Source organism: Diceros bicornis, chromosome 29 (assembly GCF_020826845.1).
Source record: "Diceros bicornis minor isolate mBicDic1 chromosome 29, mDicBic1.mat.cur, whole genome shotgun sequence".
Taxonomy (NCBI): Eukaryota; Metazoa; Chordata; class Mammalia; order Perissodactyla; family Rhinocerotidae; genus Diceros; species Diceros bicornis.
In genome coordinates, this window is record NC_080768.1 from 17896005 (window position 1) to 17963239 (window position 67235).

At 39.1% G+C, this 67235-nt stretch overlaps 1 protein-coding gene across 1 annotated transcript; it reads right to left on the bottom strand.

The window, feature by feature from the left end:
* Positions 1-30638: 30638 nt before the first annotated feature.
* On the bottom strand, positions 30639-58192 carry MTNR1A (melatonin receptor 1A). Its single transcript, XM_058525018.1, has 2 exons — positions 57951-58192; positions 30639-33282 (listed from the first exon to the last, which is right to left on the bottom strand). Exons 1-2 carry the CDS (start codon positions 58177-58179, stop codon positions 32414-32416), a joined length of 1098 nt encoding a protein of 365 aa, XP_058381001.1. The 5' UTR covers positions 58180-58192; the 3' UTR covers positions 30639-32413.
* Between the last annotated feature and the right edge of the window lie 9043 nt (positions 58193-67235).

Consider the following 67235-nt stretch of genomic DNA (forward strand, 5'->3'; position numbering starts at 1 on the left):
GCGCGCACTTAGCCGCTAAGCCACGGGGCCGGCCCACCAGGCTCTGTTCTAAATGCTTTACATATTTTAAATGACTTAACTATGGCAAAAGCTTATGGGGTAGAGATTGTTATTATTCATTCCTTTCTTACCAGTGAGTAGATGGAGACTAAAAGAGATTACCCAAAACTCCACATTTAGTTAGGAAGCTGACTGGGGATTTTATTTGACCAGTTTTATATTAAAACTTGTGCTTTTAAGTATTATTCAGTATTGTAACCAATATAATATATATTTTTAAATACCATATATTTATTTGAAATGAAGAGACCAGATCCCAGAAGGCTATCCCAAACCACAACACAGCTGCAAGAGAAGGACTATGGTAAACAGCAAAGGCAACCAGAAATTCTCAACTATCAAGACTCCCAGATTATGAACAACCACCCACACCTGAAGAAGGTATTGCCACAAACAAGAGACACGACAAAAGAATTCCAGAGACAAAGGTAACAGAACAAATAGAAGTAAACTTTAGAACAGGTATACATCAGCGATTGTGAGAATGAATATAACATGCACAAAAAGAACCAATTCTAAATTAAAAATAAAGATCGCCAAAATACAAAATTTTTACTTTCAGCTTATTGATGTACAGAACTTCAAAAAACATCGCTCCCACACTTGGAACAAGAAAACGCTGGACAAACTGCAAATGAATGACATAAGATTACCTACAGAGTTGGGGCACCACAGAGCTGGCAAGCCAGCAACATAGTTCCAGTCCAGAAGCAAACATCCCTACCTTCCCAGCTCCCTAGGGGGAGCTCAGCCACTGACCACGCCGGATCACTGAGGTCTGGAAGGGTCCCTGCTACTGGAATTTTCAAAACTCCTGCCAGGAGATCTTGCTGTGCTGCTGAGTTTAAGGCACTGGCAGGACCAGGCTTTCATTGTCTGTAGTAGATATGCAAAAGCATTTTAGGAAGGAACAGTCTATACAAAATACAGTTTAGAAACACATTCAAGAGGAAACATACAAAGGAGCAAAGAATTATGTACCTAACACACATTTTGTGCTCTAGAAAATGAACGGAACGTGGAATTAAGTAAACAAAAATCAAAGATAAAATAGGTCGAAAGGGAGATTGAAAAATTAAGAAAGCAAATTAAGGACAAAATGCCATCAGAGCCTAATAAGTTAGAAATAGCAAGGAATGGAATTATCATAGTTGGTGAGGAAGGACCTGAAATGCTAACACAGGGGCAAGAAACAGATCAAAGCAATTGAGGGCAAAAGGAATGGACGACAGACATGACACTCAGCTCATCCAAATAAAGCAAACACAGTCTTTTTCCAAGTTTGAAACACGTGACAGAAAAATGATAATTTAGAGAAGTAGTAAGTACTCCTTAGCAGTAAGTAAGATCCAAAGGAAGCAAAACTCAATAGAAAATTAACAGGCATAAAAATGGCTCATTAGTATATGGAAGGACTTTTTGTAAATTTAGTGAAATGAAAACCAAAACAATGTCATACTGCTTTTTACAGATCATATTGGTAAAAATTGAAAAGATTAATAAAACCTAGTATGGACAAGGTATAACATAGGCACTGGTATATAATGTTGGGTAAAACTATCATTTTAAAATACAAATACTACTTTACTCCAACATCTTCTTTAGCAGGCATTTATCCCACATATGACAAACACCTAGGAGGAATATGTACAAGGAAGATCATGACACCATGTTTACTAACTGTAAAAACAAGGAAAACAAAGTCTAAATTTTTGTTTGTAGAGGATTGGTTTAAAATTATGGACTATCTGTATAATGGGAAAGGTAGGTATTCATTGAAGAGTACTTTAGCTCCATATATGTTGACATGGAAAGATCTTTAAGATGAATCAAGTGACAAACGAGGTTTTTAACAATAGTTATAATATGAATTCATATGTTTTTAAAAAGAGTATAGCTTATATTCACATTAAAAAGTATTGAAAATTTACAATAAACTGTGAGTAGTGATTACTGCTGAATAGGACTGAGCATTTGGGAGTAAAAGAGATATTTTAGGGGCTGGCCCAGTGGCGCAAGCGGTTAAGTGTGCGCATCTGCTCTGTGGCCCGAGGTTCGCTGGTTCGGATCCCGGGCGCGCACTGACGCACCGCTTGTCAAACAATGCTGTGCTGGCGTCCCATATAAAGCAGAGGAAGATTGGCATGGATGTAAGCCCAGGGCCGGTCTTCCTCAGCAAAAAGAGGAGGATTGGCAGATGTTAGCTCAGGGCCGATCTTCCTCACAAAAAAAAAAAAGAGAGAGAGAGATTTTATTTTATTCCATTTGAAATTTTATTCCACTTGAAATTTGTACTTGAAGTTTTAATCACATGCCTTTATTTCTTCTTCTTTTTTAATCATATAAGAATTTAGAAGATTTCCATTAAAAAGGATTGGATATTTTTTAAGTTTTAGTTTTTTTATGAAGAAAAATAATTAACTAGAAAAATAGACTACGCAGAGAGATTTATTCTCTTATAGTTTAACATAGCTAAGATTTAATTCTCAAACGTGGGCCATTACTTTTACTGGCAACTAAGAAATTATACAATTATATTACAACTAGTGTTGAGTAATTTTATTTTGTTCACATAAAGAAGCATGAATAAAATATATAATAACTATAATTTAAACCTGAAACAAGTATTACTAAAATTACATGCATAGCATTCATTTTGCTACACTGCTCAAACAGAATATTTTTTTCTCATAGAACTTGCAATCAAGGCCTACAAAAGAGGCCTTACTTCTTTCTTGGAAAGGCATCAAAGGGGACCTGGGATTTTTAACTAAAACTATGAACTGACCAGTTTCAAACCTGAACTTTTATAATCACCCAATCTTACTTCTTAGAGAGCAATACACATCTCAGTTTTTAATATAGTACTATTGTTTTTCCTTAAATGATATTTTGTTATCTGAGACCCCAATTAATGGTTATTCTTAGCGTAGTATGACTCTTGTTAACATAATCATGAAACAATGAGACTCTAAAAATGAAGATTTCACCTGCTCCCAGAGTCTCTGAATATTTCTAAAGGACATTGGGAAACTGACATCAACAACCAAGAAGCGAATTAATTATTTGTAATTTATTTGTCTATCCTCTCTTTCAGCATAGAAACTTAAATACAAAGCAAATGGAAGCCAGTTGCCAATTACTTTTAGAATTCTTATACTTAAGGTGAATTAGGAAAGACTAAGATGTCCCCTGATGTACTTATTATCAGATGATGAAGATTATCTACAGTACTTTTTAGATTCAGTCCTCCTAACTTTCCTATGATTCCAACTCCCAAGAAGAATCAGAATGCAAAACCTATGCTTAAGAAAATTCTGTTAAGATGCAGGAGAAATTCACCTAGTTGGAGATAACCACTGTGCTTTTGCAATTCAGATGTCAAGTTAACATGATGAGTAATTTAAACATATAAACATCCTCTGGCCCCACTTGTGTGACTGACAATGGGTGGCCCTCCCTGTAGGGACTCTGAGGACTTTAAAGTCACAAGCATATCAGCTCTTATTTAAACGAGCTGGTTCGCTGCCTTGTTTTATCTAGTAAAATTAGATCCTCTCAGAGAAACACTGTAATGTTCAGTTGGCACATTAAAGTTGAATTAAACTAGCTAAGATTTTTAACTTCCAGATGGTCGCAGGTACCAAATGTAAAACAGTGGTCTCTCATTCAGCCACTGGCACTGATGCAGCCAATTAAGCCCAAACTCTGCCGGCAAGCTCTTGCTCAGGTTTTCTGTTGGATAACGAGACTGGTGAACACCACCAGGATGGAAAGTGTGTTCAACTTATGTGAAACTCCTGAAAAGAGTGTTTTGCTTAACAAACACTTATAATAGGTCATATTATGTTCCAGACACTATTTTAAGTACTCTACAATTATTAACTCATTTAATCCTCCCAATAAAACTCATTGGTGAGTTCTATTATTCTACTCATTTCAACGTGAGGAAACCTTGAGGATTAGTAATTTACTCAACGTCACACAGCTAGTCAATGGCAGAGCTGAGATTTGAACTCAGACCCTGTGGCTTCAGAATCCAGGTTCTGGATGACTTTGCTATACTGCTCCTGTGATCAAGATAAAGCAGTTTTCTCAAACTCAGCACTATTGACATTTTGGGCCGGATCCTTCTTTGTTGCAGGTACTGTCCTGTGCGTTGTAGTATCCCTGCCTCTACACACTAGGTGCCTATATCATCCTTTGCCATCCCTAGCCGTGAAAACCAAAAATGTCTTTGGACATTGCCCAATGTCCCCTGTGGGCAAAATCATCTCTTACTGAAAAATCATCCTTATTTCTATCATTGAAACAGTGACTGGAAAGAGGAAATGATAGAAAAATATGAGATTACCAAAAATAATCCTACCTTTCAAGATAGACTTACTAGGAAATATCTCAATACATTCCTTAATTTGGTTTTCACTTTGTCTCCCATTCCTAGCTTTTTTCTAGACTCTTCTTTGGCTTACGCAGCTAAAAAAAGGAGCTCTCTACTTTTCACCGTAAGCCACAGGTAGTTGAGAAGTTAGGATGTGCTCAACATTGTTGGATGTGGTGAGTGTACAGAAATATAACAAGTTACAGCGATTTCAGCCTAGATGAAGAAAAGCAACAATAGAGAAATGAGAATCAGCAAAGCAGTCAGACATGCGTGCATGTTAAATGGTGTTGCCCAGATTGCTCGTACTGTAGGAATGAAGAACAGGAGGATCAGTGAGGGCGCTAGTGAATAGGGCAGGCTTTACCGAGAAGGTCAGGGGGTAGAATTTGGAAAGAAAGATTAAAGCAAACACAAATAGACATCTAGGAAGTATGCATCGTTCAGAACATAGTGAAGTCTCTGGTCTGGCTAGAATGGATGGTACAAACTGGAAGGAATAAGAATCACAATTGGAAGAAGGCAACGATGAGCCATTGAAGGCTTGTGAGTAAGAAAATGAAGTAATACAGTGGAGTTTCAGGAAAATTAACAAGGAGAGACGGATGAGGGGTATGGGAAGGATCACGTCGAGTTAAGAGATTTGTTAAATTATCTACTTATGTGATAATGAAGACACAGAGCAAGATGCTGACAGTGAAACGGAAAGGAAGGAATGATTAAGGAAGAGATTTCAAATGGAAAAATTGGCAAGAATCAGTGGTTTATTAGACATTGAAAATAATAATAAATGTGGTAGGCAGCTTCTAAGAGGGATCTCAATGAGCCCTTCCTCTTTGTGATCACACTATTACGCAGTGTCCCTCCTACAGCGTGGACTTGACCTAGTGATCCTTTCCAATGAATAGAGTATGATGAAAGTAATGGGATGTCACTTCTGAGATTTGATCATAAAAAGGGCGTGACTGCCATCTTGGGCACCCCCTCTTGCGCACACTCTTAAAGCCCTCAATTTGGGCTGAGCCATCTACCACGTCGTGGGTAGCTCAAGGAGGGACCCACACAGCAAGGAAACTACGTCCCTGGAGTCTAGCCAGTAAGGACCTGAGCCTGTCAGCAGTCACATGAATGTGCTTCGAAGCACATCCTACCCCTAGTTGGTCTTAGGATGACTGCAGCCCCGGCCAGTGCCTTGATTGCAGCCTCATGAGAGACCCAGGGCCAGACGATGCCTGCCCCTAAGCCATGCCTGGCTTCCTGACCCACAGAAACTGTGAATTAATAAATGTTTATTGTTTTAAGCCACTAAATCTAGGGATAATTAGTTATGTAGCAGTGGATAAATAACACAACAATTACAAGACTAAAAATAACTCTCATCTCTCATCTAGGGCACCAACTTAATTCATTTTACATATTTAGAAATGTAGTTTTTCTCAAAATTAATTATAGGGGAAAAAACAAGGAACAGAAAACATCAAGGAAAGGAAGAAAGCCCTCATTTAATAGAGAAATATATTCTTACACTCTTAAGTACAGAGAGCTAAGATGCCCCTTTGGCTCATCTCTATTTCCATGAGTAATCACTCTCCCCATATTAGCCGTGTATTTGCTGTCTCCAACATTTTTCTGAGCTATGTAGAAGTATTCTATCTGCTGTCCACAACACACAGATTTTCCAATAGACAGATAAAGCAACCCATTCTGATACACAACCAGCTAGTCAGCTACCAGCTTTTTTTCTATGCTGAGTAGTGCAAGAGTTCTTTGAAAGAATGATTTTTTTCCCAAAGAGGCTGAAATACTATTTTAAATCATACCACATTTGAAAGAAAGAACAAAGTCTGTCTGTTTCAATGTGTAAAACCACAACAGAAATAAGAATGTAAGCTTCGTAAAGGTAGGAGTTTGCCTTGTTTTCTGCTGTGAGCCCAGTGCCTGGCAGGTATTAGATGGTCTGTAAATAGTGAATGAGGTGAGTCCAGTTAATGGTGCAGACACACTGGAGCCCACACGCCCAGTGTCCTTAAATATAAAAGACAAAGAGAACATACTTTATCCTCTGCCTTCGTAATTTTATACAAATTAGCCCTACTCTAAATTTATAAATTTACTAACCACATCTTAAAGGGTGATTTTGTTATTCAACTTCTCAAGCATAATGCCAAGAACCAAAGCTGTCAGTTAGTGTGTTAGACAGGTGTCTACAGAGAAATAGGACCAATAGGATGTTTGTGATGATTAACTTTGTGTCAACTTGACTGGGCCAAGGTGCCCAGATATTTGTTCTGGATGTTTCTGTGAGGGTGTGTTTGCATGAGATTAACATTTAAATCAGTGGACTTTGAGTAAAGCAGATTGCTCTCCATAATGTGCGTGGGCCTCATCCAATTAGTTGAAGGCCTTAAGAACAAAGACTAAAGCTTCCTGAAGAAGAAGGACTTCTGCAGCTTTACTGTCGACAGCGCTTGGACTTGAACTGTAACGTTGGCTCTTCCCTCATCACCTGCCTGCTGGCCCACCCTGCAGATTTTGGGCTTGCCAACCTCCATAATCACATGAACCAATTCCTTAAAATAAATCTCTCTCTTTCTTTCCCATTCTCTCATTGTATTAGGGTTCTCCAGAGAAACAGAAATAATATAAAGAGATATATTTATATATAAATATTTCTAAAAATATTTCTATATACATATATACACACACATGTATACATATATATATATATACACACACACATGTATACATATATATATATATATTTCCTATTGTTTCTGTTTCTCTGGAGAACCCTGACTAATACAGTGAGAGAGAAAGAGAGAGAGAAAGATTGATTTTAAAGAATTGGCTCACACGATTACGGAGGCTAGCAAGTCCAAAATCTGAAGGGTGGGCCAGTAAGCTGGAGACCCAGAGAAGAGTTTATACTGCAGGTCCAAAGTCCCAGCTTTCAAGTCCAAAGGCAGTCTGCTGTCAGAATTCTCTCTTCTTGGGGGAAGTCGGTCATTTTTCCATTAAGGCCTTCAATTGATCAGATAAGTCCTACCTACATTATGGAGAATAATCAGCCTTATTCAGTCTACTGATTTAAATGTTAATCTCATTTGAAAAATCCCTTCACACAAACAGCTAGAATAATGTTGAACATATATCTGGGTATCATGATCTAGCCAAGTTGACACATAAAATGAACCATCACAGCACAAATTTTTAATCTTTTTGAGTGCAGTTATGTCAAACAAAGGCTTAAATCTACTCCTCCACATCTCATTCACCAGTACCATGAAGCCATATGATACAAGCCTTGCCTGCCTAGACTTCAATTTTTTCAAAAGAATTCTATTACCATCCCGATCAGGTATTTTCTCCTCCAATCTCAATAACTCAGCCCTGCAATAGTTGTCTATCATCCTTATCTATCACCCTGGGCTTTCCTACCCTGGAAATTCTTATCAGGATATTAGAGTATCTATCTGTGTGCGTCTAAATATTTAGCACCCAAATATGATAAAAATCGCTGTTTTCACATTTTATCTACGTCTACCTATCCCTTTAAATAATTACAATAAAACTGTCACAGATTAAAATCTATAATTGGAATCAGCTGCTTCCTTAATATTGTTGAGTATTCTCATTCAAAATGGGATCCAGCTAGCATCCTCAAACATTTTTCTTTAACTTCTAACGAAAAAGCCAAGAAAATCAGGGTGAAAATGTTAAAAATCGCAAGACAAAACAGGCCACCTAATGTCAGACTGTGCGATAGGTTACCAACAATCAGGAGAAAGAGGAAGCTGAATTGAGAAAAATCCAAGCCTGAATTCAACATATCTTACCTAGGTTCACTCCAGGAGAAACAGACCACTTTGGAAAGCTGAAAGGTTCATGTTTCTGAAACTGAGGTATGTGTAGCAACTGGCCTAATTTTCTGTGAAATAAAATTAATAGAAGGACTCAAACTTATATCACCTTAGAAAGTTTCTTTAACAGCCCTGCTAGTGACTGAATATTTGTGTCCCTCAGAAAATTGATATGTTGAAATCCTAACCCTCAATGTGATGGTATTAGGAGGGGTCTTTGGGAGGTGATTAGAATATGAGGTGGAGTCCTCCTGATGGGACTAGTGCCCCTACAAAAACACATGAGAGAGCTTGCGTTTTCTCTCTCTGCTGTCTGCCACACAAGGGTACAACGAGAAGACAGCCACCTACAAACCAGGAAGCAGGTCCTCACCAGAAACCAGATCTGCCAGCACGTTTACCTTGGACTTCCCAGCCTCCAGAACTGTGAGAAATAAATGTTAGTTGTTTAAGCCACCCAGTCTATGGTAATGTGTTCTAGTAGCCCAAACTAAGACAAATCCCACAGCGCAAATATCAGTATCTGGTACCCTATCCAGAAATGAGCAAATTCCATCCAATCCTCAGGGGATATTTTTTTATTGAGGTAAAATTCACAAAACATAAAATTCACCATATTAACCATTTGAAAGTGTACAATTCAGTGTTTTTAAATACATTCACAATGGTCTGCAACTATCACCACTATTTAATTCCAGAACTGTCTCATCACCCCAAAAAGAAACTCCATGCCCATTAAGCAATCACTCTTCATTCCCCCTCCCCCTAGCTCCTGGCAACCACTAATCTACTTTCTGTCTCTATGGATTGCCCATTTTGGACATTTCATATAAATTGAATCATATAATATGTGATCTTTTGTGTCTGGCTTCTCATGTTTTCAATATTCATCTGTAGAAGGAAATGCCCAAGGAATATGGGTGAGGCATTGATGTCATTGGCTATAGTCTTCCCCTGGCACCCCTCCAATCCATTCATACCCCCTCAGTTAGTTCACTTTGCCCCTTCATCGCTTCTTCAAAGTCATGACTCGTCACAATGTCTTGGAAGGAAGGAAGGAAAGGAGGGAGGAAAAGAGGAAGGGTGGGTGGGTTAGTGGGACAAGCTTTAGTCCCCACTGCTGCCATTGGCTTGAAACCATACTGAAAGTCATCATTTTCTTCCTCTACCACCCATCCTAAGTTCCTCTCACCTTTGGTCAGCGCTGGTGCTCAGTTAAGCTGCTTACCCGGCAGGAAAGCCCACACTTTCACCCCTGGTTACCAGGCCCTTCTGAGACCAAGGCTGCTGCAATTGCACATTTATGGTTATGAATGGACATGGAAGCAATGACAGGAGCCCAGTGAACATCATAACTTTCAACATACTCCTAACGGTCCCATTTTGTAGCAGCAGCTCGTTCTCCTCACGATAATCAGAGTCAGTTAGACCCTGAATGTATAACAACTCATTTCATTGCTTAATGGTCTAGTAGCACAAGGAACTCAAGATGACCAGAGAGCAGCTATAGCTCTAAGTTTAGTGGAACCTCTACCTCTTTCTGGGGAAAAGTGTCCATCTCCTGGGAACCACTCCTATAGTCCAGCAGAGCCCAAAGTTTCAGGATGTGAAGTACACACTCACCAAGTGGGTCACCGTTAGTGGGACTAGTGGTGAGAGGGATCATTCCCACTTTCACTCCTGGTTCCTGTACCCACGTATGCTACCTATTGGTCATAGGAACCAAAGAGTGACTAAGTTCTAAGTATATACCAGATCTTGAAGGTCAGAGCGCGAATTCCACTGGATATCATTCTAAACTCGTGTGGCAGCAGCAGCACCTTTAAGTGGCTGTATTACTTTGCTAGGGCTGCCATAAGAAAATATCACAGACTGGGGGACTTAAACAACAGAAATTTCTCTCTCACAGCTCTGGAGGCTGCAAGTCCAAAATCAAGATGTCGGCAGATTTGGTTTCTTCCGAGGCCTCTCTCCTTGGCCTGCAGGTGGCCACCTTCTTGCTGTGTCCTTACATGGTTGTCTCTGGGTCTGTGTGTGTTGTCTGTGTCCTAATCTCCTCTTCCTATACGGATACTAGTCATATTGGATTAGGGCTCACCCATATGACCTCATTTTACCTTAATCACTTCTTTAAAGGCTCTGTCTCCAAATACAGTCACATTCTGAGGTACTGGGGGTTAGGGCTTCAACATATGAATTTTGTGGGGACACAATTCAGACCATAACAGAGGCCATTCCAACAATTCTATCTTGGTGGCAGTTTCTGGGTGATGTGACTATGATAGTACCACTGTCACACCTTCTTTGCCATAAGGAGAATCCCTTGGTGCAGGAAGGTGTTATGTAACATCCCATGAAGATCCTGGCACTCTGTGAAAATTGGACAGTGCTGGCCAAGACACCACAGGTAAGGAAGGCATGCATGGAATATGTACCAATCCCAGTAAGGATGAGTTACCACCCTCTCCAAGTTAAAAGTGTCCAAAGTAATCAACCTGACACTGTATGTTTGGTTGGTCTCTTTGGAGGTTGGGGTTGGTACCATAGTGAGGGCTCAGTGTTGATCTCTGCTGCCGACAGGTTAGACGTTCAGCAGTGTCAGCAGCTAGATTAGCCCTGGGGAGAGGGAGCCTATGTGGTTGGCCCTATGCAGAGACCATATTTCTGCTACTAAAGATACTCCATTCCTAAGTCCACTGCACAATCACTAGGATGATCAAGTGGAGAGACACGCCACCTCCCTCTGGACAAGTCATCCAATCCCTGGAGTGTTCAGGTCTCCTCTGCAGGGGATGCTTTCTTGTGATCTTTGATGTGAGAAACAAAAATCTGCCCATTTTGTACCTACTCTCAAGAGTCGATCCAAATGTCTCCTTCCTAGACTTCCTTGTCCTGTCTTCCAATTTGATTTCTTCCAGGCCCTTGAGCAACCAGCTAAACCATTTGAAATTGCCCCAAACACCATGTTGTCCTTGTCTCGAGCCACTTCTCCTTTTACATGAAGCTGATGACCACGTATATTGTTTAAATTCTGCCTACCAGGAGTATTTCTCTTCACCGTGGCCTTTTAGCGCCGCCCCCATGAGGGGGTGTGATGCAGCAGAAATCTGTTTCTGCCAACTTACTGCATCCACAGATCCGTGGCCCAGGCTCACATTCCTGCCTTCTTCATCAACATAATGTGAATCAAAGGAGCAAGATGCAAAAGGGTTCATATTGTAGACTTCCATTTAACTCTAGTATAACAACAGGCTAAACCAATCTATGCTGATAGAAGTAAAGATCATGGCTACATTTGTGGGGAATCTTAGGTAATGACTACAGCTATGGACTGAAGGTTTGTCCACCCAAAATTCATGTGTTGAAACCAAACCCCCATATGATGAAATTAGGAGGTGATGAGGTCATGAGGGTGGCACCCTCATGAATGGGATTAGTGCCCTTGTAAAAGGGACCCCAGAGAGCTAGCTCCTCCCTTCCACCATGTGAGGACACAGAGAGAAGGTGCCATTTATAATCAGAACACGGGTCCTCCCCAGACACCAAATCTGCTGGCACCTTCCTTGGTCTTCCCAGCCTCCAGAACTGTGAGGAAAAAATGTTTGTTGTTTCAGCCACCCAGTTTACGGTATTTTTGTTATAGCAGCCTGAGTATACAAAGACAACTGCAGAAGAGCATGAAGGCTTCTGGGGTGTCAGTAACGTTCTGTTGCTTGATTTGAGCACTATTTACACAGGTGAGGTCACTTTGTGAAAGTCATCGAACACCATACTTACAATTTATGCATTTTGCTATATGATTGTGAAACTTCAACAAATTTTGTAAAAGCAAACAAAAAAATAACAACAGAGTTCCGTAAACTTATTGGATACAAAATGAACAAATCAAAATCAATTTTAATTTCATTATGAGGCACAACAGTAAGAAAATTAAACGTTGAAAAGACAAATTCAATAGCCTCAAAAAAAGGCAAATAATTAGAAATAATCTAATAAAAGATATGTAAGACCTCTAAGAGGGAAATTACACTTTATTGAGTGACATTACAGAAGATTTACTAAATCAAGAGATATGACTTGTTTGTGGACTTAGAGATGCAATATTATAAAGTTGTAGATTGTGTACAGATTTAATTAAAGTTTAATTAAAACCTCAACAGTTTTTTGGGGGGGTAGGTGGACTGGGGAGAACTTGACAAGTTTATTTTGTACAAAGAGCCGGGAATTGCCAAGACATTCTCGAAGAAGAACAAAGTAGGGAAAATATCTCCACCATCTATCAAGACTATTAACTACAATAAGTAAGACGGTGTGGAATTGGCACAAGCCTGGGAAAGAATTGAGATCCCAGTCACAGACTCACACTTGACACCAGGTGGACGCTTGATTTGTGACAAAGGTGGTACTAGAACAAAAGGGAGTATGAGGTAATAGAAAATGTATAAATTGGTCTCTGTCCCCAGTTCCTGGCACAGAGCTCCTGAAACCTTTGTAATTTCCTAAGTGATAAGAGTGCTCGGAGCATCTTTTGTTCTATTGTGGTGACTCTGGGTGGGCTCCTGGAAGGCTCCTGGATGAGGGCTGGTCAGCAGAAAGACCAAGCCACGATTAGAAGCTTAGAATTTTCAGCTTCATCCCCTATCCTCCAGAGAGGGGAGAGGGGCTGGAAATGGAGTTAATAACTGATCATGCCTATGTGAAGAAGCCTCTATAAAATCCCAATAGTAGGGGGTTCTGAAAGCTTCCGGGTTGGTGAGCACGTGGAGATGCGAGGAGAGTGGTGCACCAGAGAGCATGGAAGCTTCACGCCCTTTCCCCATACTTTGCCCTATGCATCTCTTCCCTCTGGCTGATCCTGAGTTATACTCTTTTATAACAGATCAGTAATCTAGTAAGCAAAATGTTTCTCTGAGTTCCATGAGCTGCTCAAGCAAATTAGTTGAACCCAAGGAGGGGGTTGTGGGAACCTCTGATTTATAGCCGGTAGATGAGAAGCACAGGTAACAACCTGGACTTGCGACTAGAGTCTGAAGTGGGGGAAGGGGCTGTCTTGTAGAACTGAACCCTTAACCTGTGGATTCTGAGGCTGTTTCCAGGTAAATAGTGTCAGAATTGAGTAGAATTGTAGGACACCCAGCTGCTAACCATGAATTGCTTGTTGCTGATGTGGGGAAACCACTCCAACCTCATGTTGGAAATTGAGTCTCAGAACACTAAAAGAAGGGAGAAGGACAGTCTTTTGAATAATTGATGCTGTGACAATTAGATATCCATAAAAAAAAAGAAACTGGGGTTTTACTTTATACTCTATACAAAATATGATAGGCAAACTATAAAGTTGTTAAATAAAAAAATAAAAATAGTAGGGGCCGGCCCCATGGCATAGTGGTGAAGTGTGCACGCTCTGCTGCTGGAGGCCCGGGTTCAGACCCCAGGTGCGCACCGATGCACCGCTTGTCACGCCATGCTGTGGCGGCGTCCCACATAAAGTGGAGGAAGATCAACACAGACGTTAGCCCAGGGCCAGTCTTCCTCAGCAAAAAGAGGAGGATTGGCATGGATGTTAGCTCAGGGCTGATCTTCCTCACAAAAATAAATAAATAAATAAATAAATAAATAAATAAATAAATAAATAAATAAATAAATAAAAATAAAAATAGTATAGGAGGTTACCTTTATAACCTCAGAGTAGGGAAATGTTTTCTTAACAAAGCACCTCTAACCATAAAAGAAAAAATTGATAAAGTTCACCATATTAAATTAACATCTGTTCACAGTATAAAGAGAATACAAAGATAAGGCAAAAGATGGAGATGATATTTGCAACAAATATAGCTGACAAAGGAGTCTTATCCATAATAGATAAACACCTCCTACAATTCAATAAGAAAAAGCAGATGACCCATTAGAAAAATGGGGCAAACACTTGAACAGGCGTCTCGTAAAGGACGAAATCCCAATTGCCAATAAATATTGTAAAAGATTCCCAAACTCAGTATTAATTAAGAAGATGCAAAATTAAAACCACAATGAGATGCCACTGTACTCTCCCCGGGTCATCAAAAATTCAAAACACCAAGTGTTGGAAAGGATGTGGACCAATGGGAACCCTCATACACTGCTGTATGAATGTGAACATATACACATCTTGTGTAAACAGTTGGGCATTATCTAGTAAAACTGAAGTCCCAACTGTTCCATTCCTGGAAATAAACACTAGGGAATCAGGTATGTTTGTACATCTGAATACATATGCGGGAATGTTTGTAACAGTATTCTTTGCAATTGCTCCAAGTTGGAGATGAACCACAAGTCTGTCTACAGTTGAGTCAATAAATATATTGTATTATACTCATATAACAGAATACTATACAGACCCACATCACAATATAGATAAATCTTAGAAAACATAATGTTGAGGGGGGAAAAGAAAATACAATAGAATACATACAATAAAATTCCATTTATATAATGTTTTAAAACAAGCAGAACTAAACTATATTTTTAGGGTGGTAAAACCATAAAGCAAAGGAAGAAAGTGATTACCAAAGAATTGAGGATACTGGCTTTCTCTGGAGGAGGGAGGAGCTTGTGAACAAGAAGGTCACAGAAGTGACTTCCAGGTTGCTGTTGATAGTTATGTGGATGTTCATTTACATTTAATCACATTAGTACATTTTATTCACTTTCCTGTACGTGTGTTATATATTATCATAAAATAGTTGTGTGTTTTCTTCATAAAAGAAAAAAATAGTAACATAAGAAGAAATTTAAGAGGCATGGTTGATGAATCAAAAAAGTCCAACATTTATCTCAAAGAGTTTCAGAATTAAAGGGCAAAGAAATGGATTGACTATTTAATAAACAGGAAAAACAACATAACATAGCAGCAATTTTGACTAGTCACTTAACCTCTCTATGCCTCAGTTTTTAAAAGTACCGATATCCAAAGATATTATGAGGACTCAACAAATTATATTTATAAAGGACTTAGAACATTGTCAACACTGCATGCCAAATACTATTTTGAACAAAGAACTCTTTAGCTGGACAAAAACTTATTCCAGTTACTATGGCTATCTATCAAATTACACCAAAACTTAGTGGTGTAATACAACCATTTATCTTGCACAGGAATTTGGGTCAGGTGTTCGGACAGGGCAAAGCCAGGATGGCTTCCTTTGTTCCCCAGGGTCTGTGACCTCTGGAAGATGCACAAGCTGGGAGCTGGAATCTTCTGAAGGCTTGTCCACGCGCATGGCTAGAGATTGATGCTGGCTGTAAGCTGGGGGCCTCAGTTCCTCTCCACTTGAGCCTCTCCAAATAGTCTCCCCACATGGACTAGTTTGGACTTCCTCACAACACAGTGTTTGGGTTCTCAGGATCAAGTTGAGAGAGAGAGAGAAATTCACATGGTATCACTACTTCTGCCACATTTTATTTGTCAAAACACTTCCAAAATCCTGATCAGAGGAGGGAAAATAGACTCTGCTTCTTATTGGCAGTGGAAAGCTTCCAAAAGAGCATGTGGGCCTAGAAGTATTGCTGTGGTCATTTTTGGGAACACACAATCTGCCACATAATCCACCAACTAAGAGGATAAAATAGAGACATTTGAGGACGTGCAAGAATTTGGAAAGTTACCACAAGTAGATGTTTCCTGAAACATCATTCCAAAAAATCATTCATAGCAAAATAAAAGAACTAAAATTAAGGAAAAAGAAGATAGATATTTAAAAACAGAGGGAACAGGAAGTTTAAAAAAAGAAGTAAATATATAGCATGTCTAAATAATTGCTGATACACAATTTTAAAATTAATAATCTGTGACTGAAATTCCAGGTGATTTTAATGTAAGTGTGTTAAAGTTTTCCTCTTGATTTTTTAACACTAATTCTAGATACCAATAGAAAAACAGCATAAAATATATATTAGAATATATGAGAGTAGCTACTAGACAAATACAACAGGATAATAAAACAATAACAACCAAAGAAGCAATGAAAATTCAATCAATCCAAATCAGTATGAAAGGAATAGGGGAATGAAAACAGAACCCATCTTGCCCCACTCTGAGCACTAGTGCACAAGCCATATCAGCTGACAAATAAGACATGAGGGCACCGACAGTGCTCCTGAACTGTGTTTTGAAGCGGTAGTGCTGACAGGAAAGATAATTAGTCAGGAAGATGATTTCTACACCATATAAACTGTCTTCAAGATTCACAAGAATCACATTTGGAAGGTGCCCTGGCTGGCAGTGAAATAGGCTGCCTACTGCCATCAACATCGGCATTTTGTTTATTGTTATTTGGATTTTAAGGAGAAACACTATCCGTGAAAACTGGATTACATCTACATGTAAGGGAAAAAAATACTGCCAATCTTCAGATATTATTATGAGAACTAAATCAAATAATATTTTTTAAAGACTTGGAATGTATAAGGAACAAAAATGATTAGCAGACATTTGGTCTTGTCCAAAACGTCCATAGAACATTTGGTCCACACCAAAAAATCCTTGACATCTGGTCATCTTTTGTCCTGTCCAAAACGTTCATGGAGACATTTGGTGCATGCCAAAAGGTCCTTGATATTTGTAGGACCATTTGATCCTGTCCAAAATATCTGTCAGCTATTTGGTCCACACCAAAATGTCCTTGATATCTGATTATATTTGTCCTGTCCAAAACGTCCATGGAGACTTGGAGTCCACACCAAAAGAACCTTGATATTTGGGCCTGTCCAAAATCATTTGGCATGGACCAAATGTGCTCATGGACATTTTAGACAGGACCAAATGTCCAGAACCTTTTGGTGTAGATCAAATGTCTAATGGATCAAATGTCTTATGGAAGTTTTGGACAGGACCAAATGTCCTGCAAGGAACAAAAATGATTGGAAGTGTAATCATCATAATTTTAGTAGCCAGTCTTGCAATCTCTGAATTATAAGATTACAGAAGTTTTTCTTTTTGCCTAGTCTTTAATTCATGTAAAAAAACATGTTGTCCTTAGAGAAGGAGCATAATAAAAGTGCATAAACAGCAGGGAAGAAATGAGATAAAGTCATGGTGAAACTAGCTCAGATACTAGAGCACTAATAACTTTAACAATACTTAACCTAAAACACCTTACCTGCCTCCTGGGCCTCATGTTTATGGTTTAATAAGAAAAAGTACTGTTTAGGGAGGTTTCTTTTTTCTAAAGCAGTCTAACTTTCTTTTTTAGGTTAGATTGTTTACAATCAATTTACTTTATTTCTTAAAGAGCCCAGAAGACTGCCTCCTGGAATTTTAGCTATAGAAATAACTGCAGCTGGATAGTATGATAAAATACTTGCTTTGAAAGCACCTGGAGAGTAAACCCTGTTGATTATTATGAGAAAATGTCCTATTTGATATGTATCCCAGAGAAAGCCAGGAGGCCGTTGTATTGCATTCTTCCGGAGAATGGCATACGTTGAATTCCATATAAAGAAAGAAAGAAAATTTGGCTATGAGTTGATATACTTTTAGCATTTCCTTTTGAGGAATATGTGCAGTTCTCTATGAACCTTCAATCCATCCACCTAGTCTTTTCTCCCTACTCCCTTGTGTAAACCATTCTAGGCTTTCTGGAGACCCTCTAACCTGTCGGCATGCCACTGGGTCTTGTTAGACTGTCTTTCCGTTCCGAATTCTCTCCCAGGCCAGCTTATTCTTCAAGGACTAGATCAAGGCTGACCTCCTAGATGAGCTTTTCCTGACCACTCAGGCTCACAATAATCTCTTTTCTAACGTTAACACTTCTTAACAAGAGCACTCATCTGGAAATTTTATTAGTTTCCTAGAGCCGCTGTAACAAATAGCACAGATTGGATGGCTTAAACAACAGACATTTATTTTCTCACAGTTCTGGAGGCTGGAAGTCCGAGATCAATGTGCCAGCAGGATTGATTTCGTTCTGAGGCCTCTCTCCTTGGCTTGCAGATGGCCACTATCTCTCTGTGTCCCCACATGGTCTTGCCTGCCTGTGTGTCTGTGTTTTAATCTCCTCTTCTTAAGGACACCAATAATATTGGATTAGGACCCACCTAACAACCCCATTTTAACTTAATTACGTCTTTAAAGGCCCTATCTCCAAACGCAGGCACATTCTGAGGTGCTGGGGATGAGGACTTCAACAAATTGAATTGGGGGGGAGGCGGGGTACACAATTCTGCCCGTAACACCTCTCATTCACAACACCATGCTTTGACATTTCACCTTTCTCTTTTGTATGGTTCCTAAATGTTTATTTCCTGCATGATCCTTATAAAGATGAAAAGCTTCCAGGGTTGGGAGCACACATTATGTTTCTTTTTATTCCTGGCAGCACAAAGCAGTAAAAAGTGAACATCAATGTTTTCTGAAGGAATAGTCAGAGTCACTTCTAGCTCCAAATTACTCCCTTAAACCATTGTCATCTCTGGTGATACCCTCTTCTTCTATATTGATGCTGACTCTATAGGTTAGAAATCAGCGAGTGGTGAAGGGGATGGCTGCTAGAGCTTTATCTGAAGGAAGGTAGAATTAAAGAGGAGGATGCACTAATACAGTAATGGTGTACACGTATAGAATGGCTGTATGTTATTTGGTAGTGAAATAAGACTCATCCTTAATTACTTTCTCAATTTATTTTATACTATCACGTTCCAAAAAGTAGCTAAAGAAACTAACAAAAAACAGCCATGTTGATATCTTAAAATGGAATTCCAAGATCTAGAAGTTTTTTTTAAGATAAAGCTTCAAATTTTTATTTTTTGTTGTTGTTCTATGGATTTTTAATGTCTATTAGAAACTGAGGCCAGGAGGCTTTAAGCAAAATCTTAACAATATTTTGTTACTTAGATAGTAGGGTTTGGGTGATGGGAGAGCGAAGACAATTAGTAGGTGAGAGGCCAAGACAATTTTGATAGTAGGTCTTCTTACCACTGCCCTTTGCCCCATCTTTCCATCTGACAAATTCCTCTTCATTCTTCAGTAATACTCAACCTTTAGTTCAAACCTCTATTAGTTGTAGTTTATTTAAAACCCTGCTGCCGCTACTAGGCTATGAGATTCTGAGGATAAGAGCAGAGTCTTATTCATGGTCAAATGAACATAGTGGAAGGATTGGACGTTGAAAGGGCTCAATGGATTAGTAAAATAATGAATGATTGATTGAACTAACTGTAACCTACATTCTTGAGCAGAGTAACTCTACTTAATCAATTACTTAGTTAACATTTAAAATTTAGAACCCTATCCTTTTTTAGCTACTTGGTTATGATATTTATAGAATAATCTTACTCAGATTGAAGCCCTATCCCATTAAATAATACATCTTTCTTTTGACTTCATATTATATTTACTACTTACACCAATAAATATTTGATCAATTGTCCAAAAAAGGATCAGTGTCTTTATTAGCCACCTTGTCACCTTGGGGTCATTCTCCCATAGTGCATAAAAGAATGCCTTCCTGACTATCCCATGGATTTCAGAGATTGTTCTAGGCTCTGCTTTTTCTGCAGAATAGTAGAATTAGTGCAGGGACTCAGGAGTCTAACTTCTTGGTTTTAATCCCTGCTCCATCACTTACTAGCTGTGCAACCCCAGATAAGTTACTTAAACTTTCTGGGTCTCAACTTCCCCGTGTATAAAATGAGGATAAAAATAGTACCAACCTCATAGGGTTGCTGTGAGAATTAAATAACAGTAGATGGTCAGAGCCACCACTTTATTTATAAAGTGCTTATTAAAAATGCCTGGTACTCAGCATATAGTATCTATTATCTTGATTGATTGCCTATTTTGTCATTGACTTTTCACTTTGGATGATAATCTCTCTGCACCCAAGTCCTAAGGCTTCAGGCATCAGTTGCTCCTCATTCCATGCCCAAGGGAAGCCCTACCCACTTTCTTCCCCAGGATCAGCTCCTGAGACCACAACTGAGGTCAGACCTCCACCCCACAGGTTCTGAAGTCCTCATTCACTATCTTTGTTTCTAGTCCTGCTCCCTTTCCTTCTTGTTTCCAGGGTCGACTTTTATATAGCCAGGGAAGCCTGCCAGGACACTAGAGGAGGGATGAGGGATGGGAGACAGAAACAGGAGCACAGAAGTTTCCTCAGTATCCAGGGAATTACCAGTGGTCTCTTTAAGCCATTATGCTTGATTTTGATTCTCCAGCATGGAGTCTTTAAGCATTTCTTGACACTTCCATACATACTACCACGAGCCTCCTCTCCGGATGATTTTAAGGTGGGGACAGAGTCACCATTTTATCTCAAAGAGTATTTATCCTTTTTTTTTTTTTGTGAGGAGATCAGCCCTGTGCTAACATCTGCCAATCCTCCTCTTTTTTTTGCTGAGGAAGACTGGCCCTGGGCTAACATCCCTGCCCATCTTCCTCCACTTTATATGGGACGCCGCCACAGCATGGCTTGCCAAGCAGTGCATTGGTGCGCGCCCAGGAGACGAACCGGCGAACCCCGGGCCACCGCAGCAGAGCGCGCGCACTTAACTGCCTGTGCCACCAGGCTGGCCCCCTATTTATCCTTTTTTTACAAAAGGAGTTTCAGACTCTGAGATTTTGGAAGAGCTAAACAATGATGATTAAATAAATAATGTCCTATTTAATTAAAATAATGACCTATTTTTTAGGATCAAATTATCATACAACATAAGTTCAGTTAGATTAAAAAATTTAAAAAGGAAATATTTTCTCTACATAGAAAAATTGATATAACATTTCCTAGCAGAAAAAAAATGCTTAAATATTTTTAGTCCAGCGGAAAGAAAAACGTTATTCAAAAGTTAAAACAATAATAACGCTCCTTTACATTTGAACTCTTTATAGTTTCAAAATGCTTTTTCATATATTCTCTGCATTAACACTGAACAATCCTTATGTAGACAAGGCAGCCGTTATTCTTGATATTTTGCAGATGAGACAGGTCAAGTTTAAGTTCACATAGAATTATAGCCCAGGCCCTCTGACCCCTGATTCAGTGCTTTTTCCAATAACCCTTGTTGCAAGTGATGGAAAAAAATGGAGTAAGATAAATAATAATCTCAATAAAGTCATCACTCCCTCCAAACATGAGAATTTAAGAACTCAATGTATAAGTACCCTAATGGTTCACACAAAATAGGAACTCTTCAGAAGTCCTTGAAAGAAACATCTTCTGTCGGAGATTTTTCTCCCAAAACCTTGAACATACATGGGCTTTCTTGTGATAATCATTTCATCAGAAGCACCCACCCTACTCCAAAATTGTCAGTGGAAATTATAAGATCATTAAGGAATGTTGCGAATATTATCAGTGGTTGCTAAGGTTACAAAGTAAGAAATTCTAATGGGCAGCTCTGTGCTTCAGAAGGACTCTTTTCTATTAAGATTCATTATCTCAATCTAGCCTTTTCAGATTATAAAAGAATTTAAAAACTATATGTGCTCATATTGATGGAATGAAAACAGACGAATAAGCTAATAAGAGTGCAAGACGAGAAAATTTTTCCTAAGAATTATTGGTAATAAATATGTTTAAAAGCATCTCACTTTTAAGCTAGGAAATGCAAAAATGTGTCATCTGGTTTAGAAAAAGAAAACTTTACCCTTTAAAAACTTTTTCTTTTTTTTTTTTTTTCTTTTGTGAGGAAGATCAGCCCTGAGCTAACATCCATGCCAATCCTCCTCTTTTTTTTTCACCGAGGAAGACTGGCCCTGAGCTAACATCCGTGCCCATCTTCCTCCACTTTTATATGGGACGCCGCCACAGCATGGCCTGACAAGCGGTGCGTTGGTGTGTGCCCAGGATCTGAACCCTGGCCTCCAGCAGCAGAGCACGTGCACTTAACTGATACGCCACGGGGCCGGCCCCAACTTTTTCATTTTTGCAGAACCTTTCTGGATATTTTCAGAGGTGTATATATTTGGACCTTTTATATCATTTCATGTTTTTAAGCTGACTTTAAAAACTAAACGTGATAATTATGTTGAATTTAAAACCACAAATTTAGCAAAATCTTAAGAAATATGAGTTACTTATAACCAACCTGAGCTTGATGTTAAAGCTATAGAAGCAGATAAGACATTCTCTCTCCCTTCCTGGAGTTTACAGGAGTTTAGAAAGTGGACAGAAATAGAATAAGAAATTGTTATTATAATTACAATTTTGTTAACAATATGAAGTATTTAAGCTAGTACGGAAATCCAGGAAGATTTCAGAAGGAGTAATGTCTACTCTGAGAGAGGCTCCAAGCAGGAGTGATCTGATGACCTTTTGGAGAATGATGGCTTTATTGTGATTATTACTTATTTTAGCCTTTTATTTTCTTTCAGTTGCAACAAGGTTTATTGGAAAGAGCAGTGTGAGCAGAGCGACCAGTTAGGAGAGGGCATGAGATAATGGAATTCTTTAAAATTGGGATTAAGGAAACAAGTATTTTACCTCCTTCAGATCATATACTTAAGCCTGTATAAACTTCAACTTAGAAATACTAAGTTCTTTTTAAATATTGACATAGCTCCATTTCAGAGAGCACTTTTGTTGTTTATTAGAATTATTCCTCTCTTCATAAATTCTTAGAAATCAGTACAATCTGTAAACAACTTTGATAGAAATGGGAGAGGGTGCTTTAGATACCATATTTTTAGTTACCATATTTTTAAAAATCAACGATATAGAAATCTATACCATTCCCCTCCTGGTCTATAATTTGTCTGGTAACATTGGCATTTCTAGGAAGGAATTGGATTTTTTTTTTCTCCCAAGAAAAACATTTTTAAATTTTTTTAATGTTTTATTTTTTATTGTGGTAAAATATATATAACATAAAATTTGCCATCTTAACCATTTTTAAGTGTACAATTCTGAGTGTTAAGTACCTTCACATAGTTGAGCAACTGGTCTCCAGAACTCTTTACATCTTGCAAAACTGAAACTCTGTATCCATTAAACAACTCCCCACTCTCCTCCCCCCAGCCCCTGGCAACCACCATTCTGCTTTCTGTCTTTATAAATTTAACTACCCTAGGTACATCATATAAATGAAATCACACAGTACTTGTATTTTTGTGACTGGTTTATTTCACCTAGTTAATGCCCTCAAATTTCATCCATGTTGTAACATGAGTCACAATTTCCTTCCTTTTTAAGGCTAAATAATATTCCATTATATGTATATACCACATTTTGTTTATCCATTCAACCGTCTGTGGACATTTGTGTTGCTTCCACCTTTTAGCTATTGTGAATAATGCTGCTATGAACATGGGTGTATAGAAATGTCTTTTTGAGACTCTGCTTCCAATTCTTTTGGGTACATACCCACAAGTGGAATTTCTGAATCATGTGGTAGTTCTATTTTTAATTTTTTTTTTTTTGTAGGAGATTTGCCCTAACCTAACATATGTTGCGCGTCATCCTCCTTTTTTTTTTTTTCCTTCCTTCTCCTCCCCTCAAAGCCCAAGTACATAGTTGTGCATAGTTGTAGGCTCTTCTGGTTCTTCTATGTGAGCTGCCACAGCATGACTACTGACAGATGAGTGGTGTGGTTCCACGCCTGGGAACTGAACCCAGGCCGCCAAAGCAGAGCACGCAGAACGTTAACCACTAGGCCATCAGGGCTGGCTCTATTTTCAATTTTTTGAGGAACCACCATAACAGTTTTCCATAGTGGCTGCACCATTTTACATTGCTGTTCAAGGAAAAATTAAATTTCTAGAGAAAACTATCAGTTAAATTATACTTGTAAAATGCATATGTATGTACATATTGTATTATCGTATTATTTTTTTAAATAATTCTCTTCCTATAGTCTCTAAATTATTCTAGAGGAATAATCAAATTATATAAAATATATTTAAGCAATCATATCTTCAGGGGCATTCTCATTGAAGCAAATCCTTTTTCCAAAAAAAGAATAATGGAGTTCACTGATTCTGAGAATGCTAAGATTCTCAGGCAGATGAATGGGTCAGCAAACAGCACTTCTGTGCTACTCTGGGGAATTATATGTGTTGGAGATTGGGTTCCCTAAGACATGGAGTTTAATGTGCAGGAAATCTTACAGAAGTATGCTTAGGATCAACACCTATGGGTGAGTGAAAGAAGCAAGATTGTGCATTGAATTAAATTGCAATGAAAACACAGCAAACACCTTAGTCAACCCCACAGGGAGCTCGGGATCTGGGATGGACCTTCACAATTTTCTCATATTGGGCCAAAGGGGGCCAGGCCTCTGTACCCCAGCAGTCATAGGACATGGGTTGCTCTTCAACCCATGCACCCAAAGCATGATTATGGGTGAGGCAGCTCTCCTTAGTCTGTGGCATGAACCAGACAGGGACTCAGCTGAGAACTGTCCGCTGCTACACTCCATTCTCATGATGGAAAGCTGCCTGGCCCACCTGACCTATGACTCAGTCTCAGCTCCTGATGAGCACTTCTGGGTGCATTACCACTTGATGGTCCGTGGTCAAGCGCTCCATCTCTATCAGGGCCCAGTAACCTGACGGGAGCTCTGTTGCAAATAGTATACAGTTCCATACTGCAGATAGCATGAATATGCTCCAGACCCTGGGGGTCTCCATTGTGATTATTCTTTTGGGGCTTGCCATAAACTCCACACTCACAGCTTTTTTTTTTTTTTAACTAGAGGTACTTCTACTTTCATGCTGTCTGCCAGGTTCTATGAGCCTAGCAGCAGAATCTCTTGTACTGGAGCCTGGACCTGCTGGAGAGCCCTTTTCTGCTCTGGAAACCACACAAAGCTGGCAGGTTTTTTGTTTTGTTTTGTTTTTTATCAACCAGTGTATGGGTGAGAGCAGTATTTCCTAGTATAAAGAAAGTGGTGAGAGTTGCAAGGTGTAATGTGTCCTATATTACTGAGAGGCTGTCCCAACATGTCTCAGACCACTGGACTGCTAAAATCTTCACTCACCTTGTATACTCCAGAATACTCACCTTGTATTCTGGAGTGCATGTGTATTGCCAAATAATCCAATGTGCTTGCTACATTTTGCTTATCTGGTCCAATTAACATAATGTCATCAGTATAGTAGATTGATATAGTAGATCCATGTGATGCTCTGCAGGAGGTCCAAATGATCCCAATCCCTTTAGATTGTATTATGGGTGGGGGTAGGGGGTAGGTGGGGATAAGCCCTGATGCAAGACCATAAATGTCTCAAGCTAATGACACTGTTTCTGCTCCTTCTGTATGGGAGGACTGGGCAAGATTGCACTGATGAGACTAGTGGTTGCTTTCCAGGTGCCTGAGGCTGTGTCACTCTGTTCCAGCATCAGCACGGCTGTTGCAATGGGCTCCTACTTGGTAGAGCTCTCAGTAGTCCACTGTCACCTTCTAGGACCTGTCTGGCTTTTTTCAAGGCCTGGCTGGTGAATATAACATAGCCCTGACTGCGATACGTGCTGCATTCCTGGCGCTAACCTCTGCTATTTCCTCCAGGAGGTGATATTGTTTTGATTTACTATTTTGGCTGAGGGGAGGGGCACAGTTTCAGATCCTTCCACTTGTCTTTCCCCACTATAATAGCTCTTACCACTGGCCAAGAGACCAATGTTGGGTTTCTATCAATTACAGAGTATGTCCATTCCAGGTATATATGCAGAGACAGTAGAAATGACCACTTGGCCCCCATACACCTTCACTCTAAGAGGGAAGCTCTGATGACACCCTGGTGACAGGTATAAATGTCAACTAGGACCCTGTGTCCAGTTCTCCAAATGTTTGGATATTTCCTTTTCCCCAGTGCACTACTGATCAAGTAAATAATGCTAGGTCCCTCTGGAGAAAGACTGGCCAAATCATTACCATATGTACTTGCTGTGCTGTTTCAAGTTCATTCCTCCTGGGAACCCAGGCTCTCCTTTAGTCAGGTGTGGAAACTGAGCAGAGGATCATGACTTTTTATTGAGTCAGCTCTTAATCACTCATCTTTAATTTCTTTTGATGTATAGATTGGCTGATACCTTTGCTGACTGCTGCTGTGTTCTTATTAATTACGACCATAGCCTCTGTGGTTCAAGCAGAAGGCTGCTATTCCAGCTTTGCCATGCATTACAATGATTGTGCCCACCTTGCTTCTGATGGTTAGCTGCTGCCACCTGGGCGCTATTATTTTGACATCCTGTTACTCCCATTGCTATCACAGAGTCCAGTTCTGTATTGGCATTTCCTACCACTGGCCAAGCCCACAGAGCTGGATGCCTACACTGAGCTTCTCAGAGATGCCCTTCTCACCAGCGAATTTCTTATACCTTTAGTATATGAAGCTTCCTTCAGGCACTCTTGTGGAGCATAGTTATCTGGTTGGTTTTCTGCCCAGTAATGTATCCACTCTAGCATACACACATTCTGAATCTTTTCATACCTTCTTGCAGCAGTTGCAAAGGAAATTTGAGCTTTCCATCTCACATTTAGTTGGGCTATCACTTTCTTCAAGCTTCCAAGAGCCGTCCTACCAACCAGTTAGCATCATCTCCTTGGTCCTTACCAGAGTGTTCAATGTTCACCTACGAGAACAGGAGAATGTTCTCATATTGATAAACTCTCCTTTTTACAACTTCACGTTTCACTCTCCGTGAACCAGCAACCTCAGGACCCAGCCCAGATGAACTCACCGGCTCTTGCCCACACATGCTGGCTAGGTGCTACAGTTTCTTTGGGATATAGTCTCTTTCCTCTCGTACTATTCCTAGCCCTTTGTTAGCCTACTTATGGTGTGTTTTAACTCTAATTATGGGTCAGGTGGACAGGAGGGAAGATAGGATAAATCCAGAGTGGGGCATTTGTTGTCTTGCAAGGCAGAGGCCTCTGCATTGCCTTCAAGCAACAGGGGAACAACAGGCTTTAACAAGAAGAGTGGACCACTTCTTCATACCTAGAGGGTTTGGGGGAATCTGGGTGTGATAGGCAGCTTCTAAAATGGCTTCCAATGATCCCACCCCCTGGTATTCATGTCCTTGTCTAATCACCTACCTTGAGTATCAGCTGGACACAGTGACTTACTTCTGATAAAAAGAAGGCAGCAAAAGTGATGGGATGTCACATTGGAGACTAGATTATAGAAGACAGTGACTTCCTTCTGGTGCACCCACTCCCTCTCGGGTTCTGTTCGCTTGCTCGCTCTCTAGTGACCTACTCTATGAAAAAGGCATGTGTTAGAACTAGGAACTGAAGCAGCCTTCAGACAGAGATAATGACAAACTGAGGCCCTCTGTTCAAACAGCCCACAGAAAGTGAATTCTGTCAACAACCATGAATGAGCTTGGAAGTGGATGTTTTCCCCCGTCCATCCTTGAGATGACTGCATACTCAGCTGACACCTAATTGCCCTGTGTGAGAGACTTGAACCCAAAGACCCAGGTTTGACCAGACCAGCCATAGAACAGAATTACTAACCCACGGAAACTGTGAGTTAATGTGTTGTTGCTATAAGCATGTAAGTTTAGGGGTAGTGTGTTACATAGCAATAAGTAACTGAGATATTGGGGATTCAAGATTTTTAAGTGCACTAACCTAGACATCCCCATCCAATTTTCCGTGTACCACTCCTTCTGAGTCAGAGTCCTGACCCTGGCGTAGCAGAGCTCTTGAAGCTGAGAATCTTACCTCCTCCGAAGCTCTATACTTTCATAATTAATTCCTGAACCTGATCCTACACTTTTTTCTGCCTTCCAGCTGAAAGAGGTGACAGTCTTGCTATTCTGCTAAGCGGGACCTCTGGTTTTACCTTTTTAATTGGTATTTAACCTTTTATTGTCTTTCTTCAAATTACTGATTGCTCCCACAACAGTGATCCAATTCTGTATTCCTTATATTACTATTTCCCCATATTTCTTAAACACCTGACACATTGCATCCTCCAGTGCATTCCCTTCCATCAGTAACCCCTTCACATGCACAGTAGGGAGCAACTGCAAAGACTCTGAAGCCCCAAGAAAGCTATGCCTCTAACACCAATTTTAGCTGTGGCTGTTACAGTTAATGAACAAGGAAGAACTTCCCAAAAGAAAACAGCCATCTGTATGCCTTATATCTAAAGAATAGTGTAAGACCTATAAAAATTGCTTAGAATGAGCAACTGACAATTTTCAGAGATTTTATTTTAGTTTCATTTTCCATGCAGGGGTTTTATTCACATGTGTATCTATATTTACTTTTGATCCTTGGTTGAAGTTGCTGCTAGTTCTACATTTGAGGGTGGCTTTTTGTACCCAGACTAAGATCTCTATGCAGGGCTCAGCCCCTGGGGACACGGTTTATGTCCTGCAGAGAAGAGCCGCCTCAAAGGTCCCTAGCTTGCCCATAAGTTTAACGAGACTGGATTATTGTGTGAATGTGAAGCATTTTCTGATAAAACTGGTATATCTGTACCTACTTCTGTAGAGGGTAAAAAGAGTGCCAAGTCTGTGAAACTTAAATTTGCAGTTCCTATTAAGATTAGTTATGGGAACTGATAAGCACATATATAAATCTAACAAGGGAACTCAAAAAACTCTTGAAAAAAAATAAAATCGAACTTCTGTTGTTTAAATTACCCTGATGTTTTAAGGAAAAAACCCTTCTCACAGAAGCTGACGACCCAAATTGTGATGATTTCACACAAGCAAAGACGTACAGCCACTAGTCACAAAAATACAATAATAAATAATACACTAATAAAGCTGAAACATTTCCAAGTTTCATAAGTAACTAGATAATTATATTTGAATCTAGATTCACCTAATAGTCTTAATTAATATGACTTCTTGAACAATCTTGATATCTTGGGTTGGGTGGAATACAATAACTTTCCCATTAAAATGACAGGAAATATATTTTTTAATTTAACTACTCAAGTAGCAGCAGGGTATTCAGGCACAATTAACAAGTCATTAAGCGAAGAAGAGATGTAATATACTCCCAGGTACGTATTACCCCTTTACAAAATAAACAACTCAAGGTAAATTTGGTTTCCTCTGTAAACTTACTCACCTCCTCACCTCTCCACTCTCATTATTTTAAAGCAAATCCCAGACATCACATCATTTTGCGTGTAAATTCTTCATGATTTGTCTCTAAAAGACAGGGCTTTTTATTTTAACTTAATCAAAATACCATTATCACACCCTTAAAAAAACTAATAATGCCTTAATATTGTGAATATTTAGAAGTTTTTGCATTTTAACTTTGTATTATATAATTTTTTAAAATATAGTTTGTCTCAGATCCATTTGTTACAAGTGGTTGATGTGTTTCTTAAGTCTCTTTTCATCTTTAGCCTCCTCCTACATCTTTTTTTCTTTCGAATACTGTTAGAGAAAGTGGTTTTTTGTCCTATAGATTTTGGTATACTTGGGATTTTGCTAGTTGCCTCCTGTGAGGTTAATATGTGCACCTGTTCCCCGTATTTCTTGATAATTTCTAGTTAAATCAGATTCAGCTTTGAGTTTCTGGAAGGGAAGACTACTTCATAGTTGTGTTGTGTATTTTCATCTAGTTGTCTCTTTTTATGATGTTAGCAGCCACACTGCATTTGAATTATGTGTTAGCATGCCCTTCCTACGACACGGTAAGCCCTTTGGAGAGTAAATACTGTATTCAACACTTTATCCCTACTACCTAGCACAGTTTCTGGAAAATAACAGGTGTTCAATAGTTCCTAAATTTTTAGTGAATTCAGGAGTTCATCTTTCAGTCTCAGCTCCCTCACTAACTCCTTGTAGATCATTGGAATGACGCTTAATTTTTAATTCATCTCATTTTCATCATCTGTGAAATGAGGGGATTGACTTGAATATGGCCTCTAAGGTCCCCTCAATGATTCTATGGTCATGCAAAGGTCAAGAATATAAGCTGTCTTCTGACCCCCTTCCCCCAGAGATTGCTAGTTTTCTGTTTAAAACAAATTTTTTTTTACAGAAACACATTTGTTACGTAGTGCAACCAATTTGTATTTGGAATAGAATACAGCTTGTTGGTTGCATATATCAAGCTGGAGCAAATAATGTTCAATTAAACTCAGTTCCCATCCATGATGGAAAAGAACATATAAATATATGATATATGAACACATATGAATAAACTGAGTAGTTTAAATTCTGCTAAGAAAAATGCCCAAAACAGAAAGACAGGACCATAGTCCACAAACAGGTACATATCTTAGGTAATTATCAAACCACTATCCATCCTTAACCAACTTTCATTTAATTCACAACAAATAAGAGAAAAAACAAACTGACTATCTTGAAAATGACAAGAAATCATACTCATCTTTCTATATATACATATAAAACTTTTATTAGAACAAATATATACAAGCAGAGATCCCATTGAAGTTCATCCTCGGCAGTAACAAGGTACAGATATGGGTAAAAACATACAAATATATTATACCATGGGTTATATTTTTAAAAATGTAAAAATAAATTGTCTTTTGAAAAAACCAGCTTTGTAGGTTTTTATTTAAATTTATATCCAAACTGCAATAAAATAGCTACAAGTATAAAACAATGTCAGAACTCAAGTTAATATCTTATGTTTAACTATTGTGAATTGTCCAAACAAACATTTATTCTCCAGTTCAATGGTGACAGAGTCAATAAAGATGGCAGAGCTCTCTAGGCAACAGGACTCAAGATTTCTGAGAGATCTGTTGAACACATCATGGAAATAGAAGGTAGAATGTACTTTTTTATTCCAAACAAACAAGACTACTTTCTCCACTCTGTTAATAAACCAGATATGCTCCCATCACTCACTGTAAAGGAACAGTTCCATCAGAAATTAGAGCAACAGATTAGCACAAGAAAAGACAGGATCAGACACCTGAAATTTACACAATGTTATAAGCCAATATGACCTCAATAAAATAATTTTTTAAAAAAAGACAGGATCAACATCTAATGTCTAAAAGCAACGATAATCAATTGGTTTTGAAATGGGCATGTTAATCCTAGACCTCCTGTAACAGAACACAGAAATGTGTCCTCATAATAAAGGTACTGTTTCCCAGGGATGTAGAATTATTTCATTATTACTAAAACACAGCACAACATCTAAGTAATCTCTTTACTTTTCAAAGCTGTGGAGGTTAGTCATATTCCCTAAGATCATCAACATTAAAGATGAAACCAAATACTGAAATGAATTATTAAAGAATATTGTTTTGCGTTATCTATAAAAGAACAACTATGTGGTTTAGATATTTACTTGCCCAAATAGCTTATCAATCTAGAACACATTCAGCACTATATCCAAGAATCTACAGCTCTGATTCTTTGTCATTTTTAATTGAACTGATTAGATGACTTAATAAATTAACACAGATCAATTCAAAAACAGCTGGTCAGTGACATCATAAACATGATATTCAGTGACAAAATAATAAGAAGCCAAATGTCTAATAAAGTTGAATAGAGTTTTATAATAATGTAGCTATTGCTTTAAAATACCATAGTTATAGACATCTGAAAAAGAGCTCTGTCATATAGTTAGCACTTAAGTTGAACGTGCAACTTTTAATAGAGTGACATTTACGATCATGACTATAGCTACCCACTGCCAACAGTGTCAACTGAAAACCTTGTGATGGTGGTTGTGGTTGTGGTTGAGGTATTCACTGATTTATTTTCAGCCTTTCGCTGTGTAACAAGTCACTCATCTACTTTCCCCTTTTTGTTCAACTTACTCATTTTAAAACATATCGTTAGTTTCCCTACTAGAAATCTTCAACAAGTGAAGGAAAAACGCAATTACTACCTTTGTGGCACTCACTTTCAATAAAACGAAAGTTTGCATTCTTTCTCCACTTGAATACATTCAGCATTTTTATTTAAAATTACCCCCATCCCTGAACCGTATTCTTCAGTTAACATATAACTCTCTATATGTTCTGTATTTCTCTTAATAAGTAGAATTAGAGACTTGTTCAAAAGGCTGATAGCACATTAGCTCAAGAACTATAGAGGTAACCTCTGAAGAGCATTAAGTTTTCTCAACCACACTGCTTTCCAGACATCTTTCCAAAGGGAAGCAAACATGAAAATGAGTAAGACCTTGAGTAGTGTGCATATCTTGCTGGTAATTCTTTGCTTTTTCAAACAGAGTCTACGTTTATTGGGTTATTGTTGGTCATTAATGGAGAGGGTTTGTATTTAATCCTATCTGCTACATCATTCGAGCTATCTACAAAGAACATCTTGGCTGTACACAGTGAGACTATAATTCTTCTGTACTCCTTCCTGAAATTTTGGTTCAGTAGTCCATATATAACTGCATTGAGGCAGCTGTTGAAATATGCCATATAGTAACTGGCCACAAACAGCCACTCTGGGATCCTGGGTACCACGCTGGCAGGGTCTGAGGCCACAGCGAGACCAATAAAGTTGAGGGGAGCCCAGCAAATGGCAAACAGTACAAAAACCACAAACACGGTGACAAAGTTCCTGAAATCCTGCGGTTTCAGTTTGGGTTTGTTGTCAGGTTTCACCCTCCGTCTGACCTGAAAAACCAGGATCCATATCCTTAGGTAGCAGAAGATGACTATGATCATAGGAACTATGAAATGGAAAACCACCACAGCTATTGTGTATGCTGAACTGACCGACTGTGCGAACGTACAGGAGTAGATTCTTGGGTCATACTGCAGGGTTCCGACACGCAAGTTGGGGATGATTGCCACGAGGGTCAACAGCCATATCAGGAACACGTAGCAGAGGGAATTCTTGTTACTGTACAGCTTGTCGTACTTGAGACTGTGACAGATGTAGCAGTAGCGGTTAACGGCAATTCCTGTGATATTGAATATTGAGCCAATGACACTCAAGCCCATCAGGAAACCACTAATTTGGCAGTGCAGATATCCCAGGCTCCATCCGTTGTTAAATATAGACGTCAGCACTAACGGGTATGGATAAACAGCCACCACCAGGTCTGCAACTGCTAGGCTCACCACAAACATATTTCCTAAAAGAGAAAGATTTAGAAAATTACAGGTTAATACCAGTTGTTCATGGGTTGCATGAGTTTTCTTTCACAGTTATTTTAAAAAGAGCTGTTTCCACAATTCGGATGACCTGACGTCACAGCTACTACCATATTGTAAATGAAGTGGAGGCTATTTTCACCAGGAAGTGAGCCCACTGTCGTCTGTGTCAAATCAATTCTGCTGTTCACAAATTCCCACATCCCCCAAACAAGGCATATTCCATCTTCAAAACTGTTGTCTTTCAACCTGTTTGGCTTCTCTTGTGCTTTAAAAAATCTTGAGTTCAGTTTATTCATATCACATCTTTTGTTCTGGAATCTTCTACATTACCTGAGAAACCTCATGTTACATTATTTCTCAAGCCAGCCATGATGTCCCTAATTTCCAGGCCTTCTATCCCTCTCTAGTTCTTCAACTGTTCTCAAATGGGCCTCTAACTCCTGTTTGGAGAGTAATGGATCCAATGGATCTTTGTCCATCGCATAATAGTTAACAGAAAAAGGGTTCTGTCATCAGCTGAGTCCAAGGTGGCAGCATGTGCAAAGGCCCTTAGCAGTAACTGGTGGGGCCAGTTCAAGGAACAGAGAAAGGTCTGGCAGTTCCTCAGTAAGTTCAACATGGAATGACCACATGACCCAGCAATTCTACTCCCAGGTATATACTCAAAAGAAGTGAAAACAGGTGTTCATCAACCATCTAGGTTAGAATATTGGCTTTACCCCTTACTAGCTACTAGCCATCTAACTGGGGAAAGTCACACTATCTCAGCAAACTTCAGTTTCCTCTTCCATAAGATGGGGATAATGATAATACCTTCTTCATAGGGGTTTGGTGAGGATTAAATGAGGCACTCCATGTCTGGTGCTGAGCAGTATCTGTCACATGATACGTGCTTGATAAATATTGGTATTCTACAACTCTCTTCCCTCCATCCAAAGGAAAAGGTAGAAATTCTTTTGGATTTTATAAAGAACTTAAGGTACAAAAATTAAACCCCAAATATTCAAATTAAGTGATAATTTTCTATATTAATATAATAACAACACATTTTAAAGTACAAAAAAAGAACTCTAGTCAAATTTTATGAGAAGCTCGGCAAATACGTTCTTTGCTTTAGTGGCTCATTTGCCTTTATTTCTTACAATTTCTTCTGCCTTGAATGGCTCCTCTCTCTAACTTTTAAAATGCTACTCATTTTCCCAAATCCATCTTAAATAGAAATGCCCAAAGACTTTGCTTATTGGCCCAACTACACGGAAGAGCTTCCTCTTTTGAAGCTCCTAAATCACTTATTTATACCACTTTTAATTTAGATTAAATAATAATAAATTCCATTCAACAAAAACTTATTAAGTGCATATAACAGGTGCTGGGAAAACAGGAATGAACAGGCAGGGATCCTATGATCCTCGATCTTAGATAAATAAACAAAATTAAAATAGAGAGAGGGGCTGGCCCCATGGTGTAGTGGTCGAGTTCGGAGCGCTCCGTGTTGGTGGCCTGGGTTTGTGGGTTCAGTTCCCAGGCGCGGCCCTACACCACTTGTCAATCCATGCTGTGGCAGCTACCCAGTTACAAAATAGAGGAAGACTGGCACAGATGTTAGCTCAGGGCTAAGCTTCCTCAAGCAAAAAAAGAGGAAGATTGGCAATGGATGTCAGCGTAGGGCAAATTTTCCTCAGCAAAAAAAATAACTAAATAATAGAGAGAAGGAAGTACAGCAAGAGTATGTACAGAATTAGAGGCAGCAATGGAGTGAGCTAGACAGAGGTGAGGAAGAACATTCCAGGTGGAGTGACCGTACATATTTGCCTTCCATTATATTTATTTGTGACTTGGTTTTCCTATATTTCTATACTGTAGTCCTCTGAGATTATGTCTTCCTCATATTTGTATCCTGAATAGTAGTGAGTTGAGACTTTTGCTCAAATGTTGGATGAAATAAATTAAATTGTCATCTCCCAACATCTGAAATAAAATAGTCTTTGTACTTGAAGTTCTTATTTGATTAATTTTATTCCTCCCTCAAAAAACATTGCAAAGAAGTGAAGCAAAATAGCAGTCATGACTAAAAAAGGCAAGGTTTTGCCACTTCAGATAAATTGTCATAAAAACAACTTCTTTGAAAATTGGATATAGTAGGCCAAATTAAAGCAAGAAAAGCAAATTGATTTTTCCCACAGACCAATTTCAATTACCAATGAAATATTTAAATTCCCAAGTGGGCATATTTTAATAAATATTTAACTCAAAATGTTTAATACTTTAAAAATATGTATAACATATGAAATTTAGCTACAAATTAAACTGTCATCAAAACAGTACATTTTTACCTAGAATGTCATGAAAATAAACTGACCTAATATAGATTTATTTTCCAAAGAGCTTAAAAATAAGACCATAAATGATGTCATAGATTTCTTTCATAGCTTTAATCCCCTGCTCCATTTATTTTATAGTAATTATGCTTCTTTTCTGTTCAAGTAATTACATTAATTAAATCATTAGTTTAATTTTCTTTGAACTAATCCCATTTTACAAGTGTTTGGAGGAAAAAAATTAAGCCATAGACTCTATGCAGATGTGGCTATTAGGTAGCTCAGCTGGAAGCTTTATCACATCTGCTACGTGTGTGTGGAGTGTGTGTGTGTGTGTGTGTGTGTGTGTGTGTGTTGTATGGGGGGAGAACTCCACCAGGTAAGAGTAATGAAATAATTTAATCATAATTACACACATTATAAGGTCATCTATTCCATCTTAGTGTAACCGTCAACACCAATTTGTACTGGCCCTATCATATCAATAACAAAATATCAAAGTTATCTTGCAGGAGCAATGAGCAAAAATTGCAAGTCATGTAGCCGGAGCACGTGCAGAAGATGGAAACTTTGTCCTCAGAAGACTTCAAGCTGCGTAGGAACCAAAAGTTCCCTACTACAGAACTCGATGTGATGAAAAAGTGGCGTGGGGAACCTAATGAGCGAGGGGTCGCCTGATTTGTAGCACACTGGACTTATGAGACCCTTACACTCCCACCATCCAATCAGACTCCACCAAGCTAGCATTTTGCATAACCACTCTGTCTTGACATGAGTACAGCCATGTTTGGCTGTTCCATTAACCTATAGCCACCAGCACAAAGAGAAATATAAAAGCTGCTTTCTGCATGGTGGGAACTGGCCCTTCTCCCACGGAGATAGTTGCAACGTGTAAAAATTTCCAGGCCCTTTGGGTGCCGCAGCCTGGGGCAGACTGGCCATCTGTGCCAGGCTAGGATGATAACCAGGGTAAATAACGCACATACACAACTGCCGGGCTGGCATGATAGCCAGACGGCTCAGTGCACGTACGCCACTGATAACCATTTGTGCATGAAAACACTGGATGCCTGTTCTGAAAAAAACTCTGTAACTGCTTACTCTGAAAATTATTGATGCTATAAAAAAATACTGGAGACTGAGGCCCAGTGAGAGATCCACCTGTGGAAGGGACACCTTGCCCAGGACCTGTGATTCCTGCCCAGCCGTGTGGATTGACAGGACTCTCCCGGCAGTGGGCGTGGATGTTGTGAGTAATTGATTTGTTGTGAAGAAATTGATTTGTTGTGAGTAATTGATCTGATGTGTTCTCTTTTCGGTCAACCTGGTGTTTCTCTTTCCGGTTGATTTGTGTCATTTCTCTTCAGTCGATGTGGATGTTTTCCCTTTCCAGTCGAGCTGATGTTTTTCCCTCTTAATATTTGACCTATTCGGATATGTTTGCGGACTGTCGCCTTTACTCTCCTCTATATAACAAAATATACCTTCAGTCCATTTGTTTGGAGTGGAAAGTTTCTTTTACGGCTCTGATTGAATCCCCCAAACCTCTCATAACACACTCCCACTCCCAACTCCTTAAAAAGTCTGTCCCCAGTTCAGCTCAGGGAGATAGATTTGAGCTTTGCCTCCTGTTTTCTTGCTGGTTGGCCACACAACAAAGCTTTCTTTTTTCAAAATCTGGTGCCATAGTATTGGCTTCTCTGTGTGTCAGGCAGCGGACCCTTGCCCAGTACATTAGCTCTGTGTAACTCCAGGTAGATAACAATCTATCTATTTTTACAGATATCCGAGACTCTATACAATCAGCATAACAATACATTCTGACACTTAAAATAATTTCTGTTAATAGCTAACATTTCCTCCTCTGTTGGATTTAGTACCAGGTCTTACCGTAGAGGAATCATAGACTCATAGGATGTTAAGACTAAGAAGAATATTAGTGATCACCCAGTAAATTCTTACTTTTTAGGGAGGGAAACTGAAAAATATGGAGTTAAATTGGATGAAATCATAAAATTAGTTAGTGCAAGACTGCAACAATGTTATTTGTAATGTTGCTCAGCGCATTTCCCTAAGAACATTCCTGCAGTCAGAAATATACGAGGGTTAGAAACTGGGCCCTCTGGCCAGATTAAAGACACAAATAAACTATAAAACGCAGAGCACATATTCATTCTGGTGAATAAAACCTTAAGTTGTAAGTGAAATGTGATGCATACACGAATAAAGTAAGTTAATAGACAAATAAAAGTTGCTTTGTCTAAACTGCCTCCCTCAGACCCAGTCCCGTGACTTCCCTCTGGGAATGGACAAAGCGAGGTGGCATTGCTTTTCCATTTATCACAAGTATTTCTCTACTTTTTACCATCTCCCCGCACCCCAAGCTATTAACTCCATGAGGGCAGTGCCTGTCTTAGACACCTTTCTCCCCCCTCAAACAGGACCTGGCATAGAGTTAGGCCTTTAAAAAAATGTACAGTGGATTTATAGTGTGTCGACTTAGCTAAACTGAAAGGACATTTGCTTGCATAGCTCCAGGTTAGGGCTCCCCACAAGAGATAATTTGCTTGAGATTTAAAGGCCAGAAGTGAAGCCGCAGCCATGTTCTCTCTGCAGGCGGAAGGTCCCTGTAGAGCACCAGGCACTACTGTGGCTCTTTGACTCTTATAGCTGGCCTACGGTGTGGTGAGGGGCAGCAGTGACGTTCCCACAGCTTCTCCTGCTCCTGCTGAACTCCACCTTGGCTTGGAGAAAGTGAGAGACGGACAGGAGTTCAGTTCATCCTCCTGGGTGCCAGTCCTTCCTCCAAGGTTCTAATCCACCCTTGCTTCCCCTCTTGACATCCATCTTTCACTCTCAGCTGCCCTATACGTGGACTTTAGGCTTGTGATGGTTAATTCTATGTATCGACTTGACAGGGTCATGGGATGCTCAGACATCTGGTTAAACATTTTTTCTGGCCGTGTCTCTGAGGCGTTTCCAGGAGAAATTAGCATTTGAGTCAGTAGACTGAATAAAGCAGATCGCCCTTCCCAATGTGGGTGCGCATTATCCAATCCACTGAGGGCTTGAATTAAACAAAAAGTCAGAGGAAGGGAGAAGGAGAACTTGCTCTCTCTGCCTGACCGTTGAGCTAGGACATCAGTCTTCTCCTGCCCTTAGACTGGGACTTACACCATACGTGCTCCTGGTCCTCAGGTCTTCAGATTTGGGCTAGAACTACACCACTGGCCTTCCTGGGTCTCCAGCTTGCAGATGGTAAACTGTGGGACTTCTCAGACTCCATAATCACGTAAGCCAATTTTCATAATAACATAATAAATTTCTTTTATATATATACTATTCATATATTATATATATATATTATTTATATATATTATCTATATATATCCTACTAGTTCTGCTTCTCTGAAGAACTCTGGCCAATACAAGGTTCCAGCACCAGACACAGAACCCAACAGTCTCAAACAAATTGTTTAATCAGCCCCCATAATTGCTCTAGTGATTTTGCTTCTCAGATTGATTGGACCCTGACTGATACAGAATTTGGTACTGAAAGTAGACCAAGAAGAACCTTAAGGATGGTTTTTCTATATTGGTTCTGGGCTACTAGAATAGGTTCTCTAAGACGACTAGATTTAAGGGCATTAAAAACCCTATTTCCAGTAGCAAAGGGGACACTGGGAGTTCACGGTATGCAGTGGCAAAAGAGTTACTTCAATTATCACCCGTCCTCACCTTCCAGGGTGAAGAACAAGTTGCTGCATTCCTACCACTAAGAAGAAAAAACAAAATATACCTCATGTTGACATGCTACACCAACCCATTTACCAAGTAACCCAAAAAGCAGCCAGTTTTGAGTGGAGCCCAGAACAAGAAAAGGCTCTGAAAGCTGTTCTGCCATTTGATTGACTCATCTGATTCCATGCTGTTTGAATTGTTTGTGGTAGGTCTGGAGAATGTCAGGAGATTTTAGCAGGCACATAGAGGTGATTCATAATACAGATCCTTAAGATTTTGCAGCAAATCTATGCTATGCTCTGCAGACAAGTATTCTCCTTTTGAGAAATAGTTTTTGACTTGCTACTTGACCTTAGTAGAATCTGAACACTTGACCACAGACCACCAAGTGACCCTGTGATTTGAAAGGTCCCTCATTGACTAGGTATTGTCTGACCCACCAAATCACAAAGTTAGGCATGCACAGCATCAAACAGAAGTGGTATATACAAGATCTGGCTCAAGCATGTCCTGAAGGCATAAGTAAGTTCAATGAGTAAGTGGCACAGATGCCCATGGCCCCCATTCCTGCCACATTACCCCTTTCTCTCAACCTGCACCTATGGCCTCATGGGGAGTTCCCTTTGTCCAGTTGAATAATGAAGAAGAAACTTCTGGCGTCGTTTACAGATGGTTCTTCATGAAACGCTGGTACCACCCAAAATTGGATGTTGCAGCACTAGAGACCCGATCCAGGGAAAAGGATGAAGGAAAACCCTCGCAGTGAAGAGAACTTTGAATAGAACTTCAGACAGGTTGTTCATTTTGCCTGAAAGGAGAGATGGCCACAGGTTCACATCTACATTGACTCATGGGCTGTGGCTACTGGTACAGCTAGATGGTCAAGGACTTGGAAGAAACATGATTGGAAACCTAGTGACACAGGGGTCTGGAGAAGAGATAAGAACATAGATCTCTCAGAATGGGCACTAATTGTGAAGATACTGTGTCCCATATGAATGTTCACCAAAAGCAGCCCCAGCAGAAGAGGATCTTGATGACGTAAACTGTGGACATAGTTCATCCTTCCTCAGCCACTACTGTCTCTGACTAATGGGCTCGTGAAATTGTCATGAAACAGACATAGAATTACTCATGGGCTCAGCAACATAGACTACTACTCATGAAAAACATGTAATACTTCATCTACAGGCAATCAATAATAGGCAATCAAAAAAACTATATTAACTCTATATTAACTCTATTTGGGATAGTAGGCTTTATTTCCTTAGACACGTTCCCCAATCTTGAAGGACTCAGTGAAATCTCAGCTTAAATAAACAAATTAATGGCACTTAATGGCATGTCCATTTAATTAGAGAAGAGCTCTAAATTGCTAAATTCCAAAAGAGAATTCCTGTCATTATTAAAAATGGCACAATCATAGTATTGCCCTATTTGTATACTAAAATTAAATAAATGTGAGGAGAAACAAAAAAAGTTAACACTACAAAAGTATAAAACATGAAACTTATAAAGGTAATTTTTAAAAGTTCTAAATTTGATAGTTTTTGATGTATCTACAGAGTATTTAAAGACCTAAAATTGTTAAATACTGTTCTCTGTCTTAAAAATAAAAATATATTCACCATCACAACTCTACACCAAGAGTACGAAATAACAAAGAATTTATTCTGCTTCCCAAAATGTTACATTTAAAGCACAATGAACTTTAAGGATAGCAATCCACTTAATCCTTGCGAGACTAGTATTGTCCTAAATTAACAAGTGAGGAGACTAAACAAGTAATTTTCCCAAGGTCTCACCCATTGGTGGCAGATCCAGGGTTTTACTCCAATCCATCTGAATGTTCCAGAGGCCACATTCTCCAAAGGGAACACATCACAAAAAATTCAGTCTATAATAGAACTAATTTTCCATAGATAAGGAATGTTTCATATATAAAATGATATAAAGATTATATATATAAAGTTGTTTTATATATATCATTTTATATATATATATATAACAACCTTTTTTAAAAACTTATTTGGTAAAAGAATATAATACTTACTACCCGAAAAGATGAGAATAGCTGAAAGTATTCCGAATTCAAACAGAGGAAACAATTAATGGTAAGCTAATAGAATAAATAAAGTAACAAAGGATACAAATGAAATTAAAACTTTTTTTTAAAAAAATGGCAAACAAAACTCTTAAAAGTAAAAACTTAAATTTAAACTAAATCTTAAAATAAAAATTAATTAACTGGGTGAGGTTGGTCAAAAGGTACAAACTTCCAGTTATAAAATAAATAAGTCCTGGCGATGTAATGTACAGCATGGTGACTATGGTTAATAATACTGTATTGCATATTTGAAAGTTGCTAAGAAAGTAGATCTTAAAAGTTCTCATCACAAGAAAAAAAAATTTGTAACTATATATGGTGACAGATGTTAACTAGACTTATTATGGTAATCATTTTGCAATATATACAAATATTAAATCATTACGTTATTGTCTTGACATGAGTACAGCCATGTTTGGCCGCTCCATTGACCTACAGCCACCAGCACAAAAAGAAATACAAAGCTGCTTTCTGTGTGGTGGGAACTGGCCTTTTCCCGGGAACTGGCCTTTCTCCCACGGAGAGAGTTGCAAGTTGTAACATTTCAAGGCTCTTGGAGCATCGTAGCACGGGATGGACTGGCCATCTGTGCCGGGCTAAGACGATAACCAAAGAGAACAATGCGCGTACACAACTACTGGGCTGGGACGTTAGCCAGGGGGCTCAGTGCCGTACGCCACTGATAACCATTTGTGCATGGGAACACTAAATGCTTGCTCTCTAAACTCTGTAACTACTTATATAAACTGCTGGAAACTGAGACCTGGTGAGAGTTCCACCTGTGGAAGGGACACCTTGCCCAGGACGTGTGATCCTTGCCCAGCCACGTAGATTGACAGGGCTCTCCCGGCAGTGGGCGTGGATGTTGTGAGTAACTGATTTGATGTGAAGTAACTGATTTGATATGAAGTAATTGATTTGATGTGTTCTCTTTTCAGTCAACCTGGTGTTTCTCTTTCCGGTTGATTTGTGTCATTTCTCTTCAGCCGATGTGGATGTTTACCCTTTCCAGTCGGGCTGATGTTTTTTCCCTCTTAATATTTGACCTATTCGGATCTGTTTGCAGACTGTCGCCTTTACTATCCTCTATATAATAAAATATACCTTCAGTCCATTTGTTTGGAGTGGAAAGTTTCCTTTATGTCTCCGATCGAATCCCCAAACCTCTCATAACAGTTACACACCTGAAACTAATATAATGTTATATGTCAATTATGCCTCAATTTAAAAAAAAAAGAGGAAAAAAAGAATTAAATAAAAGAATTAACTGGAATAGTGTTTCTCTTGCCACAGAACTGTGTCCCAAGCTCTGATATTATCCTAGCCCTGGTATTTAGGAGGCATCCAACAGGTATTTAAATAAAGAAAAAAGGAATGGAGGCATAAAAGATAAAATCACACTGTCCCTTTCAAGATCACAAAAGAAGAGACTTTTGTGTTCCTAAACATGTTAAGAAAATCATAAAAGAGGAAATACTGATTATTAATGACAAATTTTTATCATCTGCCATTTAATAGCTATATGAGAAAACTTTTTTTAATTTAAGTGAGCAGCCTGGCACACAAACCTTCTCCAACAGGTGCTTTTTCAGGATGTACTACTTTCTTCAAAAGATATGGAGTCAATGTATTATTCTCAAATAGCTATGCTTTGTCTCTATTGTTAACCAATTTCTTCGAAGTTCTCTCATTAATTCTGCTTCAGGTGCGGTGTAGCGTTCACACTTCGTATTTATTACCTATTGTTCTCTCATCCACCGTGAGGTAACATCTTTAAAAATTCTCATGACTTCTTTAAGTTCCAGCTACGTTCTACCAACAAACTTTCAAATTTCTCTTAAAAGTTTTTCTGCCATATAAACACGTTTTTCCTCTTATACCTTTGTACTCCATGTCTTATATTTATTTAAAAAGAAAAGAACAAAAAATTTTAAAGTGCCTTGATAGAAAGTAATCTCTTTGAAAGTAGGAGCCATGTTTTACACAAGCTTAGCACAGTGTCTCGCACTTTGACAAACCAACAAGAATTTGCTAACCATTTATATTCTGTATAATACTGTAAGTACGCAATAAATATTTATTTAAATGGATATTCAACTCAATCAGCACCAACAGTGCTCAGCATCAAAGCAAGTGAGCATCGTTTTAAGCCATAAGTCTAACAACTCAAATTCACCCCCAAGAGCCCGAATAATATTCAGCACCAAAAAGATTTATTTTTTTCTTGTTCCTTCTTCTGAGACTAATTCCTTCAATGTGATTGCCAAAAGTGTACAGCTCTGTAGACGAATAAATGTTAGAGTACCTCAACCAGAAAATCCAGAAGTTTATTCCTCATTTGCAGCATTATTAAATTTCACTAAAATTTCTTGAGATATCACATAGAGCCCTCAGGTTTTAGGTCAACTTTAGCCAATCTTTTTGAAAAATGAGACAATTAGGGTGCTGATTAAGGAACTATCTTTTTGAAGGGGAGTAAATGATACCCCTTCTATTCTAAAGGAGTAAAGACCTTTCTCTTCACCTCAAATATTCTAGTTATTATTTTTAAAAGGTGCTAATAAAGAATGAGCAAAATATGCTCCAGAGACTCTATGGAGATTTAAAATATCTTCCAAGGCACATGTTTTTCAAAGTAGGTGTTTTTAGAAAACAGAACCATCAAATGTTAGTAAGAACTAAAAGCAAGAAGTTTAATCTAGGACTATTTTATCTTTGGTTAACTTTCAAAATTGCCAAGAGAAAAAAATGATTCTGAAAGCTAGCAAAAATAAGCTCTATCTTATCCATGATTAATTTAATGCTGAAAATCTACTTTCTTATGAGATAAATAGCTGGAGGAACCAAAGATCAGATTCAAATTCAATCATGTAGACTCAAATTCAATCATGTATTTAGGAGTCTGAAACCACTGATCTAAGGTTTCCAGGGAATTCTGGGAATTACTTGGGAAAATTTAGGGTTCCATTACAATGCACTACACAGACCAGAAAAAAAATCATAAAACTTTAAATAATGGCTAAGCATGCAAGGGGGAAAAAATCAATAAAATGTCTTTAAAAGTAAAAAATTGCCTTGAATCAATACTTTCAAATATCATAGGGAGCTATAGGAGGAAAACGCCAACAGTGCTAACAAGAAACTGATCAGATTGGAGGTTCCATTAAGCATTGACTTTGTTGGCTTGAAACCATTTTCCGAGTCTGTACATGTAAGTTAGTGATAACTTTTTGAATGGAAACATACTTAGAGAAAGTTATTGTGGCTTCCAGAGCTGATTTATTTTAAATTAGAGAACAGCATGGATATTGAAATAATCAGTCTCTCAGAGGTTGGATATTGAAATAATCAGAATCTCAGCCCTACTTGCTGTGGAGAGATAATGTTTATTACGGAAAAAAAAAAAAATTGAGACATCTGAGAACTTATGGAATTTGCATAATGCCATGAAAGAGAATTAGATCATAAATCGTCAATTTCTGACTGATTTCACTTCTTATCATTCATAGTCTACTCACTTTAAAAAATATACATTTAAAAATAAATAAGCATTTAAAAAATTAAAACAACCTAGGAAGAACTAGTCATATACTGTATACTAATAATAACATAATAATACCATTATTTGTATAGTATAACTTCAAAGTGATAGGTGGATGGATGGACGAATGGCTGGATGGATGGATGGATGGGCAGAATCTAAGTCTATCCTCCCAGTATCCCTGTGAAATAAGTACCCCATTGGACAGATGAAGAAACTGAGGCCTAGGGAAATTGAGTAATTAGACTCAAAACATACTACAGATAAAGGAATTGCAGATATAAGACTCTACCTGTATCTTCTGATTTTAATTCCTGTGCTCCCTCCACTGTACCACGCTGGACTGTGTGCTGGGTTAGAAATACTGATCATTTATCTGTGAATTTGGGGTTTCAGTTTTCTTATCTACCTGAGGAGGCTATCATAAGAACAAATAAAACAAAATGTGAGAAAGTGTTTTGAAAGCTGTAAATTGCTCTAAGCGCATACGTACAAAACACTAGACATTCTAAACAAGAAAAGAAGTTCTTTTTCTACTTTATCCACAGAAATCAGACCGAATTAGCTATCTGTGAAAAATGTGACACAAGGTGCAATTCCATCAGTTTCCCATTTTAATTTTCTCAAATTTGAAAAATGTTTCAGACAAATTCATAAATAAATTTTAAAAAATAAAATTGTAGGGTTAAAAAACTAAATTCCTTTAATAATTGGGGTTGGCTTGATATGTGCAGTATAAAATTATTTGTATTTTAAATGGAAATGTTCACCAAAAGATAACCAGCAGTTTTTGCAAAATCAGTTATGGACCAGAACAATAAAAAGAAGGCTTCAGAGTGACGTCAGCATCATGGCGGAGTGAGCTTTCCTGTGAATTCTTCCCCCACAAGATACAACAAAAGCAACAGCCACAGACCAACAACGGAATCCCAGACAGTGAAAACCTAGAGCGGAGGGATCCACACTGCCGCACATCTGAGAGCTGAACGTGCTGGGCCCCCGGAGGAAGTGGGGAGAGGTAAGGAGAACTCCGCTCCCTCCCCATCAGATCAGCGATCCCGGTCCGCGTGGCTCCCAGAGAGGGGGGAGGGGCGGCCCTCGGCGGGAAACTGCAGCTCTTCGGGCTCTCTCAGCCAGTGGGAAACTCCCGCACAGAGGGCTCAGAGGAGCCACAGGGCTACCATCAACATCTGAGCACCCCAGAGAGCGGATAAAGAGGGGCAAACGAGAAGCCTCCCACGTCAGGGACCCAGAGGGCAAAAGAGAGAGCTCCCCCCTCCCCACAACCCGGAGTCTGCAGCTCGACCAGACCTAGCGATCCCAGGCAGACCTGAACAAACTGGACTGGACCCGTGGATCGCAGTGGGGAAAAAACAAAACAAAACAAAACAAAACTGCGGATCGCAGCAGAAAAACTGGGGCAGAGTGCAGGGGGCTTAGACTACACAGCCCTTTACCACCAGACAGTGGCGGCAGGTGGAAATTGCAACCAGAGACTTCCAGGATGAGGAAAATCAAAACCAACACAGGAACCACAATGCAAAAATATATGAAATCACCAGACCAGAAACAAAATGACAAGCACCCAGAAATCAACCCCGAAGACACAGAAATCCATAAACTAAATGACAGAGATTTCAAAATAACTATCATAAAAACACTCAACGAAATACGAGACAACACAGACAAACAATTAAATGAGATTAGGAGTTTCTTCACAAAAGAGATTGAAATCATAAAGAAAAACCAATCAGTGCTGATGGAGATGAAGAACACAATGGAGGAGATAAAGGAGAATCTGGAATCTTTACAGAACAGAGCTGACAATATGGAGGAAAGAATTAGTACTTTAGAGGATAGGAATACAGATATACTCCAGACGGAAGAAGAGAGAGAACTAAGACTAAAAAGAAATGAAGAAAGACTCCGAGAAATATCTGACTCTATTAGAAAATGTAACATAAGAATTATACGTATTCCTGAGGGAGAGGAGAGGGAAAGAGGAACAGAGAGCCTATTCAAGGAAATAATAGCTGAAAATTTCCCAAATCTGGGGAAGGAGCAGGAAATACCAGTAAGCGAAGCCAACAGGACGCCTATATATATTAACAGACAAAGGCCTTCACCACGACACCTAGTGGTAAGGCTAGCCAGGGTCAACGACAAAGAAACAATATTAAGGGCAGCTAGACAAAAACAAAAAATAACGTACAAAGGAACTCCCATCAGGCTCTCAGCGGATTTCTCAACAGAAACTTTCAGGCTAGAAGAGACTGGAATGATATACTCAAAATACTAAAAGACAAAAACTTTCAGCCAAGAATACTCTATCCAGCAAAAATATCCTTCAAATATGATGGAGAAATAGTAACTCTCCCAGATAAACAAAAGCTAAGGGAGTTCATGGCCACGAGACCCCCACTACAAGAAATACTCAAGAAGGCCCTCAGGCCTGAAAAAAAGAAGAGAAAGGGAACACAAAGCTTGGAGTAAGGAGAAAAGTAGGTAGACAAAATCAGAGAAATAGTAGATCTTTACCAGAATAGGTTAGCAACCACTTAAATACTAAACTCAAAGATCAAAGGAAGAAATTCACCAAAAATAAATTTAACCTCATCACTGTAAACACACAGCCACAACACAAGATAGAATAAGGTATAACAAGAGCAACTTAGAAGGGGAAGAGGAAAGTGACTGAATTGACTTAGTATAAGGAAATAGGAGGCTATCAGATAATGGACTATCTCATACAGAAGATTTTTTGCCCAAACCTCAAGGTAACCACTAAACAAATAATCAAATTAAAACCACATATGATAAACAAAGAGAAAACTAGAAGAATCATAAGACAGAACAACCAAACTGAATTGGCAGTCCAAAACAAATGGGACAAGAAACAAAGGAAATGCAAAAGAACCAGAAAATAAGTGACAAAACAGCAACATTCAGCCCTCATATTTCAATAATTACCCTAAATGTAAGTGGATTGAACTCTCCAATCAAAAGATATAGAGTGGCAGGATGGATTAAAAAGCAAGACCCAACAATATGCTGCCTTCAGGAAACACATCTTAGCACTAAAGACAAGCACAGGCTCAGAGTGAAAGGATGGAAGACAATACTCCAAGCTAATGGCAAACAAAAGAAAGCAGGTGTTGCCATACTCATATCAGACAAAGTAGACTTCAAGATAAAACAGGTTAAGAAAGACAAAGAAGGGAAATATATAATGATAAAAGGGACACTCCATCAAGAAGACATATCACTTATAAATATACATGCACCCAACATAGGAGCACCAATGTACATAAAACAACTATTAACAAACCTAAAAGGAGAAATCAACAACAACACAATAATAGTAGGGGATCTTAACACCCCACTTACAGCAATGGATAGATCATGCAGACAAAAAGTTAATAAAGAAATATTAGACTTAAATGAAAAACTGGATGAGATGGACCTAGTAGACATATACAGAGCACTCCACCCAAAAACAGCTGACTACACATTCTTCTCAAGCGCGCATGGAACATTCTCTAGGATAGACCATATGTTGGGAAACAAAGCAAGCCTCAATAAATTTAAGAAGATTGAAATCATAACAAGCATCTTTTCAGACCATAAGGCTATGAAACTGGAAATGAACCAGGAAAAAAAAACTGGGAAAGTGACAAAAATGTGGAGATTAAACAACATGCTACTGAACAACCAATGGATCATTGATGAAATTAAAGGAGAAAGCAAAAACTATCTGGAAACAAACGAAAATGATAACATGCCATATCAAACCATATGGGATGCAGCAAAAGCGGTCCTGAGAGGGAAACTCATAGCGATACAAGCCCACCTTAACAAACAAGAAAAAGCCCTAATAGGCAACCTTAAATTACACCTAACAGAACTAGAAAAAGAAGAACAAACAAAGCCCAAAGCCAGCAGAAGGAGAGAAATAATAAAAATCAGAGCAGAAATAAATGATATTGAGACCAAAAAAACAGTAGAAAGGATTAATGAAACAAAGAGTTGGTTCTTCGAGAAGATAAACAAAATAGACAAACCCTTAGCCAGGCTTACTAAGAAAAAAAGAGAAAAGGCTCAAGTAAATAAAATTAGAAATGAAAGAGGAGAAATTACAACGGATACCATGGAAATACAGAGGATTATAAGAGAATACTATGAGAAATTATATGCCAACAAATGGGACAATCTAGAAGAAATGGATAAATTCTTAGACTTATACAACCTCCCAAAATTGAACCAAGAAGAAATGGAGAATCTGAATAGACCAATAACAAGTAAAGAGATTGAAATAGTAATCAAAAGCTCCCAAAAAATAAAAGTCCAGGACCAGATGGCTTCTCCAGTGAATTTTACCAAACATTCAAAGAAGATTTAATACCCATCCTCCTCAAACTATTCCAAAAAATAGAGGAATACTTCCTGAATCATTCTATGAGGCCAACATCACCCTGATACCAAAACCAGACAAAGACAATACAAAGAAAGAAAATTACAGGCCAATATCGCTGATGAACATTGATGCAAAAATCCTCAACAAAATATTGGCAAACCGAATACAACAATATATTAAAAAGATCATACACCATGATCAAGTGGGATTTATACCAGAGACGCAGGGATGGTTCAACATCCGCAAATCAATCAACGTGATACATCACATCAACAAAACAAAGAATAAAAACCACATGATCGTCTCAATAGACGCAGACAAGGCATTTGACAAGATACAACATCCATTTATGATAAAAACTCTCAATAAAATGGGAATAGAAGGAAAGTACCTCAACATAATAAAGGCCATATATGACAAACCCACAGCTAACATCATACTCAACGGGGAAAGACTGAAAGCCATTCCTCTGAGAACAGGAACGAGGCAGGGCTGCCCACTCTCACCACTCCTGTTCAACATAGTACTGGAGGTTTTGGCCAGAGCAATTAGGCAAGAAAAAGGAATAAAAGGAATCCAAATAGGTAACGAAGAAGTGAAACTCTCACTATTTGCAGATGACATGATTGTATATATAGAAAACCCTAAAGAATCTGTTGGAAAACTGTTAGAAACAATCAACAACTACAGCAAAGTTGCAGGGTACAAAATCAATCTACAAAAATCAGTTGCATTTCTATATGCTAATAATGAACTAACAGAAAGAGAGCTCAAAAAGATAATACCATTTACAATTGCATCAAAAAGAATAAAATACCTAGGAATAAATCTTACCAAGGAGGTGAAGGACCTATACAATGAGAACTACAAGACATTATTGAGGGAAATCCACGATGACATAAAGAAATGGAAAGATATCCCATGCACGTGGATTGGAAGAATAAACATAGTTAAAATGTCTATATTACCTAAAGCAATCTACAGATTCAATGCAATCCCACTCAGAATCCCAATGACATTCTTCACAGAAATAGAAAAAAGAATACTAAAATTTATATGGGGCAACAAAAGACCCCGAATAGCTAAAGAAATCCTAAAGAAAAAGAACAAAGCAGGAGGCATCACAATTCCTGACTTCAAAACATACTACAAAGCAATAGTAATCAAAACAGCATGGTACTGGTACAAAAACAGACACACAGATCAATGGAACAGAATTGAAAGCCCAGAAATAAAACCACACATATACGGACAGCTAATTTTCGACAAAGGTGCTAAGAACATGCAATGGAGAAAGGAAAGTCTCTTCAATAAATGGTGTTGGGAAAACTGGACAGCCACATGCAAAAGAATGAAAGTGGACCATGTGCTATCGCCATTCACAAAAATTAACTCAAAATGGATCAAAGACCTGAAGGTGAGACCTGAAACTATAAAACTCATAGAAGAAAATATAGGCAACACACTATTTGACATTGGTTTTAAAGGAATCTTTTCGGATGACATGCCTACCCAGACTAGGGAAACTAAAGAAAAAATAAACAAGTGGGACTTTATCAGACTAAAGAGCTTTTATAAGACAAATGAAACCAGAATCAAGATGAACAAACAACCAACCAGCTGGGAGAGAATATTTGCAAAACATACATCTGACAAGGGGTTGATCTCCATAATATATAAAGAACTCACACAATTGAACAACAAAAAAACAAACAACTCGATCAAAAAATGGGCAGAGGAAATGAACAGACACTTCTCCAAGGAAGATATACAGATGGCCAATAGGCACATGAAAAGATGCTCAACATCACTAATCATCAGGGAAATGCAAATCAAAACAACACTAAGATACCACCTCACGCCCGTTAGAATGGCTATAATCACCAAGACAAAAAACAACAAATGTTGGAGAGGATGTGGAGAAACAGGAACCCTCATACACAGCTGGTGGGAATGCAAATTGGTGCAGCCTCTATGGAAAACGGTATGGAGATTCCTCAAAGAATTAAAAATAGAGATGCCCTATGATCCAGCCATCCCACTACTGGGAATCTATCCAACGCACCTGAAATCAACAATCCAAAGAGGCTTATGTACCCCTATGTTCATTGCAGCATTATTCACCATAGCCAAGAAGTGGAAGCAACCTAAGTGTCCCTCGACTGACGACTGGATTAAGAAAATGTGGTATATATATACAATGGAATACTACTCAGCCATAAAAAAAGACAAAATCGTCCCATTTGCAACAACATGGACGGGCCTGGAGCGTATTGTGTTAAGTGAAATAAGCCAGAAAGAGAAAGACAAACACTGTATGATCTCACTCATATGTGGAATATAAACCAACACATGGACAGAGAAAACTGGACTGTGGTTACCCGGGCAGTGGGGGTGGGGGGTGGGCACAAGGGGTGAAGGGAGTCATATATGGGGTGATGGACAAACAAAAATGTACAACCCAAAATTTCACAATGTTAGAAACCATTAAAACATCAATAAAAAAAATTAAAAAAAAAAAAAAAAAAGAAGGCTTAAGTTTTATCACGGAAGGTTTAGATTTACAAATATTGTTAAGACACCAGATCCGATTGTTAAGGAATACGGTATATCTGTTCCAATCGCCCATGTCCCAGAAGTTAGACTTTTGTTACAATTCTATTTACCTTCTATGTGATGTCCATGGATGTTAAGTACATCGTGGGAAAGCATCAGTTGCAGTGAGAAGAAAATATAAGATGCAAAATGAATCTTCACGGAAAAAAATTCCTGAAAGGATAAAATGACTCAAAAATATGGTGCAAAATGCATTGTTTTTCTTTTTCTTTTGGGATTTGGGCAATTGGTTCATATATGGATATTTTATTTTGTTTTATATTTTTGGATTTAAAGATCCCACAGAACACTGGTTTTTAAATTAGCCAGTAAACCCTGCAACTAGCCACTTTGATGACCTCAGTACAGACATCCTGAATTGATATTGCAGGAATGGTTGTCTGATGCTTTACTTTATAAACATATAACGTGATGAAGTGTTCATCTTCCATCCGCCTTTGAACACCTAAGTGAGAGTGCTGTGCTCACTTGCTTGAGCCCTGCCGTCCTTCAGCTGTATATTCTCGCAAACAACGGCCTTGCTGGTCGCCTATTTAGGCTGTTCCTCCTGAGTGGTTCCATTTGATGGGGTCATTACAGGCTGAGACGAGTCTGTCTTTCACCGTGGCCAACCAGAGGCATGAAAGTTATAGCTCACCCAGGACTGCTCACTCACATACATTGTCGGTCAGCTCATCACCAGCGTCCCCAGCTCATCCCACCCAAACTCATGAGAACCTGCATACATCCCAGACAACCAATCCACTGTTGATCAACCAGAAAGAGTCCCAGCAAAGGAGGAGTCAATTGTTCTGTACAGTTGGGTACTTCGTTCTCTTTCAGGAAGAGAAATCTATACAGGAAAGTTTAAAAACTTGTATTATGTTCCCTGGGAAATAAAGCAGGGACCTCAGATGTCATTAAGAGAGATTTCTCTCTAGCAGATACGTGACAAGTGAACCAGATAGTTTAGGACAAGTGGCAAACTTTCATAAGGACACACTTTCCTAGATCTACGATGCCTATGATCCCTGCATATGTATATGTCATTGTGCCCACAATCCTCCCCATTGCTAGTCAATGCATTATAATTTCCAACTTTGCAGTGAGTTTAACAATCACGTAAATCAAATGACACTAGAATTGGAAAGGACTCACAGATCTTGTCCAATCCAATCATTTTACTGATGCGAAAACAGTCCGGAGAGATAATGACTTATCTACGACCACAGATTCATTCAGTTAGGAAGCCCCGGAGTCAAGGTTCTGGATCCATTCTGTTTACAAACTCCTTCCACGCTTCCTATAGGATCTGATATGTTTGTCCCCAACACAGGAGCACTGGACTTAGGAGCAGCTGTGTATACTTATACTTGCTTCCACCCCATCCCTGATGCTAAATCCACCCTCTATCATCATGTCTCGTCCCTGAGCCCTCTCCTGGCATTTCTGAGTCAATAAGGGACGCTTCCACCCAATCCCTTCCATATCACTCTTTCCCATTCCCACAGGACACCCAAAGCTCAGAACTCAGAGTGAGGCGAGTTGCTTTCAGAAGCTCATGAATCTCAGATGACCCATGAATTCTGAGTATCATTTCAGCCACATTGTTGGTTTGAACACTTTCATGGGCTAGCATAAGAGCCAAAATATCATATAAAATATTCTTTTAAGAAATTCAGGAGTGAACTTCTAGAGTATAACATGCTTATAAGTTCAGGGCTATCTTTTTTGCCGATGCACAACAGACACAATTAGGAAGCGGAGACACAAGTGTGACCTCTACTAAGAGATCGAATCTAATTATGGTGATTAAAGAATATTGGAGGCCAAGAAGTAAGAAACAGATAATGGGGAAGAAGAAAAGAGAAGGCAAGGGAAGAGAAGGGAAAGGAAGGAAAGAGAAGATAAAAGCTAGAGTACAGTGAACAGGATGGCCAAGGGCTCTATCAAGGTAGCTATGAACACATTCAGTGGGACCTACGCTGCAGTACTGAGGAACTGATGGTGACTGTGGCCCAGGGTAATGGAGAAGGCAGTGAGCCTCAGCCTTCACTGCCTGAGCAATAGACACAAGCCAAGAGTCACGTTCAACAGAGGCAGCAACCTGCTCGTGGATGGTAAAAGAGAAAAAGTTCAGGTTGGTGGTTTCCAGTACTTAGATTTGGCACAAATTCTAGTTCAAGTTGTGCATAATAACACTATCACAATAATAAGGTAGTATTACCTAACTATTTCAAATAATTCTCGAAGTCATTGAGAAATGATTTCAAGTCATGAAATCATTATTTCATGATATTATCTTGTTTCAAATAATTTTCCTTACTTCAAATCATATCTCAAAAGTGATGGTCACATATGTATAGACATATGCAAAAATACATCACTTACATTTTATGCACTTTACTGTGTCTAAGTTATGCCTCAATTTAAAAATAGTATTTTTTAAATAGACATACCTAAGACCTACAAGCCTCTTAAAAATGGTCCTGGTGCATCCAAGATTTAAAGGCAGATCTGTGAGGCCCAAAGTCCATGTTCTCTTCCTACTCTGTGCAGCTCTCTGAGTGGTAACGCAGGATGGTTATAGATAACATTCAATATAGACCTGAAAGAAACAAGCACAAGAATGGAATAACACAGAGCCAATCATCCAGTCTTAGAGTCATTCTAGGGACATATTTTTTTTTATAATACTGACAGTTTACCCCACTGTGCACCAGATTAAAAAATAATAATAAACTGCTTTAGATAGGTGTCTTTCTAAAATATTATGTCCCTGTCTTCTTAAGCAGAACATACTGTGTGTAATTGGACCTTTCCTTGATGGCTCGGGGTCATAATTAATAATACATTATTGCACTGTGCTGTTTTCAGGAGCAGTTAACGGTGAGCAGAATTATTTGCTTCTTCACAACTTGCCCACAAAAGATTGTGCTTGCTCAGTTTTTCACACCTATTAGTGAGTCTATTTCAACCCACGCTGTTTGCCACATGTGCTATCCTATTAAATGTTCTAATCTATGGAGACCCAGGCACTAGCCTCAGAGTTTTGTGGAACTCTAAGGCAGGACAAATTAGCTGTGGGTGAGAGCTCATTATTTTTGCTTATTTCCATTTATTGGCCATATACCAGCTAGGTTAGATTGCCAGATAATTGAATTTTGAATAGGCAAAGTATTTTGTACTCTTGCTTTATTATTTTTATAAAAGTTTTATTGAAGTATAACGTACATATAGAAAAGTGCACAAATCATAAATCTACAGTTCAATTATTTTTAACAGACTGAACACACCCTTGTTAGGTGTACCTAGAAAAAAAACACATAACTTTACCTGCTTTATTCTTTTGAAAGTATTTCCATAAGCGTCATCTCACTAGGTAATGGCAACAATCGTGTGAGGCTAAAGGATGAGATACTTTCTGTATTTGACAGATGTGGAAAATGAGGGTTTGGTACCTTAACTAATTTCTCAAATCACAAGGTAGACAGCACAGATATTAATCCTAGCATTCCAGAGCAGGAATCTTCCCGTGACACTACGAAATTTACTCAGAAGATGCAAATACGGTAGATCAATTCTAGTATCAAATTGTGGACAGACGTAAGACCCTAGTGGTCATTTGGAGCCTGTGTCTGCTCTGAATGGCCAGTGTCCCTGACATACGGCTGTTAAACATTTTTAATTTCTTCCCTAGGAAGTCAAATGTCAATACACTCCTGAGGAAAGAAGGGGGTCATAAATAATTATACCAGATTCCAAGAGAAAGCACTAGTTCAAAACTTAAGATGACTTAGCGTTCTTATTTTTTTATCTCATTTCTTCCATTCTGTTCTTTCCATCTTTTCACCCTCAATGCCAACAAAATAAACTTAACTGAAATGGAAGGACTGAAAAACCATAAGAACTTTTAATAAGCATCCCCAAATTCAAATTCATATTTGGATCAGCTATCTCTATCACTGTTTCAAATTACCATCCATTCTAGAAAGCCTCCAATGGTTTGAATTGCAACAGTGGTACAACTAGCTGAATATAAAGTCCTAATTATAAAAATATGAAAGATCAAAAGCTACGCAGATTAAAGCTCACTATGGTCTCCCAGTCAGCTACAAGGATGCAGTATTTTATAGACTGCCCCATCAAAAAGTTGGTTAGCAAACGAACAAAATACAAAGTAGCGTGGAAGGAGCACTTTTCATAAGTTCTTTTTTTTACAAATTGCAAGAGGGCCGGCCCGTGGCTTAGCGGTTAAGTGCTCCGCTCCGCTACTGGCGGCCCGGGTTCAGATCCTGGGCGCGCACCAACGCACCGCTTCTCTGGCCATGCTGAGGCCACATCCCACATACAGCAACTAGAAGGATGTGCAACTATGACGTACAACTATCTACTGGGGCTTTGGGGAAGAAAAAAAAAGGAGGAGGATTGGCAATAGATGTTAGCTCAGAGCCGGTCTTCTTCAGCAAAAAGAGGAGGATTAGCATGGATGTTAGCTCAGGGCTGATCTTCCTCACAAAAAAAATAAAATAAAATAAAAATTGCAAGAAATACAATTGTTCCAGGCATGTGAATATCATTTTTTTAAATGAAAGGTTCTGCAGGATCTGAACTTCCCAAGAGCTGCAGTTGTTGAAGTCAATGAAGTAGAGTGCGCTCTCGATTAAACCTGCTCCACCACCTACGGTCGGTAAAACCAATCTGTGTCCTTGGATCGTAAAGTGGGTGACAGTGGCACCCCACTACAGGGCTGCCCCGAGGGTCCAGTTAACAGGCTCTCAGAACCGTGTCTGGCCCACAGAAAGCTGCTTTGATTGCTAGGAAGGAATGAGCCTCTTCTGGAAGGCAGAATTTCTCTAGTTTAAGCCAATCTATGAAGTGAGGTTATTCCACGGACTAACTCAAATTCAATTCATGTTATCAGGTCCTTATTAACTAATTCTTAAACTATGCACTGTCTCAAGCATTATGGAAAGCAAAAAGGAAGCCCTCCCAGAAAGAAGCTAACAAAATTACAGTGTTGACCAACTACCTGGTTGGAACAAAAACGATTGCTTTTGACAAACATGTAAGTGCATAGCTCCCTCCCCTCCCCACCCCCACCTCCAGAAAGTTTGCCTCCAAATAAGGAACTAGGCACCTAATCATCAAGTAGAGATCTGAGCGTCCAGTGTCCTGTGGACAAATCGCCCTCAGGCTCCCACTCATGATAAACCAATTTCAGTTCATTGCTTGGAAGAAAAAGGAAATTTAACTCAAGCGCTAAATTAGCTTTAGTAGTATATTACATGTAAACACACTCTTTACTAACTTGGAGAGATAATAGACACTTTCCAAAGCATGTTTAGGAGCCTACGGTTCTTTTCAAATTGTATGCTAAAAACTGAAAACCACTCCTGACAACAAAACTAAAATCATTGCGCTATCATTTTGCCAGCTTATATATTTTCTCATATTTTAACAAAGTTGGGGAAAATAAATTATATGTAAAACCAAGCAACTGATAAGTTCATTGATCTGATTTGAAACGCCTTCTTGAAGAACTTTCTGCAACCTGTACCCGTGTCTCCCAATCTAATAAACCTCAGAAATTGAAAACTGTACAGTGGGGCTGTCCCCTAAAATAAAGAGAACCTGACTCGGGCAAAGTTTTCTACCCCTTAGAAACTGAAGACGCCTTGCTGTTTTATGCAGAAACATCTTAAATGGGCAGGTTAAAGGAAAAGGAAACCGACGGGCTTCAGTCTCTGTTAGGAAAAATGACTCCAAATCCCCAGTATTTAAGGAAAAGAACTGAGCTTTTCTTAGGAAAAAGCCACTTGACAGCTGAGGGTGCTGCGTTCTGGAAAGGTGGCCAGACAAGGGAGAGGCTGCCGTCAGGGGAGAGTTGAGGCTGCACGTCCAGCCCGCCGGGCCCCGGGAGCCCCTACCTGCGTTCCTCAACTTCTTGTTCCGACACACGGCCAGGATGACCAGGAGGTTGCCCAGGATGTCGACCACGATGGTGAAGATGAGGATGCAGGCGAGCGTGGAGGCCAGCCACGAGGGTCGCGGCCACGTGCCCTCCCCGCCGCCGGGCGCCGGCTGAGAGGCGTTGAGCAGCGCGCACCCATTGCCCCTCAAGGTCCCGCCCGGCGCGCCCCAGGGCCACCCGGCCATCGCGCGGGCCCCGCAGGCGCCCGCCGCCCTGCCAGCGGCCCGAGCGCCGCGCGACCCCGCTCCGCCACTTCTAACGCCTCCTCCGCGCCCTCCGCGCGCCTAGCCTCACCCCAGCGCCCCTTCGCAGCCGCCCCGCGGCCGGACGCTGCACCTGCAGCCCCAGCCGGGTGACACCTGGCGCCCGCCTCCAGGTCCCCTTGACGGCGGGGCTGGCAGCCCCGTCCCGCACCACGTGCCGACAGCGCCCCCGTGCGGGCTGCCCGGGCCCAGCCGCTGCGCCCCAAGGGGGCAGGGAGCCCAGAGAAGGCTTTGCAGGGAACGTCGCCCTTCCTTCCGTCCCTCGTGTTTCCTCTCTGGGACATGTCACCAAGCAGGGCCAGTATGCGTGCGCTCGAACTCTACCTCGGATTGAGGCACGTCCGGTAGTCACCAGGTGTCCCAGTTTCCTTAGCTGTAAAATGGGGGTAAAAGAGTAGATAAATCGTCTACCTCCTAGATAGTAAGAGGTGAAAAAAAATCAAGGAACTTGCTCAGTCAGGTATTGCACCATTCTTGAAGCTCAAAACGTTTTCCCGGTTCCCCCCACCTCCACCCCACACACTGTAAAGGTCATCCATAATTTTGATCGTCTTTCCCCAAAAGCTACTTTTATTTTGCGACTTCTTGAACGCTGTCCTTAAAATTCCAAGTTCTCATCTATTTCTCCCTGCAGGTCTATTAGTTTTTGCCTCATGCATTTTGATGCTCTGTTATTAGTCAGGTGCATACATGTTAAGGATTATGTCTCCTTGGAGAATTGACCCCCTTATCATCATGTAATGCCCCTCTTTATCCCTCAACACTTTCCTTGCTCTAAAGTCTACTCTGTCTAAAATTAATATAGCTACTCCTGCTTCCTTTTGATTAGTGTTAGCATGGTATATCTTTCCTCATCCCTTTACTTTTAATATATATGTGTCTTTTTTATATTCAATGTGGATGTTTTGTAGACAACATATAGTTGGGTCTTGTTTTTTGATCCTCTCTGACAATCTCTGTCTTTTAATTGGTATATTTAGACCATTGATGTTTAAGGTGATTATTGATGTATTTGGATTAATATCTACTATATTCATTACAGTTTCTTATTTGTTGCCCTTGTTCTTTGTTCCTATTTTTGTCATCTGCTCTTTTCTGTCTTTTGTGGTTTTAACTGAGCATTTTATATGATTCCATTCTCTCTCCTTTCTTAGCATATCAGTTCTTCTTTTTTGACTTTTTTTAGTGTGTCCTAGAGTTTGCAATATACACTTACAACTAATCCAAGTCCACTTTCAAATAACAGTATCCTACTTCATGGGTAGTGCAAGAACCTTATAATAAAAAAAATACTCCTAATTTCTCCCTCTCATCCTTTGTATCATTGCTGTCATTCATTTCACTTATACGTAAGCATATATAAGCATGTATGTATACATAGCATACATAATCAAATACACTGTTGCTATTATTATTTTGAACTGTAAACTGTTAGGTCAATTAAGAATAAGAAAAATAAATGTTTTTATTTTACCTTCACTTATTCATTCTCAGATATTCTTCCTTTCTTTATGCAGATCCAAGTGGGTTTCTGACCTATATCATTTTCCTTTTCTCTAAAGAACTTCTTTTAACATTTCTTGTAAGGCAGGTCTACTGGCAATCAACTCCCTCAATTTTTGTTTGTCTGAAAAAGTATTTCTCCTTCACTTTTGAAGGATAATATTGCAGATTAAAGAATTCTAAGTTGGTGGAGTTTTTCTCTCAATGCTTTAAATATTTCACTTCACTCTCTTCTTGCTTGCATGATTTCTGAGAAGTCAGATGTAATTGTTATATTTGCTTCTCTATAGGTAGGGTGTTTTTTTATCCGACTTCTTTTTTCATCTTCAATTTTCTGTAGTTTGAATATAGTATGCTGTTGTTTTTTAATGGGTTTTTTTGGGCATTTATCCTGCTTCATGTTCTCTGAGCTTCCTGGATCTATGGTTTAGTGTCTGACATTAATTTGGGGAAATTCTCAGGCATTATTCCTTCAAATATTGCTTCTGTTTCTCTCTCTCTTCTTCATTACATGCATGTTATACTTCTTGTAATTGTCCCACAGTTCTTGGACATCCTGTTCTGTTTTTTTCAGGCTTTTTATTCTCTTTGCTTTTCCATTTTAGAAGTCTCTATTGTCATATCTGCAAGCTCAGAGATTCTTTCCTCAGCCATGTCCACTCTACGAATGAGCCCATCAAAGACAGTCTTCATTTTGATCTCTAGCATTTCTTTTCTATTCTTTCTTGGAATTTCCATCTCTCTGCTTACATTATCCATCTCTTCTTGCATGTTACCTAATTTTTCCATTCAAGCCCTTAGCATATGAGTCATAGTTTTAAAAAATTTCCTGTCTGAAAATTCCAACATTCCTGCTATCTTCCAGCTCTGGTTCCGATGCTCGTTCCCTTCCAACCGTATGTTTTGTCTCTTAGTATGTCTTGTAACTTTTTGTTCAAAGGCAGACATGATGTATTGGATATAAGGAAGTGTGGTCAACAGGCCTTTAGTAATGTAGTTGTAAGGTGTAGGAGGAGGGGAAGCGTTCTATTGTTCTACGATGAGGTTTCAGTCTTTTGGTGAGCCTGTGCCCTTAGACTGTGAACTTCACCAGTGCTTCTCAGTTCCCCCCACCTTTGGTGGGACAGGGTGGCTAGAGAGGATTGAGGTTATGTTTCCCTTCCCCCACGTGGAAGCCTAGAGCCAGCTGCAGTTGGAGTTGGATATTTCTTTTTCTCCAAGTAGGCTGGGCTTGGATAAAAACCCCAATAGCTTAGGCTCAGGTTAAAGAGTTTCTCCTGAGGGCAGACCTTGTTAAGAACAGAATGCTCTGGTGTTTTTTCAGAATAGTTCCTTTCCCCCTCACTTTGCTGGAAGCAGGAGGGGATTTTTCTGAGATATTCACTGTGAAGCCTGGTAGAGCTCCTGGAGGTAAACTCACGGATGTGTGGGAGGCCCTCCTATGACTGGGTCCTCCTGGAGTTTTTAACTCTCAAATTTGTCCACATTGAGCTTCTAGTAATTCGCCAGTTACAGTTCAAATTTTCCTACCCCAGCTGTGGGTTTCTGCTCTGCTAAGTTGTGATTCTCTGTATCCACCTGTCTGTCTCTCCAATTTTAGGGGCAGTGGTTTGCTGTGTGACCTCACTTTTTTTTTATGGACCTAGGAAAATTGGCTGATTTTTTCAGTTTGTTCAGATTTTTACTTGTTGTTAGGATAGAGTGGCAACTTCTAAGCCTCTTCTATGCCAGGAATAAATAGGTATCTTAAAAGAATAATTCTTCATGACCATATGGGGTTCATTCCAGGAACTCAAGGTTTGTAGAACATTAAAATATATTAGTATAAGTTATCACATTTGTGGATCCAAGGAGATAAACTACATGATCATCTTACTACAGGCAGAAATGGCATTAAAAAAAATTCCCTGTCCATTCCCAATTTTTTAAAGTTTCTATAAACTTTAAGAAGAAAAGAGTTGACACTATAAAGAATATTTCACAATAATGTCTATCTTAGACTTAAAAGAGAAATGCTAGTTATTCTCCTTTAATTTGAGAAGAGGGAATGCCTGCTAATATCACACCAATTTAACATTGTGCCAGATGTTTCTGATAATGAAATGAGATTAAAAGAGAAAAATGTAAAAATAAATATTTGCAGATAATAGGAGTGGGTGTACTTCCTTAAATTCCAGTGAAAATAAGATAGAATACATAATTAAATAGAAGATCTGATATATAACAGTAATCAGTGTAAAATTGCTAGGAAATGGCTTAACCAGCAGTCTGCAGGGCAATGTGGAAGAAAGACTCAAAACTTTGCTGAGAATGATGAAAGAAAACATAAATAAAGGGAGAGACATACTGTTTCTTTTTTTTTTTTTAATTTTTTGTTTATTGCAGTAACATTGGTTTATAACATTGTAAAAATTTCAGGTGTACATCATTGTACTTCTATTTCTGCATAGATTACATCATGTTCACCACCAAAATACTAATTACAACCCATCACCACACACATGTACCGAATTATCCCTTTCACCCTCCTCCCTCCCCCCTTCCCCTCTGGTAACCACCAATCCAATCTTTGTCCCTATGTGTTTGTTTATTGTTGTTATTATCTACTACTTAATGAAGGAAATCATGCGGTATTTGACCTTCTCCCTCTGACTTATTTCACTTTGCATTATACCCTCAATGTCCATCCATGATGTCACAAATGGCTGGATTTCATCGTTTCTTATGGCTGAGTAGTATTCCATTGTGTATATATACCACAGCTTCTTTATCCATTCGTCCCTTGATGGGCACTTAGGTTGCTTCCAAGTCTTGGCTATTGTGAATAACGCTGCAATGAACACAGCGGTGCATGTACCTTTACACATTGGTGTTTTCAAGTTCTTTGGATAAATACCCAGCAGTGGGATGGCTGGATCATATGGTAGTTCTATCCTTGATTTTTTGAGGAATCTCCATACTGTTTTCCATAGTGGCTGCACCAGTTTGCACTCCCACCAGCAGTGTATGAGAGTTCCCTTCTCTCCACATCCTCTCCAACGCATGTTGTTTCCTGTCTTGTTAATTATAGCCATTCTGAAGGGCGTGAGGTGATCATACTGTTTCTGAATTAAAAGCTTGAAATTTAATTTCCCATACATTTTTCGCCAGTCTGACAAAAATGCCAATCGAGATAAAAACGACCTTAAAGTTCCTTCAAAAGAGTAAAAAGAAAGTATAGCAAAAAGGATTTGAATAAGATGAGTGGGAGAGGGGTGTGGCCTACCAATATCAAAAAGTACATTAAAAACTACAATAACTAAAAGAGTGTTAATTCAAGAACATATAAGAGAAAAAGATTTGATAAAGCTAACATTTCAAATCAGTGGGGGAGGGTTGGATTGTGAAAACAGAGATTTGTTTAAAGAAAATGTAGGTAAATATTTTTATAACCTTGGTGTGAAGGAGAACTCTCTAAGCTTGAAAAAGACTAGGCAGAAAGTCATCAAAACCATAGAAAGCTGCCATTCACTGAGCACTTATTGTGTACCTGCTGTGAGATAAGTACTCTACGTGCATTATCTTACACAACCTGTTAACAATCCTAAAAGGTTTGGCATTGCTATGACTATTTTACAGATGAGAAACCTATGGCTCTGAGAGGTAACATGATGCGCCAAAGTCACACAGCTAATAACGGGTAGAGGCAGGATTTGAACTTTGGTCTTTCTGACTCCAAAGCAATGACCCTCATTACTGAGCAGTAGAGTTTCTCAGTAGTGATCGATTTGACTACGTAAAGCTAAAGTTCTTATATTCAAAACAATACCATAAATAAGTAAAAGCCATGTTGCAAATCTGCGACATGGGAAATGATTTGCGACATGTCAGACAAAGTATTAATGCCCATAATTATACATAGAACTTTTTCAAATAAAGGAGGAAAAAAATGATAGAAATATGTTTAAAAGACACAATTAGAGAATTAAAAACCAAAAATATATATGTAACCTCTCTTTTAGGAAAAAAATCAAAAGTAATGACGAATTACCATTCTAGCTATCACTTTTGAAAACATTAAGAGGGATGGTACTACCAAGTGTGGTAAAAAAAAAAGGAAAAAAAGTGTGGGGAGAAAGCATTTGTATGCACTACATATAAAAGTCTTAAAACTATGCATACCCTTTGACCCAGTAATTCCACTAACAGAAAATAATTGGAGAAGTGTGCAAATGTGTAGGGACACATGGTTGTTCCCCATAGTATTGTTTGTAATACTTAAAACCTAAACGTCCTATGATTGGGGGTTTGATAAACAAATTAATGTAATCAAGAGATGAAACACAATGGCACAGATGGCTAACTCTCTCCCAAAAGGGGTGGCATTCACAGTGGTGTGGGTGCACATGGAAAATCCCCCAACCTTTCTGGCCTGGGGAATGAGAAAAATGAAGCTGGGAAACCACGAACACTGAAAAGAATGGGATATTCCAGAAAGGGAAGAGCCAGAGAGGGAGTCCCCAAACTCTGACTGCTCACATCAGACATGTGAGTGATCTCTGAACCATACATGTATGGAATAGACTCCAAGCAGCCCATCTAAAGACAAAAGTCTGAACTGAGACTGGAGATGCCAGCCAAGAAACAGAGCTGCAGTTCAAGCCTAGCCAAGAACACAATCTACTAAAACCAAGAGAACAATAATTGATAGAGAAAAACAATAGAATCTAGAATACGCACAGCTTAACATTCATGATGCTCATGGTACAATTGAAAATTACTCAACATACAAAGAAACTATATCTATCATCCATCTATCTATCTATCTATCTATCATCTATCTATCTATCTCTCTCTCTCTCTCTCTCTCTCTCTATCTATACATCCATCCATCCATCCATCCAGCTATCCACAGAATGCATTCTTAAGACATAATAAAATCAGTCAAATCCAATCCTTAAATGAACAAGATGTTGAAACTAACAGACAATCTCAGCTGAGAAATGAGAATTCTCAGGAAAGAAATTGAAACAATAAAAAAGAACAAAATGGAAATTCTGGAACTGAAAAAATATAATTTCTAAAGTTAAATATTGACTGGATGGAGTTCATAGCCAAATGGACATGACAGAGGAGAGAGTAAGTATACTAAAAGACAAATCAATAGAAATTATTCAACATGAAAAACACAGAGAGGGCCGGCTCCGTGGCTTAGCAGTTAAGTGCACATGCTCAGCTACTGGTGGCCCAGGTTCGGATCCCGAGGGCGCACTGACGCACGGCTTCTCCGGCCATGCTGAGGCCGCGTTCCACATACAGCAACTAGAAGGATGTGCAACTATGACATACAACTATCTACTGGGGCTTTGGGGGGAAAAAAAGGAGGAGGACTGGCAAGAGATGTTAGCTCAGAGCCGGTCTGCCTCAGCAAAAAGAGGAGGATTAGCACAGATGTTAGCTCAGGGCTGATCTTCCTCACAAAAAAAAAAAACAAAAACACAGAGAAAAGGCATTTTTAAAAATGAGCAAAGTCTCCAATATCTATTAGATTATACTAATTGGAATACTATCTGTAGAAGAGAGATAGAGTGGTGGAGAAAAAGTATTTGAAAAAATCATGACTGAAATTGTCCCAAATTTTAGGAAAGACAAATATTTGCATATATAAAATGCTAAATGAACACCAAGCAGAATTAACAAAAACAACCACACTAAGGCACATCATAACTGCTGAAAGCAAAGATAAAAAGTGGTAAAAAAGAAAAGCAACATATTACATAATGGGCAACCATCTCATCAGAAACTGTATTAGCTTTCTATTACTGTCATAACAAATTACCTCAATTAAATTAATCTAGAGGCTTAAAACAACACTCATTTATTATCTCACAGTTAGATAAGCCAGAAGTCCAGGTGGAGAGGGGCTCAGCTGGGCCCTCTGCTTAGAGCTTACAAGGATGAAATCATGTGGTCAGTAAGGCTGTGTTCCTTTCTGGAGATTCTAAGGCTGAATCTGCTTCCAAGCTTATTTCAAGCTGTTGGCACAATCCAGTTCCATATGGTTGTAGGACTAAAGTCATCCTAAAATTCTAGAGATTGGCTGCACTCCTTGACTCATGGCCCCATTCCTCCATCTCCAAGCAATGGTGGGTCAAGTCCTACCCATGCTTCAAATCTCTTCTGCCCCTTCTCTCCTGCCTCCAGTCTGAAAAGCCCCTTTTTGCCCTGCAGCGTAACATTTTCACAGGTTTGAGGGATTAGGGCGTGGGCATATTTGGGGGATCGTTATTCTAAATAACACAGAAATGGTGAAGGACAAAAGAAAGTTGGAGCATTGTCTTGAAAGTGCTAAAAGAACAAACCTGTCAAACCAGAATTCTATATTCAGTGGAAATATCACTCTAGATTGAAAGCAAAACAAAGATATTGAAGATAAAAGAAAAGTAAAAGAATTTGTCACCATCTTACACTTGCAGTGTAAGAAATGCTAAAAGACATCTTTAGGCTGAAAGAAAATGGTACCGGTTGGAAACTCAGACTCTCAGAAAATAATAAAGAGCTTCAGAAATGGTAAATATCTGGGTAAATGCAAAAGAATATTTTTCTCCTTTTTTCCTCTTATTTATAAACCATACAATATTTATAAGCAAAAATTATAACATTGTCTTGTGAGCTTTATAATGTATGTTATTAAATATAACACCTATCTATAAAGCATAGGGGATGGTATGTATGGTTGCATAATTTCTATATTTTACATAAAGTCATATATTAATCACCATAAATGGAATGTAAAAAGATAAGGATGTATTTTGTAATCCTTAGGGCAACCAGTATAAAAACAATATAAAAAAAGAGTAGTGGGGCCAGCCCCGTGGCTTGGTGGTTAGGTGCATGTGCTCCGCTACTGGCGGCCCAGGTTCGCATCCCGGGCGCGCACTGATGCACCGCTTCTCTGGCCATGCTGAGGCTGCGTCCCACATACAGCAACTAGAAGGATGTGCAGCCATGACATACAACTATCTACTGGGGCTTCGGGGAGAAAAAGGAGGAGGATTGGCAATAGATGTTAGCTCAGGGCCGGTCTTCCTCAGCAAAAAGAGGAGGATTGGCATGGATGTTAGCTCAGGGCTGATCTTCCTCACAAAAAAAAAAAAAAAAAAAGAGTAGCTAGGGGGCCACCCAGTGGCACAAGCAGTTAAGTGCATACGCTCTGCTTCGGCGGCCCAGGGTTCGCTGGTTCGGATCCCAGATGCATACTGATGCACCACTTGTCAGGCCATGCTGTGGCGGTGTCCCATATAAAGTGGAGAAAGATGGGCATGGATGTTAGCTCAGGGCCAATCTTCCTCAGCAAAAAAAGAGGAAGATTGGCATCAGATGTTAGCTCAAGGCTGATCTTCCTCACACACACACAAAAAAAGAGTAGCTAAAAAGTCAACAGGAAAATTGACATCAAATTCTAAAAAACATTCAAGTAATCCAATTAAAAAGTC

Bases quoted from the DNA above. Each gene is read 5' to 3' on its own strand.
- MTNR1A (XM_058525018.1), bottom strand. From the start codon at position 58,179: ATGGCCGGGTGGCCCTGGGGCGCGCCGGGCGGGACCTTGAGGGGCAAT. The intron at 33,283-57,950 runs GTAGGGGCTCCC...TTTCTCTTTTAG, and splicing joins CAAGAAGTTGAGGAACGCAG to GAAATATGTTTGTGGTGAGC.